Genomic DNA, 72089 nt, shown 5'->3' on the forward strand with positions numbered 1-72089 from the left:
TCTGTTACGGGACCTCTCTCCTCTGCCTGGGTGCCGGGGCCTAAATATCTGAGAATGGACTGTTCCAGTGGTGGGTAACGGGAAGCCAGATTCTCTGCTATGATATGAAGACTGATTCTCTGCTGACATGAAGCCAGATTGTCTGTTACGGGACCTCTCTCCTCTGCCTGGGTGCTGGGCCTAAATTTATGAAAATGGACTCTTACAGTGGTGGGTGACGTGAAGCCTGATTCTCTGCTATGACATGAAGACTGATTCTCTGCTGACATGAAGCCAGATTGTCTGTTACGGGACCTCTCTCCTCTGCCTGGGTGCCGGGGCCTAAATATCTGAGAATGGACTGTTCCAGTGGTGGGTGACGGGAAGCCAGATTCTCTGCTATGGAACCTCTCTCCAATTGATTTTGGTTAATTTTTATTTATTTAATTTTTATTTTAATTAATTTCCCTATCCACATTTGTTTGCAGGGGATTTACCTACATGTTGCTGCCTTTTGCAGCCCTCTAGCCCTTTCCTGGGCTGTTTTACAGCCGTTTTACTGCCGAAAAGTTCGGGTCCCCATTGACTTCAATGGGGTTCGGGTTCGGGACGAAGTTCGGATCGGGTTCGGATCCCGAACCCGAACATTTCCGGGATGTTCGGCCGAACTTCTCGAACCCGAACATCCAGGTGTTCGCTCAACTCTAGTTAAAACCTTCAGAATTTTTATTATTATTTTTTTTGCATCGTCATATTCTGAACCCTATAACTTTTTTAGATTTCCATCTATGGAGCTGTGTCAGGTCTCATTTGTTGTGGGGAAAGTGTGCATGACTTTTTGATGTAGTGGTAGTGAATCGTCACTCTTGGGGCTAATGTACATGAACATATTTTTTGTCTGTATCCGTTCCGTGTTTTTTTTGCAGCCCACATGTGTAACCATTCTTTTCAATGGGGCTGCAAAAAACATTAAATGTCTCCATGTGCATTCCATGTCCGTATGTCTGCATATTCATTCCACACAAAAAATAGAATGTGTCCTATTCTTGTCCGTTTTGCGGACAAGGACAGGCATTGTTACAATGGATTTACAAAACAAAAAAACGGATGCAACACGGAACATCACACGGATGTCATCCTTTTTTTTTTGCGGATCCATGTTTTACGAACTTCACAATACATACGGCCATGTGTATGAACCATTAATAATATGTCAAGGCTTCCTGTTCTTTGAGAACAGCTACATGGGCAATAAAAACAATAGACAGGAGGGGACCTCATTGGCTTCTATTGGGAAGTTTTGTAGGCATACTCTATGACCTGTGCAGAGGTCAGGAGTGAGTAGATAGATTGTGATGTCACCTATTGTGAATAATGAAATGGCTACTGAAAAGTTACCTGTAAAGAACAGGAAATCTCAACATATTATTAGGCCTAGTGGCCAGTGTCAAAACTGCACAATTGTATTATTATTTTTTTTTCAATATAGAGACATGGAAAAAAATAATTGTAAAAAATGTGATTTTCATTTTCTGATGACACATTCCCTTTATACTCTAGACATAAAAGGTCTGTACATTACTATACTGACATAATCCCTCTAATACACTTGTTGAGCATGGGCTTTCCAACAGTTTGATTAGTGCTCACTAGTCTCATAAAAGGGCTATATATTACCGAATCCATCAATATCTCACAAAACAAGCAGAAATTCACTGTTCCCTCAAGCTACATTATTAAATGGGTCCAGGATAATCATTATAAGTAACTGTAACAGTAACTTCAGACCATAACTCAACGGAAAACTTGTAATTGGTTCAGAAGCCCCAAAATTGTCAGTCCCAAAAAAATATAATAATAATAATAAAGGAAAAATTAACAGATCAAGCACATCAAGTACATATACAATTTATAGAGATGATGTACATTGTATATGTCCAAAAATGGAGCCACCCTCACCTACTGTCCAAAGGAGCTGCTCATCTAGGCACAGAACATGTAGTACCATGTTGTACTGTAGAGAGGTGCTACTAGACAACCGATCACTGCATGCACTTCATTTACCAGTGAAATGCCCATGCAGATTGGTTGGATCTTCCAGCCAATCACACGTCCCACAGATCTGGAATATCTATTGTATGTTGAATGTAGGTTCACATTACAAGGGCTAAGGAATGACCATTGTACAGTATGTTAAAAAATATTGTAACCTAAGATCACTGTAAGTTGGGGGTCCACTGTAGCAATATTACTGTAGTTTGATCCCTACAGGGAAATTTCCTGGTGGGCTGATGCCCAGAGGACCTCCTAAGCTTTTCTCTTGGCCACCAGTCAGGTACATAAAGATCTGATGCTCTCAGCATAAATTAATGTAGGCAGCATTTGTGTTGCACTGTGGTATTTGGCTATAGTTGGTTCTGCACTATTGTATTTCTGGCCCTGCCTACTTCTGTTGGCTCTCCTTTTGTCAATTTGGACCCGCCTACAAAATAGGGCCACTTTTAGATTTTTTTTCCCATGGCCATTTCAAGTTCCCAGTCTGCCCTTAGTTAGATACTTGAACATTTTTTTTTTTTTTTTAACCAAGTGTCAAGTAATCTGAGGCAGACTGGGACTGCCCATGTTGTAGACAGGTTGATGGTAGGGACCAGTGTAGCAAAAAATACCACCCCAGCAGAACCAAATATATAACAGTGCAACACAAAATACCCCCTCCTCAGTATTTAACTGTATCACCGTCCTGAGGATGACACCTGAAGCTTCTAGCATTAATGCTGAAAGAATCAGATCGTTATTAGTGTTGAGCGCAAATATTCGAAAAGCAAACTTTTTTTTAGAATATCGGCACTTCGAGAATTTGCGAATATTTAGAATATAGTGCTATATATTTGTAATGACGAATATATATATATTTTTTTAACACAGTCCATTTCAGGTGATCATCCCTCTCTTCTTCTAGCTTGTAGGCACAATGAGAAGGCTTTGTCACAGGTTAGCAACATCCCTAGCAACCAATAGAAAAGTTGCCTACCTCACACCGATATTTAGTGCGCATTATGCAAATAATACATTGCCGATTTTCGCAATCAAGAATATAATCCCGAATTTGCGAATTCACAAATATATGACGAATATTCTACAAAATATTAGCAAAATATTGCGAATTTGAATATTGCCCCTGCCACTCATCACTAATCGTTATGTACCTGGCTGGTGGTCACAAAGAGGGTTCAGGTATCTCCTGGGCATCGGCCCACTGGGAAATTTCCCTGTAGGGTCTATGGCCTGTCCTCCCCTGGAAGTAATGCTTAATTTCTCCTGTGGTGGTGGTGCTGCTGCATGACTATTGAGCACTAGTTACCAGGTTCCTCCAAAGCAGTGGCGTACCGCCCATAGAGGCAGACCACGCCATTGCTATGGGGCCCGCGGCACTGGGGGGCCCGGAGCGCAGATAAGGCCCCGCCCACACTATTTGGCCCCGCCCACTGACATGCGGCTATAGCGCTATGCGGCTGCTTTTATTCTCAGCCTGCCCTGAGCCAACTATTCTTCCCCCGGCTCCCAGGGCCCCCTCAAGCCAGGAGAAGTTAGAACGCAGCCGGCCAGCCGCAGCTGAATAACTAAAATAAGATTTACAGGGGGCGGAGCGGAGGCCGGCGAGAGGAGGGGCCCTGCGTGACGCGGCGAAGTGAGGAGGGGCCTGGGGAGCGGCTTCAGTTGAGATGCGACGCAGGACTTTTAGTCACGTACCTCACTGTGACCTCCTGCGTCGGATCTCGCGAGATGAGGCGATGACGCGGCGCGGGAAGGCACAGTGAGCGATCCTGTACCAGGATGCCACAAGCTGTCCTTAGAGAGGTAAGTAATAATTTTTTTTTTTTATGTACCCTACGTTCTACCCTTATTGCAGAGGCACTGGGGGCACGAGAGGAGGACCACTGACAGTACTCAGTCAGTGGACATCATAGTATTAATAAGAGTGGAGAGACGACCATTATATTAATAATAAAGAGGGGGGCATTACATTAATAATAAAGAGGGGGGCATTACATTAATAATAAAGAGGGGGGCATTACATTAATAATAAAGAGGGGACCATTACATTAATAATAAAGAGGGGGGCATTACATTATTATTAATATAATGGCCCCCTCTTTATTATTAATATAATGGCCCCCTGGGCCCCTCTTTATTATTAATGTAATGGCCCCCTCTTTGTTATTAAAGAGGGACCATTATATTAATAATAAAGAGGGGCCCTTATAATAATAATAAAGAGGGGACCTTATATTAATAATAAAGAGGGGCCCTTATATTAATAATAAAGTGGGGGCCATTATATTAATAACAAAGAGGGGGCCATTATATTAATAACAAAGAGGGGGTCATTATATTAATAATAAAGTGGGGGCCATTATATTAATAATAAAGTGGGGGCCATTATATTAATAACAAAGTGGGGGCCATTATAATATACAGGGGGAATAATATTATGGGGAATGGGGGACTATCCTTCTGGCTCTAGCACAATATTGGGGGGCAGCAGGAGGAGTTGTTGAGACACCAGGAAGGAGAGGTTTATAGTAAAGTGAGGAACCTACATTTTTTTTTGTGAAACTCTGCAGAGACGAGAAGCGGCTGAAAGAAGGTATCATGGCGGTCCTATCTCCGAATGAAGATGTGGGGAAAAGTCTACATCGCAGGAGACGTCACTGGATGTAACAGGTATGGTGCGGCATTCTCCTGTAATAATATTATCCATGCACATATCTGTATTTTCGGTAGGGTAAGGGGTATATAGAATTTGACCCACACTGCCTCAGCCCGGCCCCAGACTTCAGGTAACACTGTGCGTGTTCTGAATTCTGGGGCCTCACACCCATCTACAACATTATCTGTACTCAGAGAGTTATCACTGTGTTACATAGGACTGCTAGTGATCTACTACAGTATTTGTTAAAAGGGGCGTGCCCGGGGTAGGGGGGGGGAGTAGGAAGAAAGCACACTGTCCTGAGAATTTTGGGGGGGCATTAGGGGTTGGGGGGGCTCATAGAGGACAGTGTGCTTTCCTCCTACACCTACTCCTTCCTAACAACCCCCCACCCCCCCACACAAACACATGCGTATATGTGCACACTCAGCAGCAAGGAGTTTGGGGTAAGAGAAGTGATGACAAAATGGCGCAGGTAGCAAAGGGGTTAAGATGTGGGGGATGGCTTACGTCCGGCTTTAGCACAGTGGACAGAGGCAGGAGGAGTGATGTGTATGCGCTCCTGCCCTGCACTCACTCAGTTGTGTGGCATACATATTGCGCCCTGTGTCCACTCTGCTAAAGCCTGGCAAGTGACATGCCCATTATATGAAAATATAAAAAAATAAAAATGTTTATCCCTAACAGTTTCTGTAGGTCATGTATAAATTTATTTAATGGGGGTGTGGCATGGGAGGAGCCAGGTCAGGAAGTGGGAGGGGCCATGGTGGGTAGTGGGCGGGGTTAAGGGGCCCAATTCAGATTTTTGCTATGGGGCCCAGTGATTTCTATGTACGCCCCTGCTCCAAAGATTATACTCAGCGATCTGTTGATTATTATCAAGGATCTTTCTAAGGCCTCTTGCACACAACTGTGTGCTGGCTGTGCTCGTGATGTGGACTGCAAATGGCAGTTCGCAATGCATGGACACCAACCATGGGGAAGCTGCATGCGGATTACAGAAGCATTCACTTGAATGGGGCCCGTGATCCGTCCGTTCCACAAAAAGATAGAATAAGTTCTATCCTTTTGCGGAACGGAAGCACGGAACAGAACACCACAGAAGCACTCTGTAGTGCTCCCGTAGGGTTCCGTTCTGTACCGCATCTCCAGACCCGAAAAATGCTGCGGAAAAGCTGCTGTATTGCGGATTTGAAATCTGCAGCATGTCATTTTATACTATGGATTTTGTTGCGGATGCAATCCTTCACAATGGAAAGAATGAAATAGCGTCTAAACTGAAGTTTTTCTGCAATAAAATCTGGTGCAGATAAGAAACAGAAATGCGGCAGAAAATCTGCAGGTAATCAGTCATGTGTGAACCCAGCCTAATAAAAGTAATTGTACATCCTCCATCTGTTTGTGTAGATTTCCTCCTGGTTTTCCAGTTTCTTCCCACACTGATAATATAATAGCTTCCTATAAAATTGCTGTGCATGATTATCATCTCTGTACAGTGCCATGGTATATGATGGTGTCATGTAATAATTAGAGTTGAGCGGACACCTGGATGTTCAGGTATGACAAGTTCAGCCATACTTCACAAAAAAGTTTGAGTTCGGAACCCGAACTTGACCCCGAACCCGAACCCCATTGAAGTCAATGGGGACACGAACTTTTGAGCACTAAAATGGCTCTAAAATGTCATGGAAAGGGCTTGAGGGATGCAAATGCCAGCAAAATGTGGTTAAGAGCATGGCAAGTGCTCTGCAAACAAATGTGGATAGGGAAATGACTTAAAATAACATAAAATACGTAAAAATATAAAATAATAATCTTGATCTAGGAGGACGAGGTCCATATGGAGTAGGAGGTTGAGGTGGCGGTGTAGGTGGAAGCGGCGGTGAAGGAGGAGGAGGTAGCCAACATTGGTTTTTGGTTTTATTTTTTATTATTATTTTTTTAAATTAGGGTACACCCCAAAACATTATAAATTATAACCTGTGATAACCCCCTCCAGCCATGCTAAAGAAACGTTCGTACAATACACTGGCTGCAGGGCAGGCCAGTACCTCCAAGGCGTAAAGGACAAGCTCAGGCCATGTTCCCAATTTGGAGACCCAGAAGTTGAAGGGGGCAGACCAGTCATTCAGTACGTGTAGGCATGTGCACACATACTGCTCCACCATGTTACGATCACGCTCCAGTGACGGAATTCAGGACGCTATGTTGTCCTTGTAATGGGGATCCAGTAGCGTGGCCACCCAGTAATCAGCACAAGTTAGAATGTGGGCAACTCTGCGGTCATTGCAGAGACACTGCAGCATGTAATCGCTCATGTGTGCCAGGCTGCCCAGAGGCAACGACAAGCTGTCCTCTGTGGGAGGTGTATCGTCTGTGTCCTCTGTATCCCCCCAGCCACGCACCAGTGATGGCCATAAGCTGGTTTCGGTGCCACCCTGCTGTGAACACGGTTCCTCCTCCATCTCCTCCTCCTTATCCTCCACCTCGTCATCCTCCAGAACTGTGCCCTGGCTGGACACTTGTGTACCTGGCGTTTGTGGGTGCAGGAACCCACCCTTGGAGCCACTTGTGAATGACTGGCTGGAAACTCTATGAAATGATCCCTCTTCCTCCTCTACCTCCTCCTGTGCCACATCCTCTTCCATCATTGCCAGAAGCGTTATTTCAAGGAGGCATAGAAGTGGTATAGTAACGCTGAGAACGGTGTTATCGGCACTGGCCATGTTGGTGGAGTACTCGAAACAGCGCAACAAGGAGGACAGGTCTCGCATGGAGGCCCAGTCATTGGTCGTGAAGTGGTGCTGTTCTGCAGAGCGACTCACCCGTGCGTGCTACAGCCCCTTGCGTGCTGCAGCTGAAACCCCATTATCGCCTGCTGCTGCTCGCACAGTCTGGACAGCATGTGCAAGGTGGAGTTCCACCTTGTGAGCATGTCGCATATGAGGCGGTGAGCGGGAAGGCTGAAGTTACACTGCAGCGCTGACAGGCAAGCAGCAGCAGGGTGAGAACTCCGAAAGCACGCACAGACTGCCTGCTCTTTCTGCAGCAGCTCTGACATATCGGGATAATTTTTAAGGAACCTCTGCACCACCAAACTTAGCACATGCACCAGGCAAGGGATGTGCGTTAAACGGCTAGTCCCAGAGCTGCTTCGAGATTTCGCCCATTATCGCACACCACCAGGCCGGACTTGAGGCTCACTGGCATCAACCACTCATCGGTCTGTTGTTCAAGGCCCGTCCACAGCTCCTGCACGGTGTGGGTTTTGTCCCGCAAACAGATACGTTTTAAAACTGCCTGCTGTCGCTTACCCCTGGCTGTAGGATAGGCCATCAATATCTGATTGACAGAGGTCTGATACCTTGCTGAGGCATAACAAGTGAAAGCTTTTGGCCAGGTGTATAGAGCACTACTTGTCCATACATTTTAATTTTCTTTGACAGGGACATTTCAAACATCCCCCACTAGGCTAGAGCAGCATCATTACATATATATATATATATATATATATATATATACACAGGTCCGTCTAAAAAAATTAGCATATTGTGATAAAGTTCATTATTTTCTGTAATGTACTGATAAACATTAGACTTTCATATATTTTAGATTCATTACACACCAACTGAAGTAGTTCAAGCCTTTTATTGTTTTAATATTGATTATTGATTATTCCTAAATCTAAAAAAATTAGCATATTTCATCCGACCAATAAAAGAAAAGTGTTTTTAATACAAAAAAAGTCAACCTTCAAATAATTATGTTCAGTTATGCACTCAATACTTGGTCGGGAATCCTTTTGCAGAAATGACTGCTTCAATGCGGCGTGGCATGGAGGCAATCAGCCTGTGGCACTGCTGAGGTGTTATGGAGGCCCAGGATGCTTCGATAGCGGCCTTAAGCTCATCCAGAGTGTTGGGTCTTGTGTCTCTCAACTTTCTCTTCCCAATATCCCACAGATTCTCTATGGGGTTCAGGTCAGGAGAGTTGTCAGGTCAATTGAGCCCAGTAATACCATGGTCAGTAAACCATTTACCAGTGGTTTTGGCACTGTGAGCAGGTGCCAGGTCGTGCTGAAAAATGAAATCTTCATCTCCATAAAGCTTATCAGCAGATGGAAGCATGAAGTGCTCCAAAATCTCCTGATAGCTAGCTGCATTGACCCTGCCCTTGATAAAACACAGTGGACCAACACCAGCAGCTGACATGGCACCCCAGACCATCACTGACTGTGGGTACTTGACACTGGACTTCAGGCATTTTGGCATTTCCCTCTCCCCAGTCTTCCTCCAGACTCTGGCACCTTGATTTCCGAATGACATGCAAAATTTGCTTTCATCCAAAAAAAGTACTTTGGACCACTGAGCAACAGTCCAGTGCTGCTTCTCTGTAGCCCAGGTCAGGCGCTTCTGCCGCTGTTTCTGGTTCAAAAGTGGCTTGACCTGGGGAATGCGGCACCTGTAGCCCATTTCCTGCACACGCCTGTACACGGTGGCTCTGGATGTTTCTACTCCAGACTCAGTCCACTGCTTCCGCAGGTCCCCCAAGGTCTGGAATCGGTCCTTCTCCACAATCTTCCTCAGGGTCCGGTCACCTCTTCTCGTTGTGCAGCGTTTTCTGCCACACTTTTTCCTTCCCACAGACTTCCCACTGAGGTGCCTTGATACAGCACTCTGGGAACAGCCTATTCGTTCAGAAATTTCTTTCTGGGTCTTACCCTCTTGCTTGAGGGTGTCAATGATGGCCTTCTGGACAGCAGTCAGGTCGGCAGTCTTACCCATGATTGCCGTTTTGAGTAATGAACCAGGCTGGGAGTTTTTAAAAGCCTCAGGAATCTTTTGCAGATGTTTAGAGTTAATTAGTTGATTCAGATGATTAGGTTAATAGCTCATTTAGAGAACCTTTTCATGATATGCTAATTTTTTTAGATAGGAATTTTGGGTTTTCATGAGCTGTATGCCAAAATCATTAATATTAAAACAATAAAAGGCTTGAAGTACATCAGTTGTGTGTAATGAATCTAAAATATATGAAAGTCTAATGTTTATCAGTACATTACAGAAAATAATGAACTTTATCACAATATGCTAATTTTTGGAGAAGGACCTGTATATACAGTGGGATGCGAAAGTTTGGGCAACCTTGTTAATCGTCATGATTTTCCTGTATAAATCGCTGTTTGTTCTGATAAAAAATGTCAGTTAAATATATGATATAGGAGACACACACAGTGATATTTGAGAAGTGAAATGAAGTTTATTGGATTTACAGAAAGTGTGCTATAATTGTTTAAACAAAATTAGTCAGGTGCATAAATTTGGGCACTGTTGTCATTTTATTGATTCCAAAACCTTTAGAACTAATTATTGGAACTCAAATTGGCTTGGTAAGCTCAGTGACCCCTGACCTACATACACAGGTGAATCCAATTATGAGAAAGAGTATTTAAGGGGGTGAATTGTAAGTTTCCCTCCTCTTTTAATTTTCTCTGAAGAGTAGCAACATGGGGGTCTCAAAACAACTCTCAAATGACCTGAAGACAAAGATTGTTCACCATCATGGTTTAGGGGAAGGATACAGAAAGCTGTCTCAGAGATTTCAGCTGTCTGTTTCCACAGTTAGGAACATATTGAGGAAATGGAAGACCACAGGCTCAGTTCAAGTTAAGGCTCGAAGTGGCAGACTAAGAAAAATCTCAGATAGACAGAAGCAAAGAATGGTGAGAACAGAGTCAACCCACAGACCCAAGACCTACAACATCATCTTGCTGCAGATGGAGTCACTGTGCATCGTTCAACCATTCGGCGCACTTTACACAAGGAGATGCTGTATGCGAGAGTGATGCAGAGGAAGCCTTTTCTCCGCCAACAGCACAAAAAGTTCCGCTTGAGGTGGGCTAAAGCACATTTGGACAAGTCAGCTTCATTTTGGAATAAGGTGCTGTGGACTGATGAAACAAAAATTGAGTTATTTGGCCATAACAAGGGGAGTTATGCATGGAGGAAAAAGAACACAGCATTCCAAGAAAAACACCCGCTACCTACAGTAAAATATGGTGGTGGTTCCATCATGCTGTGGGGCTGTGTGGCCAGTGCAGGGACTGGGAATCTTGTCAAAGTTGAGGGACGCATGGATTCCACTCACTATCAGCAGATTCTGGAGACCAATTTCCAGGAATCAGTGACAAAGGTGAAGCTGCGTCGGGGCTGGATCTTTCAACAAGACAACGACCCTAAACACTGCTCAAAATCCACTAAGGCATTTATGCAGAGGAACAAGTACAACGTTCTGGAATGGCCATCTCAGTCCCCAGACCTAAATATAATAGAAAATCTGTGATGTGACTTAGAGAGCTGTCCATGCTTGGAAGCCATCAAACCTGAATGAACTAAAGATGTTTTGTAAAGAGCAATGGTCCAAAATATCTTCAACCAGAATCCAGACTCTCATTGGAACCTACAGAAAGCATTTAGAGGCTGTAATTTCTGCAAAAGGAGGATGTACTAAATATTGATTTCATTTCTTTTTGTGGTGCCCAAATTTATGCACCTGCCTAATTTTGTTTAAACAATTATAGCACACTTTCTGTAAATCCAATAAACTTCATTTCACTTCTCAAATATCACTGTGTGTGTCTCCTATATGATATATTTAACTGACATTTTTTATAGTAACAACCAACGATTTATACAGGAAAATCATGACAATTAACAAGGTTGCCTAAACTTTCGCATCCCACTGTATATATTGTAGGAGAGTACCTGGGGTGGTAATAGACGGCAGGTACGTGCCACCGGGGGTCCTGGCACCGGTGGAGTAAGAGCCAGAAAAGTGCATATTGCAGCGGTTATGCTGTTAACACAGCGGATCCGGGCCGGCTCTTATTGGGAGCAGGCAGATATGCGGGCGGGTGCCTGTCTCCCCACGGTCCAGGCTAGGTTTTGCAGGGAAGGGTTAAAAACCTGACCAGCAACAAGGGTGTGGTGTGCAATGTGAAGCTTCTGTGTTCTCTGGCTGTGAGAGTGAGAAGTGGAGGTGAGCTGGGCTGTGTGCTGAGGCCTGTGGAGGACTGTGCAGGATCCTGCAGCTGAACCCAGGAGGGATCCGTGTCCTGTGGCTAGAAGCAAGACCCATGGACTTACTTCACCAAGGAGAAAAAGGTGACATTACTCCTGGCTTTAAATAGACTTTGCTTTATGTGACTGAAACAGGCCTCAAGTAGCCGGCAGCAGGGACTTGCTGTGTTTGAATTATTATTTTGCTGTTGTGTGTGACCACCCTCCCTATGAACTGCACCGTCTTTCACTTGTATGCACCGTGTGAATAAACAAAGCATCATGTTTTACACCAAGACCATTCTGTGTTGCCTCTATACTGCACTCGCTACCACTGCCTATCAGAGCGGATCCCCACAATATATATATATAATGTGATATCATGGTACATACATGACATACTGAGCTCTACTACATCTGTATGCAGTAGGTACTAGTAAAATTAAAAGACCATTAACATAGTGCTCTAATCACTCCAGAAATAATGATTTTGATGAACAAAAATTATTTCATGTAACTTAGCAAAATAATCGACAATGACCAACAAACAGAACACTATCTATAAATCTATGAGCGTTCCCTATGCTTTTCCATATATGCCTGTCAATCCCTTTTTGGTTATTGCGTCCCATAAATTGGCCAGTATTAAGACCTGTAATAGTCAACCTGAATGAGGTTACAGGTACGTGTGATAGTCTTCCAAAATACCTGCTGACAATTCTGCAGAGAAAGTGGTCACACAATCACCTTCTGCCCATCATTTCTGCACTCCCACCATAGGCAGCGGCAGCATGGACCTCTGGCCCCATTTGGAACTAATGTATCTCCTAACCGCGTTAGGCAGGAATTAAATTAGCAATTTGCCAGTTAGTGGCCGTCTGAAGATTTCAAGACATAGCGAGTGTGACAGGCTAAAGAGCCCCTGTCAGCTGTGATTGATCGCAGGGCTAATATGTCCGGGCGGCAGAACTTTCATAACACAATAACACATCTTCCGATACTGACACCATCATAAGCTTTTAACCTGGCAATAACTCAGCACCCCTCGCTGAAGGTGTCATCTAGCAGTCGAGATACAAAACCATCTGGGTCCCCTGGGAGGGCTAAGACCTGTCCTAAGAAGCCAGACGCCAGATAATTTGTCACTGTCCCATTGTTCTTATGAGCTAGATATTAGAGGGTATCACCTTTAAAGTGTGATCACTACAAGCAGGCTTTTTTCAGAAAAAATGAAGATGAAAGAAAACACAATCACTTTCCTTTTTTCAACACAAAACGACATACCTGAAGTGGTTGAAAAATAAAAGTCAGAGAAAATAAAATCCATACTTTCTTGTCCAGATGTAATAAACCCAAAGGTGTCACCTAACAGCTCTATTTTTTTTTACATTAACACATTTTTATAAAGAGGATTTTTCACTAATAATTTTAAAAGAGTCTTTAACGCCTTCATCACCAGGCCATTTTTAACCCCTTAAAGACCCACCCATTTTTCATCTTAATGATCAGGCTGTTTTTTGCAAATCTGACACGTGTCACTTTATGTGGTAATTACTTTGGAACGCTTTTACTTATCCAAGCCATTCTGAGACTGTTTTCTTTTGACACATTGTACTTTATGTTAGTGGTAAATTACAGTCGATATGTTACACCTTTATTTATTTTTTAAAAATCCTCCCTGCTCAGACATTTCCACTGCGCCTGCGCCGAATGCAGAGACGGACAGCGCAGGCGCGATATTTCAGACGCCAGAAGCAGGGGGAGGATCGAATTCACTAGGAGATGGGCGTGCTGGAGCGAGGAGCTGGGCGGCAGTTTATGAAGGTAGACGGAGACTCTAGGTGCTGAAAAGACACCCACATAGCACCTAGAGGCTCATTTGCATAAATATAAAAGTGCTTTTTTAAACAAAACGGCCGAACAGAATAAGATAATACTTAGCTTGTATTGTACATCAGACACTAGCGGATCGCTAGTGTCTGAAAACGAAATGGGTGCAAAGCAAGTGGTAGAAACTAGGGATGAGCGAACTCGAACTGTATAGTTCGGGTTCGTACCGAATTTTGGGGTGTCCGTGACACGGACCCGAACCCGGACATTTTCGTAAAAGTCCGGGTTCGGTGTTCGTCGCTTTCTTGGCGCTTTTGTGACGCTTTCTTGGCGCTTTTTGAAAGGCTGCAAAGCAGCCAATCAACAAGCGTCATACTACTTGCCCCAAGAGGCCATCACAGCCATGCCTACTATTGGCATGGCTGTGATTGGCCAGAGCACCGCCTCTATTTAAGCTGGAGTCACATAGCGCCGCCCGTCACTCTGCTCTGATTAGCGTAGGGAGAGGTTGCGGCTGCGACAGTAGGGCGAGATTAGGCAGATTAACACCTCCAAAGGACTTGATTATTGATCGCTCTGCAGCTGTGGGTCATTGAGCTGCTGATACTCAATTGCTCACTGTTTTTAGGCTGCCCAGACCGTTTGTCAGTCACATTTTTCTGGGGTGATCGGCGGCCATTTTGTGTCTTGTGGTGCGCCAGCACAAGCTGCGACCAAGTGCATTTAACCCTCAATGGTGTGGTTGTTTTTTGGCTATAGCCTAAATCAGGGTGAAGCTGTCACACCAAGTGCATTTAACCAGCAATAGTCTGTTCATTTTTTGGCCATATACAAAATCAGGGGCAAGCTGCGCCTGTCACCAAGTGCATTTAACCCTCAATGGTGTGGTTGTTTTTTGGCTAAAGCCTACATCAGGGTGAAGCTGTCACACCAAGTGCATTTAACCAGCACTAGTCTGTTCATTTTTTGGCCATATACAAAATCAGGGGCAAGCTGCGCCTGTCACCAAGTGCATTTAACCCTCAATGGTGTGGTTGGTCAAGCTGTCACACCAAGTGCATTTAACCAGCAATAGTCTGTTCATTTTTTGGCCATATACTAAATCAGGGGCAAGCTGCGCCCGTCACCAAGTGCATTTAACCAGCAATAGTCTGTTCATTTTTTGGCCATATACTACATCAGGGGCAAGCTGCGCCCGTCACCAAGTGCATTTAACCCTCAGTAGTGTGGTTGGTCAAGCTATCACACCAAGTGCATTTAACCAGCAATAGTCTGTTCATTTTTTGGCCATATACTAAATCAGGGGCAAGCTGCGCCTGTCACCAAGTGCATTTAACCAGCAATAGTCTGTTCATTTTTTGGCCATATACTACATCAGGGGCAAGCTGTGCCCGTCACCAAGTGCATTTAACCCTCAGTAGTGTGGTTGGTCAAGCTGTGACACCAAGTGCATTTAACCAGCAATAGTCTGTTCATTTTTTGGCCATATACTACATCAGGGGCAAGCTGCGCCCGTCACCAAGTGCATTTAACCCTCAGTAGTGTGGTTGGTCAAGCTATCACACCAAGTGCATTTAACCAGCAATAGTCTGTTCATTTTTTGGCCATATACTAAATCAGGGGCAAGCTGCGCCCGTCACCAAGTGCATTTAACCAGCAATAGTCTGTTCATTTTTTGGCCATATACTACATCAGGGGCAAGCTGCGCCCGTCACCAAGTGCATTTAACCAGCAATAGTGTGGTTATTTTTTGGCCATATCCCAGTCTAATTCTGTCACTAAATCCATACCGGTCACCCAGTGCCTAAATACTAGGCCTCAAATTTATATCCCGCTAAATCTGTCGTTACCGCTGTACTGTTGTGGCTCGGAAAGTTATTTAGTGTCTGTCAAAGCACATTTTTTGTTCTGGGTTGAAATACAATTCCCAATTTAGCAATTTCATAATTTAGTGGTTTCTGCTATATCAGAGCTATTTGAAATCTATCCCTAAAAGGGTATATAATATTCAAGGTGCACATAGGGTCATTCAGAATAACTTCACACACACGCTACTGTGCATTTCCAAGTCCAATTCTGTTAGTAAATCCATACCGGTCACCCAGCGCCTAAATACTAGGCCTCAAATTTATATCCCGCTGAATTTGAATACAATACATTGGGCCAAATAATATTTTTGTTGTTGATGAGGAAAACATCTAGTAAGGGACGCGGACATGGTCGTGGTGGTGTTAGTGGACCCTCTGGTGCTGGGAGAGGACGTGGCCGTTCTGCCACATCCACACGTCCTAGTGTACCAACTACCTCAGGTCCCAGTAGCCGCCAGAATTTACAGCGATATATGGTGGGGCCCAATGCCGTTCTAAGGATGGTAAGGCCTGAGCAGGTACAGGCATTAGTCAATTGGGTGGCCGACAGTGGATCCAGCACGTTCACATTATCTCCCACCCAGTCTTCTGCAGAAAGCGCACAGATGGCGCCTGAAAACCAACCCCATCAGTCTGTCACATCACCCCCATGCATACCAGGGAAACTGTCTCAGCCTCAAGTTATGCAGCAGTCTCTTATGCTGTTTGAAGACTCCGCTGGCAGGGTTTCCCAAGGGCATCCACCTAGCCCTTCCCCAGCGGTGAAAGACATAGAATGCACTGACGCACAACCACTTATGTTTCCTGATGATGAGGACATGGGAATACCACCTCAGCATGTCTCTGATGATGACGAAACACAGGTGCCAACTGCTGCGTCTTTCTGCAGTGTGCAGACTGAACAGGAGGTCAGGGATCAAGACTGGGTGGAAGACGATGCAGGGGACGATGAGGTCCTAGACCCCACATGGAATGAAGGTCGTGACACTGACTTTCCCAGTTCGGAGGAAGAGGCAGTGGTGAGACCGAGCCAACAGCGTAGCAAAAGAGGGAGCAGTGGGCAAAAGCAGAACACCCGCCGCCAAGAGACTCCGCCTGCTACTGACCGCCGCCATCTGGGACCGAGCATCCCAAAGGCAGCTTCAAGGAGTTCCCTGGCATGGCACTTCTTCAAACAATGTGCTGACGACAAGACCCGAGTGGTTTGCACGCTGTGCCATCAGAGCCTGAAGCGAGGCATTAACGTTCTGAACCTGAGCACAACCTGCATGACCAGGCACCTGCATGCAAAGCATGAACTGCAGTGGAGTAAACACCTTAAAACCAAGGAAGTCACTCAGGCTCCCCCTGCTACCTCTTCTGCTGCTGCCGCCGCCTCGGCCTCTTCCTCCGCCTCTGGAGGAACGTTGGCACCTGCCGCCCAGCAAACAGGGGATGTACCACCAACACCACCACCACCACCTCCGTCACCAAGCGTCTCAACCATGTCACACGGCAGCGTTCAGCTCTCCATCTCACAAACATTTGAGAGAAAGCGTAAATTCCCACCTAGCCACCCTCGATCCCTGGCCCTGAATGCCAGCATTTCTAAACTACTGGCCTATGAAATGCTGTCATTTAGGCTGGTGGACACAGACAGCTTCAAACAGCTCATGTCGCTTGCTGTCCCACAGTATGTTGTTCCCAGCCGCCACTACTTCTCCAAGAGAGCCGTGCCTTCCCTGCACAACCAAGTATCCGATAAAATCAAGTGTGCACTGCGCAACGCCATCTGTAGCAAGGTCCACCTAACCACAGATACGTGGACCAGTAAGCACGGCCAGGGACGCTATATCTCCATAACTGCACACTGGGTAAATGTAGTGGCAGCTGGGCCCCAGGCGGAGAGCTGTTTGGCGCACGTCCTTCCGCCGCCAAGAATCGCAGGGCAACATTCTTTGCCTCCTGTTGCCACCTCCTCCTTCTCGGCTTCCTCCTCCTCTTCTTCCACCTGCTCATCCAGTCAGCCACACACCTTCACCACCAACTTCAGCACAGCCCGGGGTAAACGTCAGCAGGCCATTCTGAAACTCATATGTTTGGGGGACAGGCCCCACACCGCACAGGAGTTGTGGCGGGGTATAGAACAACAGACCGACGAGTGGTTGCTGCCGGTGAGCCTCAAGCCCGGCCTGGTGGTGTGTGATAATGGGCGAAATCTCGTTGCAGCTCTGGGACTAGCCAATTTGACGCACATCCCTTGCTTGGCGCATGTGCTGAATTTGGTGGTGCAGAAGTTCATACACAACTACCCCGACATGTCAGAGCTGCTGCATAAAGTGCGGGCCGTCTGTTCGCGCTTCCGGCGTTCACATCCTGCTGCTGCTTGCCTGTCTGCGCTACAGCGTAACTTCGGCCTTCCCGCTCACCGCCTCATATGCGACGTGCCCACCAGGTGGAACTCCACCTTGCACATGCTGGACAGACTGTGCGAGCAGCAGCAGGCCATAGTGGAGTTTCAGCTGCAGCACGCACGGGTCAGTCGCACTACAGAACAGCACCACTTCACCACCAATGACTGGGCCTCCATGCGAGACCTGTGTGCCCTGTTGCGCTGTTTCGAGTACTCCACCAACATGGCCAGTGGCGATGACGCCGTTATCAGCGTTACAATACCACTTCTATGTCTCCTTGAGAAAACACTTAGGGCGATGATGGAAGAGGAGGTGGCCCAGGAGGAGGAGGAGGAGGAGGAAGAGGGGTCATTTTTAGCACTTTCAGGCCAGTCTCTTCGAAGTGACTCAGTGTCACGGTGGTGAGTGGGGAAAACCCCCCACCGTGCAATAGCTGCTGCTGCAACGCCAGATAGCAGGGAACAGGGAGCTGGTCACCTCCTCACGTAACCCTAAGTGCTCTCCCTGGACTCCTAGCGTATGAGCCGCCTCATAAGGTAAGGGGGCTCATACTCTCCAACCTAGGACCCTGCTATCCCTGCTACACCCTAGGCCTGATGACAGGGCAGAGAATGCCTGTGCATCCTCGACACGGATGACTGGCGTCTCCAGAGGCCCAGTAGCTGACAGGATGCAAGGCAATGGGGGAAACCGTACGGCAGGTAAGACACAAAGCACAATAACAATGTTATCTACTCTTACCTGCCGCAGCCAAGATGGAAAGAGGCTCCGGGCTGGGAAACCCACGGTCTTGCCTTCGCTTAACCCCTCCGGGTAAGCACGCCCCTTTCGGAGCCATCACACACCATAATCAAACCTCTCAGACAAAACCCACACCACAACTACATACACCAGGTGGGGAGAGGAATGACAAACACACCGGAGGGGACAACAGACACAGCAAGGGAAACAGAATAATAAATAAGGGTGGCTCACACATACAGGATTACAAACAGCCCAGGAGCAGAGCTCCACACCAAGCTGAGCCAAATCCAAACTGAACCCTCAGACTCCAACACACCAACATATAAGGAGGCCTGAGGTCACACCCACACAGAGACACACCCAATGTTCACAACACACAGAAGGGGATTAACCCTTCCAACACCAATGGAAGGGAGGACAGCAACTAAAAGGGGAAGTGCATACAACTCAAACCCTGTGGACACCAAACAGGGAATGTGCACACATATAAAACACGTTGCCAAGGGCAACCGCACGCATGACTGTTGTCCGCGACAACCGCACCCGAGGCAACCACTAAGTGCCCCCAGCTGCGGTTGACGAACTCCAAAACGCGAGCAACCGCATGCGGCTCCCAAGGAGTCACGACCAAGACCGAGGGTCGTGACACTCCCTCCCCTCAAAGCCCCCCCCAACCGAAAAGGGAGGCTGGTGGGACCAAACAACAGGGAGGGGGGAGGGGCAATGCCTAAAAACCACCAGTGTCTCCCTCCAGAGCTGCCGCCAACAAACCTGGACCATACACAACACACAGAAGGGGATTAACCCTTCCAACACCAATGGAAGGGAGGACAGCAACTAAAAGGGGAAGTGCATACAACTCAAACCCTGTGGACACCAAACAGGGAATGTGCACACATATAAAACACGTTGCCAAGGGCAACCGCACGCATGACTGTTGTCCGCGACAACCGCACCCGAGGCAACCACTAAGTGCCCCCAGCTGCGGTTGACGAACTCCAAAACGCGAGCAACCGCATGCGGCTCCCAAGGAGTCACGACCAAGACCGAGGGTCGTGACACTCAGAGGGAGGTTTTTGGCAACAGCAGAGGCCAGGTACAAATGTGGCCAGCCAGGGCCCACTACTGGAGGACGAGGAGGACGAGGATGAGGAGGAGGTGGAGGAGGATGAGGATGAAGCATGGTCACAGCGGGGTGGCACCCAACGCAGCTCGGGTCCATCACTGGTGCGTGGTTGGGGGGAAAGGCAGGACGATGAAGATACGCCTCCCACAGAGGACAGCTTGTCCTTACCCCTGGGCAGCCTGGCACACATGAGCGACTACATGCTGCAGTGCCTGCGCAACGACAGCAGAGTTGCCCACATTTTAACGTGTGCGGACTACTGGGTTGCCACCCTGCTGGATCCACGCTACAAAGACAATGTGCCCACCTTACTTCCTGCACTGAAGCGTGATAGGAAGATGCGCGAGTACAAGCGCACGTTGGTAGACGCGCTACTGAGAGCATTCCCAAATGTCACAGGGGAACAAGTGGAAGCCCAAGGCCAAGGCAGAGGAGGAGCAAGAGGTCGCCAAGGCAGCTGTGTCAATGCCAGCTCCTCTGAGGGCAGGGTTAGCATGGCAGAGATGTGGAAAACTTTTGTCAACACGCCACAGCTAACTGCACCACCACCTGATACGCAACGTGTTAGCAGGAGGCAACATTTCACTAACATGGTGGAACAGTACATGTGCACACCCCTCCACGTACTGACTGATGGTTCGGCCCCATTCAACTTCTGGGTCTCTAAATTGTCCACGTGGCCAGAGCTAGCCTTTTATGCCTTGGAGGTGCTGGCCTGCCCGGCGGCCAGCGTTTTGTCTGAACGTGTATTCAGCACGGCAGGGGGCGTCATTACAGACAAACGCAGCCGCCTGTCTACAGCCAATGTGGACAAGCTGACGTTCATAAAAACGAACCAGGCATGGATCCCACAGGATCTGTCCGTCCCTTGTCCAGATTAGACATTAACTACCTCCCCTTAACCATATATTATTGGACTCCAGGGCACTTCCTCATTCAATCCTATTTTTATTTTCATTTTACCATTATATTGCGAGGCTACCCAAAGTTGAATGAACCTCTCCTCTGTCTGGGTGCTGGGCCTAAATATTTGCCAATGGACTGTTCCAATGTTGGGTGACGTGAAGCCTGATTCTCTGCTATGACATGCAGACTGATTCTCTGCTGACATGAAGCCAGATCCTCTGTTACAGGACCTCTCTCCTCTGCCTGGGTGCTGGGCCTAAATTTATGAAAATGGACTCTTACAGTGGTGGGTGACGTGAAGCCTGATTCTCTGCTATGATATGAAGACTGATCCTCTGCTGACATGAAGCCAGATTGTCTGTTACGGGACCTCTCTCCTCTGCCTGGGTTCTGGGCCTAAATATATGCCAATGTACTGTTGCAGTGGTGGCTGACGTGAAGCCTCATTCTCTGCTATGACATGCAGACTGATTCTCTGCTGACATGAAGCCAGATTGTCTGTTACGGGACCTCTCTCCTCTGCCTGGGTGCTGGGCCTAAATATATGCCAATGGACTGTTGCAGTGGTGGCTGACGTGAAGCCTCATTCTCTGCTATGACATGCAAACTAATTCTCTGCTGACATGAAGCCAGATTCTCTGTTACGGGACCTCTCTCCTCTGCCTGGGTTCCGGGGCCTAAATATATGCCAATGGACTGTTGCAGTGGTGGGTGACGGGAAGCCAGATTCTCTGCTATGGGACCTCTCTCCAATTGATTTTGGTTAATTTTTATTTATTTAATTTTTATTTTAATTCATTTCCCTATCCACATTTGTTTGCAGGGGATTTACCTACATGTTGCTGCCTTTTGCAGCCCTCTAGCCCTTTCCTGTGCTGTTTTACAGCCTTTTTAGTGCCGAAAAGTTCGGGTCCCCATTGACTTCAATGGGGTTCGGTTCGGGACGAAGTTCGGATCGGGTTCGGATCCCGAACCCGAACATTTTCGGGAAGTTCGGCCGAACTTCTCGAACCCGAACATCCAGGTGTTCGCTCAACTCTAGTAGAAACCCTTTAAGAACCAATTCAGTTTAGAAGTTACTTTGTGGCATTAATGTATTAGAAACCACCCATAAATGACAATTTTTGAAACTACACCCCTCAAGTTATTCAAAACTGATTTTACTATTTTTTTTTAACCCTTTATATGCTTTTACAAGAATTAAAGGAAAATGGAGGCAGAATTTTAAAATTTCAATTTGTTTGCAGATTTTACCCTCCCGATTAAGGTGAAGCCCATCCCTACTGTAGAGCTTCTGACCAACAGACAAATCAGCCCAGTTCTCCGTGAACTCAAGCCCTTTTTTCCTGCACCAGTTTATGCCATTTATTTACCTCCCTAAACTCCTGCTGTCTCTCAAGTGACACTGGTATATTTCTGAAAACAATACCTTGAAGGTCCTGGACTTGAGCTTTTCTCTTAGTTTCCTAAAATAATTTTTAAGAACATTCTATCTCCTCCTTAGGGCTTGTTCACACGACTGTATGTATTTTGAAAGCCCGCAAAAAACGGATCCGCAAAAATTACAGATTATATCCGTATTTATTCCGTATTTTGCAGAACAGAACAGCTGGCCCTTCATAGAACAGTACTATCCTTGTCCGTAATGTGGACAATAATAGGATATGTTATATCTTTTTGCGGAATGGAAATACGGACATACGAAAACAGAATGCTCATGGAGGACATTCTGTTTTCTTTGTGGAACCATTCAAATGAATGGTTCCGCATACAGTCTGCAAAAAAATGGAACAGAAAAAAAATAAGGTTGTGTGAATGAGCTCTTACTTTTGCAGTGTCCCACTTAATGATGGTCGTGGGCACTTTAAACTTATATATATATGCTATGTCAACGTATTGCTATGTAAACTCTAAATTCCTTATAACAGCCTGTTTTGGAGGAGAGAGGAGAGTGTCATTTCATTTTTTTACGCCCCTAGGTGGTGCTGGCACTATATATATATATATATATATATATATATATATATATATAATATACAGTTGCAAGAGAAAGTATGTGAACCCTTTGGAATGATATGGATTTCTGCACAAATTGGTCATAAAATGTGATCTGATCTTCATCTAAGTCACAACAATAGACAATCACAGTCTGCTTAAACTAATAACACGCAAATAATTAAATGTTACCATGTTTTTATTGAACACACCATGTAAAAATTCACAGTGCAGGTGGAAAAAGTATGTGAACCCTTGGATTTAATAACTGATTGAACCTCCTTTGGCAGCAATAACCAAACGTTTACTGTAGTTGCAGATCAGACGTGCACAACGGTCAGGAGTAATTCTTGACCATTCCTCTTTACAGAACTGTTTCAGTTCAGCAATATTCTTGGGATGTCTGGTGTGAATCGCTTTCTTGAGGTCATGCCACAACATCTCAATCGGGTTGAGGTCAGGACTCTGACTGGGCCACTCCAGAAGGCATATTTTCTTCTGTTTAAGCCATTCTGTTGTTGATTTACTTCTATGCTTTGGGTCGTTGCCCTGTTGCAACACCCATTTTCTGTTGAGCTTTATCTGGTAGACAGATGGCCTTAAGTTCTCCTGCAAAATGTCTTGATAAACTTGGGAATTCATTTTTCCTTCGATGATAGCAATTCGTCCAGGCCCTGACAGCAGGAAAGCAGCCCCAGACCATGATGCTCCCACCACCATACTTCACAGTTGGGATGAGGTTTTGATGTTGGTGTGCTGTGCCTCTTTTTCTCCACACATAGTGTTGTGTGTTTCGTCCAAGCAACTCAACTTTGGTTTCATCTGTCCACAGAATATTTTGCCAGTACTACTGTGGAACATCCTGGTGCTCTTGTTAAAACTGCAAACGTGCAGCAATGTTTTTTTTTTTAGAGCAGTGGCTTCCTCTGTGGTATCCTCTCATGAAATCCATTCTTGTTTAGTGTTTTACGTATCGTAGATTCGCTAACAGGGATGTTAGCATATGCCAGAGACTTTTGTAAGTCTTTAGCTGACACTCTAGGATTCTTCTTCGCCTCATTGAGCAGTCTGCACTATGCTCTTGCAGTCATCTTTACAGGACAGCCACTCCTAGGGAGAGTAGCAGCAGTGCTGAACTTTATCCATTTATAGACAATTTGTCTTACCGTGGACTGATAAATATCAAGGCTTTTGGAGATACTTTTATAACCCTTTCCAGCTTTATGCAAGTCATCAATTCTTAATCGTAGGTCTTCTGAGAGCTATTTTGTGCGAGGCATCATTCACATCAGGCAATGCTTCTTGTGAAAAGCAAACCCAGAACCGGTGTGTGTTTTTTATAGGGCAGGGTGGCTGTAACCAACAGCTCCAATCTCATTCTATTGATTGGACTCCAGTTGGCTGACACCTCACTCCAATGAGCTCTTAGAGATGTCATTAATCTAGGGGTTCACATACTTTTTCCACCTGCACTGTGAATGTTTACATGGTGTGTTCAATAAAAACATGGTAAAATTTAATTCTTTGTGTGTTATTAGTTTAAGCAGACTGTGATTGTCTATTGTTGTGCCTTAGATGAAGATCAGATCACATTTTTTGACCAAATTGTGCAGAAATCCATATCATTCCAAAGGGTTCACACACTTTTTCTTGCAACTGTATATATATAGCCTGGGGTATGCTAATTAGTTGTTGGTTGTTGAGAGAGAAGGAAGTTAGCTGAGAGGAAGGTAGGAAGTTAATGGAGGAGCAGAATGGGCCTAGTCCACAATGTAGCTGCTATTTTAGCCCATTGGCTATGGCCAGGCTAAGGTTGTATAGAGAACTGTATTACAGCAGCAAAGCAAAGACCAGTGAGTCTACGTCTGGATATAGAGAAAGTCTAGTGGAGGTTAGAGCTAAATTAGCCAATGGACTTCACAAGCACCAGTGACCAGGAGGAACCTAAAAGTACCTGGATACAGCCGGATGATTAATGTGCAAAGTTTTCCATTACCACATGCCTCTATGGACATTGTGGATCAGAGTCAGAAAGCATCCTGCACAAAGAATGGAGCAGTGTTTTTTGCCTGCCGTTAGGGAGACCGCCCTGTGTATTACTTATTACAAATAAGAAGTTTTTATAACCAGTACCTGAGTGCTAAAGTCTGGACAAAGTCTAGACAGATACAGAGAGACGGAAACGCCTCAAATTACAATTGCCAAACCTGTTACAATATCTGAGTCATATCTTTATGCTATATAAATGAACTGTACTGACTACCTGGAGACAAGTGATTTAAGTAAAAGTTCAACAGTTTTACTACAACCGACTCCTCATCTTTTCCACCACTTTCTTTTGCACCTAATGGTGCTGACATCACAAACACCAGGGACCCTGCCTCCAAGGCACCTTAACAAAAAACCATTCCACTCAGGGCACCTCAACCACCATCTGGCGGGAGTTCCTGGCCCAGGGAGGCTCTGCTAACCGTGAGTAAAACTACTACTACCCCCATCGGCCCACCGTAGCTCACGTGTTGCCCCTGCAGACCCGGTCTCTGCACTTTGTCATTGGTACCAATGTGTACCATGACCACTGGGTCTTTCCCAGTCCCACCCAGCAATCTGTCTATCCAATCCACAATATACTGAAACCGAGCATACAGAAGACAACACACTGTTCGGCATTCACAGTCTCGGTGACAGATGACCCTGTCTGTCTGCCTAATAATAGGTCCTCTACCACCAGCATCTGTCTAACCTTTGCTGCACTCCTCTTCCCATCATTCCCACAGCTGTCATCCTCCAGGTTGCTAGGAGCAATGCCCTACTGCAGGGATTCTGTCCCTGAGCTTGCATCCCTAATATCAGCCAAACAGGCATATTTACTACAGTGTTCGAGCTCAGGACTAGCCTCCCTTGCACTATTCCCCCGACCTCTTCTTATAACTGTTGCCCAGCTGCTGACCTCAGAGTCCTGATTTTGCCCTCCTCCACCTACTTTACATTCATTTCACTGACCCATGCCTTAAAGAAATTAACCCCCCACACACACAAAAAAGAAATTAAATTTCAACCATGCTAACCCACCCAATTTATTTTTTTCTATTTTAACCATGTGGAAAGTGAAAGCACGTAAACCGACATTTGAGAGGCATTATTAGCATAATTTCAGGCCACATCAGCAGCAACTGTACAAAACTTGATAATAGGCAGACAGAGAGAAACAGTGGCAAGATGGGGCAGCACCAGCAAGGCGTGGTGGACCAGTACTATACATCGGAATCAGCCGAAGGAATGTGAAAATCCTCCTGAATCCAGGCTTCATTCATTTAGACAAAAGTAATGTTTTGGACCCCGGCGGAGAACAACTTGACCTGTTTGGGTGTATCACCACGTCCCCCATAGCTCTAAAAACTCTACGAGATGTCACTAGAAGCTTGGCAAGAAAGAAGGTAGATAGCATGCTGTGCCAGTTCCAGACACTGTTTCAGTCTGCCTGCCCAGAAATCCATGGGGTCAGGGAACATGGTATGCACCAGAGAATGGTCAGAGTTTAGGTCAGCCTGAAGTTGGGCATTGAGACGGGAGTTGTTTCTGCCAGAGGAAAACATTCCCCCATTTTGCCTTGGTAGCGAGGATCTAAAAACATGGCTATCCAGTAATCAGACTGCTTGATGTCACAGAACTGCCTGTCACTGCGTAAGTAACCGAGTCTATAGGCCACCATTCTGGGAAGCGTGTCCAAGGAACCAGTTCTTTCCACCTCCAACCCCCACTGAGACGATTGGGTGTTGTGGCCGGTGTCATTGTCATCATTATCATCATTATCCTCTTTTTCGTTCATATCTGACTCTTCTATCTCCTCCTCAAGTGGCAGCATCTCCTACCCTATGGGAGTTTCTCATTGTGGGTCCCCATCAGCTACAGGGCCATCTGTTACATCAGCATCAAAAATACATATGAGAGGATGAGGGACAACTGCATGAACTATCACTACCCAATCTGGAAACAACACATGCTCCCTGCTGAGGCGGTCTGATGCATGACCAAATCATTTACAGCTTTTCGCTGCTCATAGATGCTCGAGAATGTGCAATGTTGAATTCCAGTGAGTTGGAACATCACAAATTAAGTGGTGTAGCTGCATACCATTTTGATGCTGCAAGTTCAAGAGAGCATTCCTCACCACGTGAGAATGGCTGAAAAGAAGGACAGTCTCCTGGACATTTCCAGCACCTTGCACAAGCCAGTGCTTTTTAAAAAAAAAAAAGCCATTTAAGGAGCAAGTGTAATTTACCCCAGTTTCAGGGCGGCCAGGATGCTGTGCCTATTGTCACTGACCACCTTGCCCAGGTGGAGTCGGCGGGGTGACAGACAGCGGGATGTTTACTGGTTGATTAACCTGTGTGGCTACTCTCTCCCAGGCCAATCAGCTCCAACACAGCGTGGCAACGCTTGACACGTGATAGGAAGGAGGGGTAGGGTGAGCGATGCTGTGCCCTGCTGCCATTGGGAACAGGACGATGTCCATGGAGGAGGAGTTGGAGGGAACAGATAAGTGCCTTGAAATGGTGGGAGGGGTCAAAAGGACCTAGCCATGTTGGTGGGGTGCTGCCTCTATATTTCCGCAAAAAACATTGACCCAGTGGGCTGTGAAAGACATGTACTGTCCCTGCCAGTAACAGCTGCTCCAGGTGTAGGCTGTGGTGTGAAGCTTGATGCGCAACGAGAACCGCAAGGAGTGGCCCGCATTCTCTTCTCAAGGTAGGGCTGAAACGATTAATCAATTTAATGGATGTAATCGAGGCAAAAAAGTTTCTCTGCATCGAGGATTCATTTAAATCACGTGAAAATGGAGTGTGAGTGAAGTAAAGCTTGTCACTCACCGATCCGTGGCCTCCTGACTCAGCACTGCGCACTGGCTGATGCTGTGTGTGACGTCAAATCACTCCCAGTGCATGCTGGGATGAAGACGCGTCTTCTGCGGACTCCATGTGTTAGCACACGCCGCACTGCCAGGAAAGGTAAGTATATAGTTAGTGGCGGGGGTAAGGGGATCCTGTGATGGCGGGGGGTACCTGTGATTTGGCATGGAGGGGATGATATGATGGGAGTGGGGGACATGGTGGATAGCATGGAGGCAATGGGGAAGGGGGACATCATGGCAATCTGGATAGCATGGAGGTGCTGATGGCAGTGCCATCATGGGGGCACTTAAGGACATGTCATGGAGGGGCTGATCTTATGGCACTGGGGAAGTCGGGGACATGGTGGATGGCATGGAAGCACTGGGGAAGGGGGGCATCATGTCAATCTGGATGGCATGGAGGGGCTGATGGCAGTGCCATCATGGGGGCACTGTGGGACATGGCATGGATGGGCTGATCTGATGGCACTGGGGAAGTGGGGGACATGGTGGATGGCATGGATGTACTGGGGAAGGGGGCATAATGTCAATCTGGATGGCATGGAGGGGCTGATGGCAGTGCCATCATGGGGGCACTGGGGGACATGGCGTGGAGGGGCTGATCTGCACTGGGGGAGTGGGGGTCATGGCAATGGATAGCATGGGGTCTTTCTCTGATTGCAGCAAGGGAGGGTCTGATGGTGGCAGCCTGGGGATATGATCATGGTGGCATGGGGGTCTGATTGCATTCTTGCGTCATGGGGGGCTGATTTGAGGGTAAGGCTGACTGACTTGGGTGGGGTCTTATTAAAATGCTATGTCACTGTGCAGCATTTTTTGTCCTGATCCCCATTACAGTCAATGGGCATCCAGCTATGACAGATGCAGCCAGTGAACTCCGGTAGTCTGTTCCTCCCCCGGGACAAACTGCCAGAGTTCACAACACCTTAGATACACATTCTGGCAGAAGAACAGCCTGCTGGAGTATACCGTATTGGGTATAGCCGCATACAACTAGATATATTCTCTCATTAACTATAATGTGGTCCAAGGCCATCTGTCCATGTTCCAGCATACATGCTGGGTATCATCCAAAGCATTTTTTTTTTTGTCTGGCCAAAACCCAGCTTGAATGCTGTAACAAGGCCGGACCCCATTACAGTCCATTGCTGCTGCAGCCGGCAGATAATTCAGCTATACCCGATATGATACATTTTGGCTGTTCTTCTGACAGAATGTATATTGCAACTGTGAAAGAAGCCTTGTGTGTGTAATTATGTGCTATACCACTGTAAGAAATAAAAATCTTGTTTTTATAAAGAAATACGCTCTTTTAAGAAGTGTTTTCTTATTAGATTACTCGATTAAACATAAAAATAATCGATAGAATACTCGATTGGTAAAATAATCATTTACTGCAGTTCTAGTACAAGGCTCTACTACAATGGTACTACAGCCACAGCAACCTGACCAGGTGGGGGGTTCAGCTCGTAAACAAGCTAAGTGCTGGTGGAGAAACTTTTTTGTTCATGGCCAAACGTTCCCTTATATATGTCTCATGATGGAGCCAAGGAAAAGGAGACGTCTTAGCAGGAGAAGAAGAAGGTGATGATGATGATGAAAAAAATTCTGTATTGCTTGGGCATGCAGGTTGGCTGCCACAAAGAGGACCAGGAGAAGGAGGACAGACTTGTTCTGATTAGGAATGCTGGACAGTTGTATTTCCTCAAAAGATCTGGGGATGCCACCTCATGTGCTGCAATAGATCTCTGGTACCTATAATTGTGTCAGCAGCATCACCAGATCCTGAACTAGACATGGCTCTAGCTGTACAGTACAGACCAAGAGTTTGGACACACCTTCTCATTCAAAGAGTTTTCTTTATTTTCATGACTATAAAAATTGTAGATTCACCCTGGGGACTTCAAAACTATGAATTAACACATGTGGAATGATATACATAACAAAAAAGTGTGAAACAACTGAAAATATGTCATATTCTAGGTTCTTCAAAGTAGACACCTTTTGCTTTGATTACTGCTTTGCACACTCTTGGCATTTTCTTGATGAGCTTCAAGAGGTAGTCACCTGAAATGGTCTTCCAACAGTCTGGAAGGAGTTCCCAGAGATGCTTAGCACTTGTTGGCCCTTTTGCCTTCACTCTGCGGTCCAGCTCACCCCAAACCATCTTGATTGGGTTCAGGTCCGGTGACTGTGGAGGCCAGTTCATCTGGCGCAGCACCCCATCACTCTCATTCATGGTCAAATAGCCCTTACACAGCCTGGAGGTGTGTTTGGGGTCATTGTCCTGTTAAAAAATAAATGATGGTCCAACTAAACGCAAACTGGACGGAATAGCATACCGCTGCAAGATGCTGTGGTAGCCATGCTGGTTCAGTATGCCTTCAATTTTGAATAAATCCCCAACAGTATCACCAGCAAAGCACCCCACACCATCACACCTCCTCCTCCATGCTTCACAGTGGGAACCAGGCATGTAGAGTCCATCCGTTCACCTTTTCTGCGTCGCACAAAGACACGTTGGTTGGAACCAAAGATCTCAAATTTGGACTCGTCAGACCAAAGCACAGATTTCTACTGGTCTAATGTCCATTCCTTTTGTTCTTTAGCCCAAACAAGTCTCTTCTGCTTGTTGCCTGTCCTTAGCAGTGGTTTCCTAGCAACTATTCTACCATGAAGGCCTGATTCACACAGTCTCCTCTTAACAGTTGTTCTAGAGATGTGTCTGCTGCTAGAACTCTGTGTGGCATTGACCTGGTCTCTAATCTGCGATTTCTGAGGCTGGTGATTCGGATCAACTTATCCTCCGCAGCAGAGGTGACTCTTGGTCTTCCTTTCCTGGAGCGGTCCGCATGTGAGCCAGTTTCTTTGTAGCGCTTGATGGTTTTTGTGACTGCACTTGGGGACACTTTCAAAGTTTTCCCAATTTTTCGGACTGACTGACCTTCATTTCTTAAAGTAATGATAGCCACTCGTTTTTCTTTACTTAGCTGCTTTTTTCTTGCCATAATACAAATTCTAACAGTCTATTCAGCAGGACTATCAGCTGTGTATCCACCTGACTTCTCCGCAACGCAACTGATGGTCCCAACCCCATATATAAGGCAAGAAATCCCACTTATTAAACCTGACAGGGCACACCTGTGAAGTGAAAACCATTTCAGGTGACTACCTCTTGAAGCTCCTCAAGAGAATGCCAAGAGTGTGCGAAGCAGTAATCAAAGAAAAAGGTGGCTACTTTGAAGAACCTAGAATATGACATATTTTCAGTTGTTTCACACTTTTTTGTTATGTATATAATTCCACATGTGTTAATTCATAGTTTTGATGCCTTCAGTGTTAATCTACAATTTTTATAGTCATGAAAATAAAGAAAACTCTTTGAATGAGAAGATGTGTCCAAACTTTTGGTCTGTACTGTATGTTGCCTCTGCTCTTTATTGCCGCTGCCACCACCCTTCTCCACTGATATTTCCTCCTCCTCATTATCCTGATCTGGCTCCCAGGTCCTGTCCAGCACACAATCGTTATCAGAGTCCTCACCCTCCCTTTCGCTTCTATTCGATTGTGGAATATCATGCTGTATTTTTTGGCCCCCTCCCTTGCTCTTCCCCAACTGCCACCGTTGCAGCTTCCAACACCAATACTGCAGCCATGGGGGCCTCTACTACTACCACCACCAACATGGCTATGCCTGGGGTCTGCAACATCCATCTCCTCCTCAGGTCAGTACAAATGCTGACTGCTCTCACACTATTCGTCAACAGGGAGACTCTCGACTATCTGCTGCAAGTCATGGTGGGGTTTTCTTGCCACTTCTTAGGAAAAAGAAAGGTGTCTTGCAAAGCAGGGGCAGTGAAGACTGAGAGGACTCCACTGAAAGCGTTTTTTGGGGATGCAATGAGAAGGAGGAGGAGGAACGCTGTGACCCCTGGATCCATGGCACAGTGTCAGACTCTGATGGCCCCTCCACGTCATACTGCTGCAACTGAGAGGAGGAGTGAGCAAAATGAAGGTAGCACTCCGGTCTTCAAGTGAAAAAGGTGGATTTTATTACACCCAACAGCAATGCAGCATTTCAGCTGTCTCAATTGAGCCTTTGTCAATATATATATATATATATATATATATATAAAAAAAAATATATATATATATATATATATATATATATATATATATGCTGCTAGTTTAAATATAATCAACATCCCCCTGAAAATTTTTGATTAAAAACAAGTGAGTATAGTGAAACAGATTTGAGACTAAATTCATTATCACTCCCAGATACTTTTGTGTGCTACGCTGTTGATGTATTAATCAGGTATGTATATGCTGCTAGTTGGAATATAATTATTCCCCAATAATAAGAATAAATAAATAAATATTGGAAACCTGTTTGTGAACAGAAATAAAGGGGAACTGATTTACGCTTTTGTGTGCTGGCCTGTTGTCATGTGGGGGTGGGAAGAGTGCTGCCCTGATCTCCACCCACACCTCTGTCATTACCTACTTGCACGGCCCGTCCTAACTAACAGTGTACAACTTGGGGGCAGTCCCTAGCTTAGATACATGCAGGGGTCTAAAGAGTACTAGAGTAACACGTAACAGAGTCAGGGAAGCAAAGGTCAAAGCCAGGAGGTCACGCAGGTACACAAGGGAAAACACAATAGCAAGGTCAACAAAAACCGAAGAGGTCATGTCAATTTCAAGGAGGTAACAAGGTCGAGGTCAGAAACAAAGCCGAGGTCCAAACACAATAGCAAGGTAACAATAGGAATGCTGGTGAAGAGAGAAAGACCAATCACAAGCAACCTGTGGTCAGCAGGCTGCCTGATTAAATAGCTCAGACTGGTGAGTCACATGACGGGGCCAGCGTCACGTTACTCGCATAACACAGCCCAACATAGCTGAGCGCTGATCATCATTATCGGCACTCAGCTCTCCTGCTGCTTGTTGTCTAGGGGACAGAGGTCGCTGGCCACGCAGAGGAGGCATGCACGGCCCGTGTCCTTGCTCCGTTATGCTCATAGAATGCCGATGGCACTGCAAAGGGAGAGTGCGCCGCCAGCTACCCATGGCAGAACCCCATCTTCCACGAGGGGCCACCGGACCCATGATCTCTGGAGTGGGTTTCTCCGGGTGAGCCAAATCGAATTTTCTCACCAATCTCTCAGCATGCATATTCTTAGCCGGCACCCAAGACCTCTCCTCAGGACCAAAACCTCTCCAATGGACCAAATACTGAAAATAATTCCGGACCCTTCTTACATCAATAATTCTAGAGATCTCAAATTCAGGTTGACCGGAAACCTCCACTGGGGGCGGAGAATACGAAAAGAGTCAGGCAAACGTAACTTAAAAGACACAGGATTAATAATCTCAACAATCTCATAAGGCCCAATAAACCGTGGTGTAAACTTATTGGAAGGTACCTTCAAGAACACATTCTTGGTGGATAACCATACTTTATCATCTAACCCAAAGTCTACTCCTCAAGAGCGCTTTTTATATGCATTGGTATTACGAACCTCTTTGGCTTTTTTCAGGGTTGACTGAACCTGGGTCCCAAACTATGCACAGTTCTTTAGCTACCAGATTAGCTTCCAGAATTTGTGAGGAAGACGGCGAAAACAAACTAAGACGCAGATGGAAACCAAGATTACAAAAAAAATGGAGACATACCAATAGATGAGTTCACCTGGTTATTAATGGTGAATTCACCCAGGGGCAGATGCTTCACCCACAGCTGCTGGTTGTTGGAGACATAATACCTCAAATACTGCTCCACAGTATTCGTTGGTTTCTAGATGAAAGGCCGAAGAAAAAGACAAAGAGATCTTACATTTGCGACAAAGGGCCCTCCAAAACCTAGAAACAAATTGAACACCTCTATCCGAAACCACATTCTTTGGAATTCCACTTAACCGAATAACATGATCAACAAACAGAGAAGCTAAAGTCTTGGCATTAGGCAGTTTTGAGGGATGAAGTGCACAATTTTACTTAATCTGTCCACAACTACCCATATCACTGACTTACCCTCAGACACCAGCAAGTCAGTGATAAAGTCCACGAAGATATGGGACCAAGGTCTACTAGTATAGGCAGTGGTCGTAACTCCCCCACCGGACGAGACCTAGGAGTCTTGGACCTGGCACAAATTTCACATGAAGACACATATGAGTGGACATCTCTATATAAAGTAGGCCACCAATAAAACCTGGAGATGAGTTCCTTGGTTGCATTAATACCCGGATGTCTACTAAACACGGAATTACGGCACCCAACAGTCGGAGACGTAAATGACCCGGGAGAAATAATTTATCAGTAGGAGATTGTACCGGAGCCAAGTGTTGCCCTACAGTTATTTCGGTCGTCAGATCGGAGGAGATCAAAGCCACAATGACACCTGCCGGTAATATTGGTTCTGGTGGAGTTTCGGGAGATTAAAAAGCACAAAAACTGCAGGATAAGGCATTTGCTTTAATATTATTACTTCCTGGCCTGAAAGTAATACAAAAATTAAAAAGTGTGAAGAACAATGCCCACCTAGCCTGTCTGGGATTCAAACATTTAGCAGATTCCAAAACATGAAATTCTTATGATCCGTAATTACTGTAACATGATGTTTAGCCCCCTCCAGAAAATGGCGCCATTCCTCAAAAGTCCATTTAATAGCAAGTAACTCTCCATTACCAATGTCATAATTTCTCTCGGTAGAAGAGAATTTATGAGAAAAGAAAGCACAAGGTCTCAGGCTAGTGAGAGTTGATGACCCCTGGGAGAGTACTGCCCCACCTCCATCCTTGGAAGCATCAACCTCTACCACCAAAGGACGCTCTTGGTCAGGTTGAACTAATACTGGGCGTTAGCAAAACACCTCTTGAGTGTTTTAAAATCCTTTATGGCCTCTGGTAACCAAATTACTAGATCAGCTCCCTTCTTAGTTAGATCAGTGAGAGGCTTGTCAATAATAGAAAAGTGCTTAATACATTTTCGATAATAATTTGCGAAACTCAAGAAGCGTTGTAACTCTTTAAGAGAGGAAGGTCTCGCCTACTCCTAAATGGCCTGTACCTTCCCTGGATCCATCTTGAAGGATTGGGGTGTTAGAATATATCCTAAAAATGAAGTTTCCTGTACTCCAAAAATACACTTCTCACCCTTCATGAACAGTCGGTTCTCCTGAAGAACCTCCAGTACCTGTCTAGTGTGAATAGCATGAGAATCCCAGTCAGGCGAATAAATCAGCATGTCTTCTAAATAAACAATTACGAATTTTCCAATAAATTGTCTAAAACCTCCTGAGCATTACTTAACCCAAATGGAATCACTAAATATTCATAATGACCCTCTTGGGTATTAAATGCCATCTTCCACTCATCTTCCTCCTTAATTCGGATAAGATTATAGGCCCCCCTGATATAAAGTTCAGTGAACCAGTGAGCTCCAAGAATTTGATTAAACAGGTCTGGAATCAACGGCAACGGGTACTGATTCTTAACAGTAATCTTATTCAACTCTCTATAATCAATACACGATCTCAATCCACCATCCTTCTTAGCAACAAAGAAAAACCCTGCCCCCATTGGAGACACTGAGGGTGTAATATGTCCTTTTTTGTAGACTCTCCTTCAAGTAGTCCCTCATAGACTTCTGTTCTGGACCTGAAAAATAATACAACCCCTAGGGTACTTAGATCCCGTAACAAGGTCTATGGCACAGTCATAAGGTCTATGAGGGGGAAGGAAATCAGCCTCGGAAAAAAACATCAGCAAAGTCACTAATGTATGTGGGAAGAGAATTTGACTCCGCAGAGACTCCAGCCTGAATAACAGGTAGACAACATGAATCACATTTCACCTCCCCATTTCTCTAATTCACCCGTGGACCAGTTGATTACTGGATTATGAACCTGGAGTCAAGGTATACCCAGAACTACCTCCACGGGTAAATATTTTAGAATCAAAAAAGAAGTACACTCCATATGACAGAGCCCCACAGTCAAGTTTACTTCCGGAGTATAATATTCTACTGTCCCGCCCACCAATGGCGTGGAATCAATAGCAATGATATGACTAGGGTTAGCAAGGGACAACATGAGTTCACCAAGGGAAAGAGCAAAGTTATGGTCAATAAAATTAGCGATAGACCCAGCATCAACAAATGCCCTCCCAGAGCCCTTACTGGAGCCAAAAGAAACAACCACCGACAACAACACTTTCTCTTAACCACCTTGGGAAGTACCTTATCCTTCTGGGCGTCAGGATGTGGAGATCTCCCGGAAGGAAGAACTTTAGGACATTGCCGTATGCAGTGATCCGATTCTCCGCAGTTGAAGCAGAAAACCTTTTGACGTCTCAGATCCCTCCTGGTCATTCCGAGCTGCATGAGCTCTTCTGGAGGATTCTCTAATTGGACTCTTGAGGGTGAGGGATCAGATGTAAGCACCATCAGTGGAGACATCAGTTTTTCTCTTTGTCTTTCCCTAGTTCGTCAGTCCAGTCTAACAGCTAGAGTCATAGTCTGTTCTAAAGTGTCAGGGAGGGGGTAACTGACCAACACATCTTTCAAATCTGCTGAGAGCCCCAACCAAAACTGACAGAGTAAATGCATAATTTCTGGAATTTGGTGCATTATTTCTCCACGGGTCTGTCTCCCTGACTAAGAGACCTTCATTGACTCTCATCTACGGACGACTTTTCAAGTTCATCGTACAATACACTTAAGGCCTGAAAAAACCTAGACAAGGGGAATCTGTGGGGAGAGGCTAAGTTCATTCTTGCGGGTCTCCCTGCAACAAAGAGATAACAATGCCTACCCTTTGTTGTTCAGAGTCCGAATTATGTGGAGTTAAACGAAAATAAAGCTTGCAGCTTTCTTTAAATGTCAGGAAATTCTTCTTATCCCCTGGAAAACGGTCCCGCAGTTTTACATGAGGTTCAAGATTTTGAGCGGAAGAGGCCGCTACAGGTGGGGTTTGATCCAATTCTTGCTGCTGTAGCCTCTCTGCCAAATCCTGCACCATTTGAACGAGACTATGTACCTGATCCGTACGGACTCGCATAGGGTCCATGGTTTAAGGTAAGGCCTGTGATTCTGTCACTTAGGGGTGGGAAGAGTACAGCCCTGATCTCCACCCACACCATCCACCTCTGTCCCTACCTACTTGCATGGCCCGTTCTGACGGCATACAACTTGGCGGCGGTCCCTAGCTTAGATACGTACAGGGCCCTAAAGAGTACTAAAGTAGCATGTAACAGTGTCAGGGAAGCAAAGGTCAAAGCCAGGAGGTCGAGCAGGTACACAAGGGAAAACACAATAGCAAGGTCAACAAAAAACAAAGTCAGAAGCCGAGAGGTCACATCAATTCCAAGGAAGTAACAAGGTTGAGGTCAGAAACAATGCCAAGGTCCAAACACAATAGCAAGGTAACAATAGGAACGCTGGTGAAGGTAGAAAGAACAATCACAGGCAACCTGTGGCCAGCAGACTGCCTGTTTAAATATCCCAGACTGGTGAGTCACATGACGTGGCCAGCGTTACGTGACTCGCATAACACAGCTCAACATAGCTGAGCGCTGATCATCATTATTGGTGCTCAGCTCTTCTGCTGCTTGTTGTATAGGGGACAGAGGACGCCGGCCACGCAGAGGAGGCCCGCTCGGCCAGATTCTCCCTGCCCCAGGTCCCCATGTTGACAAGGACGCCGCCCATGTCCTCGCTCTGTTATGCTTGTAGAATGCCGGCGGCACTGTGAAGGGAGAGTGCGCCGCCATCTCCCTGTGACACCTATGTATTTGTGTTGATCACCTATATGGTGGTTTAATTAAATTGAACAAGTCCCCAAAAACATTTCAATTCCAACCGTGGAAAAATAATTCACTCAATTTCTTATTACTACACACAGGTAAATTGCTGCTATACCTTATGTCTTGTAGTAATCACATATATATGCCGGTTTAATTACATTTAACAATGCAAAAAATAAATAACATCCAACTGTGTGAAACTGAAAATATTTACCATAAATGGACGATTGAGGCATGATCCTTAATTTCAACTTAACACACACAGGTATAGTGCTGCCACTCTGTGAATATTGGGCAGAAATCACTTTACAGTATATATGCTGCTTAATTGAATTGAAAGCACCTCCACCCAAAAAATTACATTGCATCGTATGGAAACTTAAAATATGTAAACGGACAACTGAGGCTTGACGTTCTATTTCAACTTAGTTCACACAGGTAGATTGCTGCCACACCATGGGTATTGGTGCAATAATCATGCAATATACCATGGCATAACTCTAATAAAGGCAAACCACTCAGCTGCTTTGGGACACATGGAGAATAGTTGTACAGCTCTGCAGGAAAGCCCTGCTCCCAATTACAGTGTACAGAGTCAGTAGTTTTACAGATGATGGACCTGTGATGATGTCATCATCATGTGATCAGAGCAGGGAGATGGAGCTCAACTGTGGAGAGGAAAATATAGTGAAACTACCTGGATAGGAGCTTCTGTGTGTGTCTAGAAGAGAGTTGAATGGAGTCTTGCAATAGCCCACAACATCCAAATAATAGGATTTGTAGTTTGTCCTACCGTATCCCCATCATGTAATGTTCACTGATGCCTTAAAATAACAGTCTGGTATTGCTGGGGATTGTAGTTTTTGCAGCCGGCGACTCCCTCCAGGGCCCTTTAAGTTGGGATAAGTGTTTGTCGGGACGCCAGTTGCAGTGAAGCAACAAGGACACAGGGCCCCTTTTAGTGATATGGATGGTACCCAGTGTAGGAATGCCAGAGTGGTGGAGGGTGGCTTAAATGTCCCTTAACCCCTTAGGGACCGGGCTCATTTTCAACTTAAGGACCAGGCCATTTTTTGAAAATCTGAAGAGTGTCACTTTATGTGGTGATAACTTTAAAATGCTTTGACTTATCCAAGCCATTCTGAGATTGTTTTTTATCACATATTGTACTTCATGAAACTGGTAAAATTGAGTAATTTATTTATTTGTTTTTTATTAAAAAAATTACCAAATTTACCAAAAATTTGAAAAAATTTGCAAATTTCCAAGTTTCAATTTCTCTACTTCTATAATACATAGTAATACCTACAAAAATAGCTATTACTTTACATTCCCCATACACTACGTGCAGAATTATTAGGCAAATGAGTATTTTGACCACATCATCCTCTTTATGCATGTTGTCTTACTCCAAGCTGTATAGGCTCGAAAGCCTACTACTAATTAAGCATATTAGGTGATGTGCATCTCTGTAATGAGAAGGGGTGTGGTCTAATGACATCAACACCCTATATCAGGTGTGCATAATTATTAGGCAACTTCCTTTCCTTTGGCAAAATGGGTCAAAAGAAGGACTTGACAGGCTCAGAAAAGTCAAAAATAGTGAGATATCTTGCAGAGGGATGCAGCACTCTTAAAATTGCAAAGCTTCTGAAGCGTGATCATCGAACAATCAAGCGTTTCATTCAAAATAGTCAACAGGGTCGCAAGAAGCGTGTGGAAAAACCAAGGCGCAAAATAACTGCCCATGAACTGAGAAAAGTCAAGCGTGCAGCTGCCAAGATGCCACTTGCCACCAGTTTGGCCATATTTCAGAGCTGCAACATCACTGGAGTGCCCAAAAGCACAAGGTGTGCAATACTCAGAGACATGGCCAAGGTAAGAAAGGCTGAAAGACGACCACCACTGAACAAGACACACAAGCTGAAACGTCAAGACTGGGCCAAGAAATATCTCAAGACTGATTTTTCTAAGGTTTTATGGACTGATGAAATGAGAGTGAGTCTTGATGGGCCAGATGGCTGGATTGGTAAAGGGCAGAGAGCTCCAGTCCGACTCAGACGCCAGCAAGGTGGAGGTGGAGTACTGGTTTGGGCTAGTATCATCAAAGATGAGCTTGTGGGGCCTTTTTGGGTTGAGGATGGAGTCAAGCTCAACTCCCAGTCCTACTGCCAGTTTCTGGAAGACACCTTCTTCAAGCAGTGGTACAGGAAGAAGTCTGCAAGGTAAGAAAAACATGATTTTCATGCAGAACAATGCTCCATCACACGCGTCCAAGTACTCCACAACGTGGCTGGCAAGAAAGGGTATAAAAGAAGAAAATCTAATGACATGGCCTCCTTGTTCACCTGATCTGAACCCCATTGAGAACCTGTGGTCCATCATCAAATGTGAGATTTACAAGGAGGGAAAACAGTCCACCTCTCTGAACAATGTCTGGGAGGCTGTGGTTGCTGCTGCACGCAATGTTGATGGTGGACAGATCAAAACACTGACAGAATCCATGGATGGCAGGCTTTTGAGTGTCCTTGCAAAGAAAGGTGGCTATATTGGTCACTGATTTGTTTTTGTTTTGTTTTTGAATGTCAGAAATGTATATTTGTGAATGTTGAGATGTTATATTGGTTTCACTGGTAAAAATAAATAATTGAAATGGGTATATATTTGTTTTTTGTTAAGTTGCCTAATAATTATGTACAGTAATAGTCACCTGCACACACAGATATCCCACTAAAATAGCTAAAACTAAAAACAAACTAAAAACTACTTCCAAAAATATTCAGCTTTGATATTAATGAGTTTTTTGGGTTCATTGAGAACATGGTTGTTGTTCAATAATAAAATTAATCCTCAAAAATACAACTTGCCTAATAATTCTGCACTCCCTGTATGTCTACTTCATATTTGGATAATTTTGGGAATGACATTTTATTTTTGGGGGACGTTAGAAGGCTTAGAAGTTTAGAAGGAAATCTTGAAATTTTCCAGAAATTTTAAAAACCCCTCTTTTTAAGGACTAGTTCAGATCTGAAGTCACTTTGTGAGGCTTACATAATAGAAACCACCCAAAAATGACCCCATTCTAGAAACTACACCCCTCAACGTATTCAAAACTGATTTTACAAATGTTGTTTACCCTTTAGGTGTTCCAAAAGAGTTAATGGCAAATGGAGATAAAATGTCAGATTTTCAATTTTTTGCAAATTTTCCATTTTAATCCATTTGTTCCAGTAACAAAGCAATGGTTAACAGCCAAACAAAACTCAATATTTATTGCCCTGATTCTGTAATTTGCAGAAACACCCCATATGTGTCCGTAAACTTCTGTACGGGCACACGGTAGGGCGTAGAGGGAAAGGTGCGCAGTGTAGGTTTTTGGAAGGCAAATTGCTGGACTGATTTATTTACACCATGTCCTATTTGAAGTCCCCCTGATGCATCCCTAGAGTAGAAATTCCCTTAAAGTGATCCCATCTTTGCAACTACACCCCTCAAGGTATACAAAATAGATTTTACAAACTTTGTTGACTGTTTAGGTGTTCCACAAGTGTAATTTTGCCAAATTTTCCATTTTAATCCCTTTTTTCCAGTAACAAAGCAAGGGTTAACAGCCAAAAAAACTCTATATTTATTGCCCTGATTCTGTAGTTTATAGAAACACCCCATATGTTGTCATACACTACTGTACACTATTATTACCTTTATTCGGAAGTAAGGTGGGCTAAATTTTAATTTCATCATAGTTTTTTTTTTATTTATTTTTTATGGAGATCACTGTGTGGGGAAAGTAACATGACCGTTTTATAGATCAGGTCATTACGGATGCGGTGATATCAAATATGTGTAGGGAATTAAATTTTAGCAGAAGTCTGATCAGCACCATGGACAGCAGGAAGCCTGTAAAAGCGTCCGGTTGCCATGGTAACATCACTCGCTTCCACAACAGAGCAGCGGGTGATGGAGAGGGAGGGGGGCCCCTCCCTCTGTGATCCCATCAAGAATCGGGGGCTGAAAAGGCACAGCAGCCCCCGATGGGAGAGGGAGGTAGTTCCCTACCTGTTAACCTCTTCCATAAACCTCAAATCTCTCGGCCATCCTGAGAGCACTGCCGCACCCCCTTCCGCTGCGCCCGCTGGCACATAACAAAGAGGGCTGCAGGGGGGTTAAACATAAAATAAAGCCATTTTGAAGTTTCTGATCCCCACGGTAACAGATCGCTTTCCGAAAGCGCTGCAAACCGCAGGTCTCGATACGGGGGGGGTCACAGGACCCCCCTCTGCATTGACCCAGGGTGCCTGCTGATTGATTTCAGTGATTGGAACTACACAGGACGTACCTGTACGCCCTGTGTCCTTAACAGGTTATTGGTGTTGCACTTATAACGGTGCTCCTACCTAGATACTCTGGACCCTAGGCATTGGCCCCACAGCAAATGAAAAAAGGGGTTTGTTGGTAAAGGAGATGAAACAATAAATTGAGTCCAGTCCTTGTATATAGTTGAACAGCAACTTTACTTGAATGTCCTTCCAAACAGTTTACAGGCTTTCTTTTGGTTTCCAGCAGGTGTTGGCATTAATGGTAGCAGGCCAACTCCTTTTTGCTAAATCAGTTGCTCTCTGGCTCTCCTGTGCTGAAAGGCTGGCTGTATAACTTAGCTTTCTCCTTATGCTGTACTTCACTTTCTGTGGTCTGGTCTGTCTCTATCTTTGTCCAGGGAAAACTTTACTCCTGGTTTCTGAGGCTTCAGGCTTCTGCCTCCAGGTCCAGCTGAGCTGAAGGTGCTTAAGCTGGCCCAGGCAGGGCTAGTCCTGCAGGGACGGGCTCCTGCTTCCTCCCCCTAGCAGGTGGTTTAATATCAACCTTCCCCTAGCAGGGGGTAAGCTAAACTGCCTCCTCACTAACTAGTTCCTCCCTCTCTTAGAGAGAGCTAGAATGGAAAGAAGGGTTCTATTCTAGATAAAATAGCTCTGCCATTTGCGCTGCCACCTGCTGTTGAACCAGTCATATTACACTTGAAGAGTTACAAAATAGGATATATGAAGACACATTGCGCAAGAGCTGGAGACAGTGGAAGAGGGCAGAAGGTGGTAATGCACCTCTGGGGTGTTACATTTTCTCCTCTTATACCCTCTTACTGTAATGTCAACTTTTGTTCCATAATAGCTGCCTGGACATGCTGGGAGTTGTTGTTCTCTCCTCCTTTACCCCTCCCTGTATTACCCACTAATTTTCTCCTGTTTTACACTGCCAGCAGTAGTTCTAGCAAACTGTTTCGGAAAAGAATAGCCTGCCAGAGCTCTCTGGATCCAGCATTGCTAGAGGTTATCAGATTGTACCCAGAGAGCTCAGGTAGTTTCTACTGTGCTGAAACAGCTTGCTGGAACTACTGCCAGCAGTGTGAAACAGTCCTTAACTGGTCATGATGAGACTTGTTGTTCTCTTATCACTATTATGATGTTATGCAGCAACTGAGGTGTATATTAGGCTTTGTTCATATCTGCGCTAGTGACGTTCACTTTTCTGCTCTGTCAAAGTAGCACAACAACGAAAATAACGGTAATGCTGCAGCTCGCGCATCAGGACATGAGGGTCCAATTCAGATTCTTACCATGGAGCCCAGCAATTCTTATGTACACCTCTGTATGTATGTATATATATATATATATATATATATATATATATATATATGTATATATATACAGTTAGGTCCATATATATTTGATGAACAGCATAGGCAATATTTGTTTTTGCAATATTTCTCAAATTTTTGGCCTAATATTCACCATAAATTCACAAATTTTAGAATTTGTGATCTCCAGTCATTATTTTCTTGATTCCGAAAATCGGCAATGTAATATGTGCGTATTGCACGCGCAATACAGGCGTGACTCACTTTTGCTACATTTTTCAAGCTGCTAGTAGTTTCCTGAGACTGGAGAAAATAGTTGGCAGCAACTTCAGTGACTGTGAGGAAGTACTCCTGATCACTGTAAGTAATTTTACATTACAGCACTGTTTTTTATTACATTTCGCATGCATGGCAGAACAATAGCTTTAAAAACAGCAGAAAATGGTTACTGGGGAGTTTCTTATATAGTAAGGGGTAGGCAACTTTCCTATTGGTTGCTAGGGATGTTGCTAAACTCAGACAAAGATATTGCAGCCTTTTCATTGGCCCACAAGCAAGAAGCAGTGAGGTTACTGCTGAAAACATTTTTAGAATATACGAAGATATAGCACTATATTCTAGATCTTCACGAATTCTCGAAGTGCCGATATTCGCGATAACAATTTGTTATTAGAATATTCGCGATCGACACTATTTGGACAGAGACAACATTTTTCTGATTTTTGTTCTATACATTACCACAATGAATTTTGAACAAAACATTTCAAATGCAGTTTAAGTTCAGACTTTTGGCTTTAATTCTGTGAGTTGAACAAAATTATTGCATAAAAATGTGAGGAACTAAATCATTTTTTAAACTTAACCATTTCATTTCAGGGGCTCAAAAGTAATTGGACAAATTAAATAATGGTAAATAAAATGTTAATTTCTAATACTTGGTTGAAAACCCTTTGTTGGCTATGACTGCCTGGAGTCTTGAACTCATGGACATCACACTGTGTTTCCTCCTTTTTAATGCTCAGGCCAGGCCTTTACTGCAGTGGTTTTCAGTTGCTGTTTGTTTGTGGGCCTTTCTGTCTAAAGTTTAGTCTTTAACAAGTCAAATGCATGCTCTATTGGGTTCAGATAAGGTGACTGACTTGGTCATTCAAGAATTTTCCACTTCTTTGCTTTAATAAACTCCTGGGTTGCTTTGGCTTTATGTTTTTTTAATCATTGTCCATCTGTATTGTGAAACGCCGACCAATCCGTTTGGCTGCATTTGGCTGGATTTGAGCACACAGTATGTCTCTGAAAACCCTAGAATTCATCTGGCTGCTTCTGTCCTGTGTCACATCATCAATAAACACTAGGGACCCAGTGCCACTGGCAGCCATGCATGCTCAAGCCATCACACTGCCTCCACCGTGTTTTACAGATGATGAGGTATGCTTTGGATCATGAGCTGTACCATGCCTTCGCCATACTTTTTTCTTTCCATTATTCTGATAGAGGTTGAACTTGGTTTCATCTGTCCAAAGAATGTTCTTCCAGAAGTGTGCTGTTTTTTAAAGATGTTTTTTCTTAGCAAAGTCCAATCTAGCCTTCTTATTCTTGAGGCTTATGAGTAGCTTGCACCGTGCAGTGAATCCTCTGTATTTACTTTCATACAGTCTTCCCTTTATGATATATTTGGATATTAATAAGCCTATATCCTGGATAGTGTTGTTCACTTGGTTGGCTTTTGTGAACGGATTTCTCTTCACCATGGTAATCATTCTCTGATTATCCACCACTGTTGTCTTCTGTGGGCGTCCAGGTCTTTTTGCATTGTTAAGGTCAATGGTGCTTTCTTTCTTTCTCAGGATGTACCAAACTGTAGATTTTGCCACTCCTAATAGTGTAGCAATTTCTCGGATGGGTTTTTCTGTGTTCGCAGGATGGCTTGTTTCATCTGCATGGAGAGCTCTTTTGACCGCATGTTTACTTCTCAGCAAAATCTTCAAAATGCAAGCATCACACCTCAAATCAACTCCAGGCCTTTTATGCGCTTAATTAAGAATGAAATAATGAAGGAATTGCCCACACCTGCCCTTGAAACAGACTTTAAGTCAATTGTCCAATTACTTTCCATCCCTTTAAAAACAGGGTGCCACATGTAAAAGAACTGAAACTTCTAAACCCTTCATCCAATTTAATGTGGATACCCTCAAATGAAAACTAAAAGTCTGGACTTTTGTCCGTTATATAACTATAAATTGAAGATGTTTTTGTAAACAAGTAATAAAAACAAAATTTGTGTCAGTGTCCAAATATATATGGACCTGTGTGTGTGTGTGTGTGCGCATACATATACTGTATATATATATATATATATATATATATATATATATAGTAACAGAATTTCAGGGCAGCACACCTGGTAACAAGTAGTGAAAGAAAGTGAGATCCTTTATTCACCCATGAGACGCAAAGCTTGAGAATGGTCCCAGCAAGTGGACCGAAACGTTGCATGGGTGAATAAAGAATCCCACTTTCTTTTCACTATCAGATGTGCTATATTTTAAACCCCACAAAAAAAAAAAAGGATATCTGTGAAAATAGGGAAACAAATGATAGTATTTGCTTGCAGGTAGCTGCTTTTGAGGTGCACCTGCACTTCTTTTAGGCTGCTTTTACACTAGCGTTTCTCTTTTCTGGTATTGAGATCCGTCATAGGAGCTCAATACTGGAGAAAAAAAAATACTTCAGTTTTGTCCCCATTCATTGTCAATGGGTACATAATGTAACTGAACAGAATGAAATGCTCCAAAAAGCATTTGTTTCCATTTGGTTGCGGAATGCATTTTGGAAACAATTGACACAATAGAAAACTGATCCGTCCCCCCAAGAGCCGGAATTGCGGGTGATGCAAGTTCCTTAATTTTGTCAATGTACGTAGACACAAAAAATGGACAAAACATGATTGTGGACGCAAACACAATTGAGTTCAAGGGTCCCCACAAACCAGGTAAAGTTTACTGTCTAGTGGGCCCCTCCCCCAATGAACTTACTACACTGCTCCTGAATCTTAGAGGAGCAGGCAATGATAAATTCCTCACCCACAAGCACGAGCCATGTATGAGGTTTCTTAGTGCAGCCAGAGCTCTGTTCTATGTTCTCCTGCTTTGAGATCCTGTCTCCCCTCCCTGTGCTACACTGATGGAACAGACCAGCTTCCTGCAGGAGGGACCTCTCCGTTGTCAGCCCTGATAGGAGGGGTAGGAGAGTCTGCAAAGTGACACAAGAAGCAAAGGAAGAGGAACCTGTGTCTGGCCACAAATCTCCAATCCCCTATCCTCTTTCTAGCTGCTGTAATCAGTCCCCTGGGCCCCCTCCTGTCTCCAGTAGCCAGCTGTAGTCTTCTGGTCCTCTACTATCCCCTGCAGCCACTCCAGTCTCCGGGGGCTCCTTCTTTCTTTCTTTCTCCAGCAGACATAATCAGTCTACTGACACCCCTCCCCCCCCCTCCCCCCAGCAGCCAGTTCCTGTCCTCTGGTCGCTCCTCCTCTCCCTAGCAGCCAGATACAGACCCGTCTCCTGTTTCCAAAAGCCAGCTCCAGCCCTCCGGCCCCCCTACTGTTCCCAGCAGCCTGCTCCAGTCCTTTGGGCCCCCTCCTGTTACAATCAGCCAGCTCCAGTCCCCTGAGACCACTTTTGTTCCCTCCAGCTTCAGTCCTCTGGGCCTTCTACTCTTCTTCCCAGCAACCAGCTCCAGTGCCTTGGACCCCCCCCCTCCTCTCCTCAGCAGCTATCTCCAGTCCTCTTAGCCCCCCTCCTCTCCTCAGCAGCCAGTTGCAGTCCTATTGGCCCCCTCCTCTCCTCAGAAGCCAGCTCTAGTCTTCTTGTCCTCCCTTCTCTCCCCAGCACCCACCTGCAGTCCTCTGGGTCCCCCTCCCTGTTACCAGGTAGCCAGCTCCAGTCTCCTGGGCCTTCTTCTATCTCCAGCAGCCATTTACATTCATCTGGGCCTTCCACAGCTTCTTCTTCCCAGCTGCCATCTCTGGTCATCTGGGACCCCCAACTGCTATATACTTTCCTCTGGAACACCCAGCTGCTATCTCCTATCCTGCTGCTGAATAGAGATGAGCAGCAGGGGAAATATTTGAATTTGCAATATTTCACAAATATTTGGTCGAATATTTGTCATATATTCACAAATTCGCGAATTCGAGATTATCTTCTTAATCGCAAAAAATTGGCAATGTAATATTCGCTGCACACAAAATACAGGCATGGATCACTATAGCTACATTTTTCAAGCTACTAGAAGTTTCCCGAGACTGGAGAAAATGGTTGGCACGGCAGAACATTACAGTAGCTTTATATGCAGATAGAGTGCTCCAATATATTCACGATTTCGAAATCGGCACTTATAATGCAAATATTTTGGTGCAATATGTGCAACTTCACATTTAACAGATCTGATTACATATTAGTGATTGGTGCACTAAGTATTGTTGTGAACTTGTGAAATCACAGCACTATGAATGTATGTATGTAGCATACATACATACATACAGCACTATTTATGTAGCATGTATGTATAGACAGCAGAACCTCAGCTACAGCTACACTATATCAGGATATAACCTACACTGATTATCTCCCACTAACTATCTGTATCATATATAAGCTAACTAACTATCTAATGTAATGACACAGGAAAGCAGAGAACACATCAATAACACTGCTGTCTCTCTCAGATCTGCAAAACACTGCATACAAGGGCTGCTGGGGAGGTTCTTATATAGTGTGACGGTATACAAGGTGAGGTGGTGGATGATAGGTATGGTTCACCTTGCATGCGCTCTGTTGTCAGGGACTGAACCGGAATCCGGCCTGGGTTTTTCCAGCCTCTATGGCAGGCTTGGTTCCGGTCCAGAGATTGTGGTCCACTGGAGTTCACCTCCAGGTGGACTTTAAATAAACAGGGAGAGAGCACAACAGGGCTCTCATGTGCTGAGTTTGGATGCGAGAAAAACAAAAGGTTTGCTTTACCATTTGTGTTGGTGGTGTCGGGGTGCAGCCCCACACCGTATAGTCAGGAAACAACTGTATAGCTTAGCCCCGGACAGCAAGGATTTACTTTATGTTTTGTTTGTTTTCTGCTGTACAAACCTTTTTGCCTAAATAAACCTGGCAACCAGACAGATTTTCAAGGAAACTGCCTGCTTACGGTCGGACTGTCTTGCTCAACTTGGTTTGGAGTTTGCAGTATGCAATTGCTTATGATCTGGTATGAGCAGTTCGCAGTTTGTATGCTTGCAATTTGTATTTGCACTTGTATGGTTGCAATTGGTGGAACTGTAAGTAAACACATATATATCTAGTTCAGTATACAGCTGTAAACACAATACTAACAATATGAACATTATATAACTGTTTTGAATACCTATATTGGCCTCTTGTTCCCATAAAACTCAGCTCTCAGTGGAGTGAATGTCTCTTCAGCTACTGTCTCTGGTGAATAATGATTCTAGCAGCAGGAGCTGGGGGAATTCCCAGACAGGCTGTGTGTTGGCTGGCTTTGATTGGCGAAAACTCTTGCTGTGTGAGAAGCTGGCTGTGATTGGTCTAGACTTCTGCCCAGGAACAACAGATTAACACTATACTTTCTGTTGTTTCTGCTGTGTCACTGAGCTTACCTTTTATTACAAAATGAATCTTTTTTTAATATTTTTAAGTTTTATTGAAAAATCAGATAAGATAGGATGTACTGCATAGTAAACACTGTAAGGAAACATACAGTTAAACAGTATAAACATAATGGTACACTCAAGCCAAATGACAAGTTGATTGACATATTGATAATTTACATATCAGGTTGAACATATCATGTGGGTTTTCTGAATTTTTCCCAATATTTCCATTTAATTTTAAACTTGTGATGTGTGTGACTTTCCCAGGAAGCTATTTCTTCAAATCTATACAGCAAATCCACCTTGTTAATCCAGTGATCAAAGGCTGGTAGATCAGGTGATAACCAGTGATGAGGTAGAAGAAGACAAGCTGCCAATAAGAGTGTTGTAAAAGAAAAGGGACAAGAGTGGCACTGCCGTAAGGAGACAGATGTAAGAGAGCTAGTTAGGGGGAACCCGGGGATAGAAGATCCACAGATGTCGTTACTTCTCTTGAAAATTTCAGACCACATTTATTAATTGGTAAGCAGGTCCACCAGATATGGTAGAACGTGCCTCTCTCCTCACCACAGCACCAGCACAGGTCTGTTTTGGAGTTTTCATATCTATGGGTAATGTCAGGGGTCCTATACCACCTCGTCATCACCTTGTAGCCATTTTCTTGCACCCTCACACATCTTGAAGAGGAATGGGGAGTAATAAGTAATTTTTGGAGTTCTGCAGGTGAGAATTGGCTTTCTAGATCTTTTTCCCATAACCCAACAAAGGAGGGTTTTGTTAACAAGTTAGGAGAACTAAGTCTTTTGTATAATTGGGAGATCAGTTTGTGTGGGGGGTTAGTCTGGGTAATCATACTTTCAAACCAAGTAAGTGGTCTAAGAAGTGATTGTAGGGGTATATGGATATGAATGAGTGCAGGAAAGAGATCAAGTTGGGGTTCTCCCATTATCCCATTATAGGCAATAATGAGAGAAGGGATTGTTTGTCTCATACCTTCCCTTGCTCATCAAACAAGGAAACCACAGGAATTTTTAAATACCTTACCAGGTTCGGAATGCTCTGTTTTAGCTCAACAGGAGCAAGATCAATTTCATCTCTTATTTGAACAAGGGCAGACGGCAACGGGACACCCCATTCTGAGTTTTTTTTAGCCATTTCCATGCCTCTATAGTAGCTTTAATTAGTGGGCTCGTGACTGTAGTGATAACAGGATTGTTTGGGGTTTTTACCAGTAGGCCCCTGAAGGAAGAACCTAAGATAGAGGACTCCATGTCCACTCAGAATCTTTGTGGAGTTCATCTGAATCAATCAATCGTCCTAGAAAGAAGAATTGCCCTGTTATATATTATGGGAGCGGGAAGTCCCATACCCCCAAGTGCCCTTGGTCTTTGTAGTGTTTCTAGAGTGATACAAGGCTTTTCCCACTCCAGATGAAGGAGCAAAGATTCTTATCTAGCTTTTTAAAGTAGGAGTTGGGATCGGTATAGGCAAAACTTGTTGTAAATAAGTTAGCTTTGGTAACACTAGTGAAGTAAACAGGTTTTTCCGTCCAAAACAGGAAAGTGTTATGGGAGTGAAATTCATTAGTTTGGTCATGGGTAGATTGAAGTAGTGGGGTATAGTTCAAGTCAAATATGTTTGAGAGATCTCGACAAATCTTAATACCAAGGTATGTAATGTAAGGGACATCCCAATTGAATGGAGATGTTTTGGCTAAAGTCAATCTACTTGATGTCTTCACTCCCAAGCTCAACACATATGATTTCTTCATATTTACTTTAAAATTGGATAGAGGGCTGAATTTCTCTAATTAATAATATATGAGGTGCATAGATTCAAGAGGGTTAGTTGTAAGCAGCAACCTCATGCTCTTGATCACCAAGTTTAATTCCTTTAATGTTCACGTCTTGGCAGATTTTTTTAAGTAGAGGCTCCATAATCATGACGAATATTAGAGGGGAAAGGGGGCACCCTTGTCTTGTGCCATCCCTAATCGGGAATGGGTCGGAGACAGTGTCATTCACCAGCACCGATGCCGAGGCATTGAGATACATCGTAAAAATAGCCTGTATGAAAGAGACTGGAAGGCCAAACTTATCAAGAGTCAGGCGTATAAAGTCCCAATGGACTCTATCAAATGCTTTCTCGGCATCGGTACAGAGAAGGACCAAAGGGGATGAGTGTTTTTTGCATGATAAATAGCATTTAGAATCCTGTATATTGGAGATACTGCGCTGAAGGACAAGTTATTTGGCGATCAATATTATTATACAGGTATTTGCAATTGGGTGCAGGCTGGCATGCGAAGGTGTGTCACTATACAGGTGTTCCCATTAGAAATGGGAACAAAAAATATACAACCTCAGCGACCACACTCTAAAATCAGGGGAGGAAAAAATCCTCAAAAAGGGACTAAATTTCACCCCCACGGTACATCTCAACAAATTTGAGGCATTCATCGGGGTTAGAAAATTTATGAGGAACCTAGCCCTGAAAAAATATTTTATAAAAAAAATCAGCTAATAATAATAATACCACCTAATAAGAGGGGGGGGGGGATTACATCAAGGAGATGTCAAAAAAGGAATCCAAATGGATATTCAATATGGACAGCTTAATACCAAATGGATTAAATGCAGAGCTAGAACTGTTCGCTTTTGAATAATAAAAAAATGACACTGAATGCATGCAGGATTGGCAGGGAAGAGGTTAAAGCTCTGGAGAAATACCTATAAAAAGGGTGCACGAACAGCCAGGCAACACTCCCTGAGGAAGAACAGCGCCTGTTCGAAACGCGTTGGAGAAGGATACCTGGCACCTGTCGGTCAATGCTTGACCGCTTTAGTGACGTCACTAACCAACTCCAAGTGAGCGCCAACCACTCCCCTACACACACCTCCACCTGCGGCTGCAGCGTGCCACCGGCCGGGACACGAGGCAGCACGCCGACTCATCCTGCAGCTGGATTACTCCATCTTGATCCAAAAACATCGATAAAGAATAAAGAAAAAGATAAAGAAAGAAAAACACCAACTAATAACCGAAGAAGCCTCCTTACCGAACTTACAGGGACGCAGACAAAAGCACGCCAACTGAAGGCTTCACTACAGGTAAGCGGTTTCTAACCAGCTAATACACCTGTATAGTGACACACCTTCGCATGCCAGCCTGCACCCAATTGCAAATACCTGTATAATAATATCGATCGCCAAATAACTTGTCCTTCAGCGCAGTATCTCCAATATACCTGATTACCTTCCCAGTGCGGCAGATTTGTGTGGTCCCTGCCGCGATACCGCTGCTTCTGGCATACAGCTCCCACTGAGCGCCACCCCTGCAATTCTTCTATAGCATTTAGAATCCTGGCTGAGTTATCTTTTCCCTCTCTTCCTGCTACAAAACCAGTTTGATCTCTATGTATCAATTGTGGTAAGATAGAAGCAAAGCTCATTAGCCAGCATTTTGGCCAATAATTTCAAATCTAAGTTGAGCAAGGATATGGGGCGGTAGCTGGCACAGTAGATAGGGTCTTTGCCCTCTTTGGGAATAATAGTTATATGTGCCTTGGTCATGTCTCCAGAAAGTGGAGTTCCCTGAAGGGAATGATTGCATATGGTTAATAAGTGGGGGACTAGTGATTTGCTAAAAGCAGGGCTTTTTTTCTCAGAGAAAAGGTGGTGGAACTCACCCCCCCCCCTCCCCTGGCCACGCCCCTACCCACCCCTAGGACCGCCCCCTAAAACCGCCCCTTTAGAGAACAGGGATGCAAGTAAAATTTGAGTGGGGTTTTAAAAGTCCAGCCCAGCAAAGAAACCCCCCAGATGGGGATGGCACTGTTAATGGGGGATCTGTGGATGGCACTGTTATGGGGGATCTGTGGATGGTATCCACAGATCCCCCATCCTATAACAGTGCCATCCACAGACCCCCCCCCATCCTATAACAGTGCCATCCACAGACCCCCCACCCCATAACAGTGCCATCCACAGACCCCCCCACCCCATAACAGTGCCATCCACAGACCCCCCCCCACCCCTTAACAGTGCCATCCACAGACCCCCCCCCACCCCTTAACAGTGCCATCCACAGACCCCCCCACCCCATAACAGTGCCATCCACAGACCCCCCCCACCCCATAACAGTGCCATCCACACACCCCCCCACCCCATAACAGTGCCATCCACAGACCCCCCCACCCCATAACAGTGCCATCTACAGACCCCCCCCACCCCATAACAGTGCCATCCACAGACCCCCCCCACCCCATAACAGTGCCATCCACAGACCCCCCCACCCCATAACAGTGCCATCCACAGACCCCCCCCACCCCATAACAGTGCCATCCACAGACCCCCCACCCCATAACAGTGCCATCCACAGACCCCCCACCCCATAACAGTGCCATCCACAGACCCCCCCCACCCCTTAACAGTGCCATCCACAGACCCCCCCCACCCCTTAACAGTGCCATCCACAGACCCCCCCCACCCCTTAACAGTGCCATCCAGACCCCCCCCCCTTAACAGTGCCATCCACAGACCCCCCATTGCCGCTCCAGTAGAGTTATAGAATGTGGAAAATGAATAATGATTCTTCAATTCATGCTGCCCCCTCTGTGTACTTTATAACATTCAATATATCCATCCGATCCTACTCACAGGGGCAGGGCTACTGTTCTCTTAATGCAGGCCGGCCGGGCAGACGAGCGGCATCGTCACTGACTGACGTCACGTGCCTGCGCCGCCTACTTTATGAAGTAGGCGGCGCAGGCACGTGACGTCAGTCAGTGACGCTGCCGCTCATCTGCCCGGCCGCCCTGCATTAAGAGAACAGTAGCCCTGCCCCTGTGAGTAGGATCGGATGGATATTTTGAATGTTATAAAGTACACAGAGGGGGCAGCATGAATAGAAGAATCATTATTCATTTTCCACATTCTATAACTCTACTGGAGCTGGGGGCCGGAGCACAGTGAACGCACCGGCCCCCAGCTCCTCCTCCCAGTCCCTCCACGCTGATACATCGCAGCCTGCGACGCTGGAGCACGGCAGGCTGCGATGTCAAAAGGTGGCGGAACGCCGTTCCGGTGCGTTCCGCCAGAAAAAAAGCCCTGGCTAAAAGTATGATAATAAAGAGCTGGAAGGCCATCAGGGCCAGGGGACTTCCCTTTGGGGAGTTGTTTAATGGTTAAGAGAATTTCATCTAAAGTGAACGGGGACTCCAGGAGTGTTTGTTGAATTTTGTTTACTTTAGGGAGTGTTATGACTGAAGAAACAAATTGATTGCTTCTGTGTTGGAGGTGGTTTTAGGTGTTATTATATTTTGGGGAATGTTATATAGTGAGTGGTAGAAGGACATAAATTGATGGGATATATCCTTTGTTGTCGTGGCCAAATGTGTGTTGTCTCCTTTAATTTTACAGATTACATTTTTGGCTTTTCTTTTTTTATACGGTGTATCATGAATTTAGAGGCCTTGTCTCCATGGGCAAAATACTTAACTTATGAATGTAAGAAATACTTAGCTGAGGTAGTGTTGAGGAGATGTTTTAGTTCGGAACGTAGTGTATTGAGTTGGGGGATGTGTGATTCTAAAAGGGATTGTTTGTGTAATCTCTCAATTCTCTGAAATTCGGATAGTAATGATTCAACACGGGACGTTCTTAGTTTCTTTTGGTGGGATCCTATACTAATAAATTGGCAACGCATATAAGCCTTGTGGGTGTCCCACACCACATGGGGTGAGGTGGTTGAGTGGACCTTTAAAAGGGAGAAGTCATCAATGAGTCGGGTTTTTTTTTTCTATGAGTTCAGGTGATGATATTAATTGTTCATTGAGTCGCCACTTGAAGGTTTTAGGGGGTATGTGTGGAGTGGAGATGGACATTCTGATGGAGGAATGGTCCGACAGGTGGATGGGGTCGATTATAGCTTTTGAGCAAAACTGTAGATGTTCTTTTGAAATCAAGATATAGTCAAGGCGTTGGTAAGACCCATGTACATTGAAGAAGAAGGTGTAGTCTCTTACAGCGGGACTTAGTGTTCTCCAAACATCTACCAAATGAAGGTCATGTGGAGTCTTTTACGCAGAAAGCTCAGGGCTTTGTGTGAAAGAGATGATCTTTTTGATGAGGAATCTATATTAGGTTCCATGGTAAAGTTAAAATCACCTCCCATAATGACCACACCCTCCTTAAAGGGCTCTATTACTTGAAAGAGAGTTTTATACCACAAAACCTGGTTATTATTTAGTGCATAGATGTTAATGAATGTGTAAACTTGGTTCGCTATGGTACCTTTAAGGAGAAGGTACCTACCATCCACATCTTGTATATGAGCACAATAATGAAATGGGATATTCCTTTGGAATCCCACGCTCACTCCCCTAGAGGCCGAAGAATTGGATCCGCGGTGATACCATATAGAAAAATGAGAGTGGGATAAGTTGGGATATTGATTTAACTTAAAATGTGTCTCTTGTAAAAAGAGAACTGAGCAATTATTCTTTTTCAACTGGGAAAAGATTTGGCATCTTTTAGAGGGTGCCTTAAAGCCTTTAACATTAAAGGAGGCTATTTGTAGGTTAGCCATTACTAATCCTGAATGTGACTAAGGGGTTGCATTTAAGTTTACTGCAAAAGTGACTCGCTATGTGGGGGGAGTTGTACCAGTAGGGGAAAGTTCCCCTAGACAGAAAATCATAAAAACAACATTTAACCCATAAAAACAACGTGGTATATAACTGGTTAGTGAGAACGGCATGTTTGTGCCGTCTAAGTAAAATAGGTAAAGGAAGAAAAGGGGTGACCGATTTGTGAATCATCACCCAGTATGAGTAGTGAACCACAATGGAAAGGGACAGAAGAGGTAAGATGTGTTTAGCATCTAGTGAGATAGGCGTCAGTAAATGGCGGGAAATAAAAGAAATAACATAGGAAGTCCATTGAAAAGGTAGACAAGATTGACCTATTGCTTAACCTTATGTGATCATGGGTGTAGATTGGCCTCACTCTCCCATGGGAAGTCTTTTGAGAGTAGCTCCCTGGGTTCCTCTCCTCGGCTTGTGCGGGGTGGCTTGTCTGTCCCAGGGTTCATATGGAGGGAGTGGAGGGAGAGATGTGAGATCCTGTATGGGGTCCCAATTCTGGATGTCCAAAGGTTTGATCTTCAGATGCTCATATATTGGGTCTAAGTCCAGATATGAGGTTAGTGACAATCTTCGGCCCTCATACATAAAAGATAGGCCAAATGGGAAAGACCACCTATACGGGATATTATGTGATCTGAGCCAATCCGTCAAAGGCTTTAGTGCCCTCCTTTTTCTTAAGGTGGATTGGGCTAGGTCCTGAAAAATCAGGATATCATGGCCGTCCCAGACTATAGAACCTGTGTCTCGCGCCTTGGCAAGTATGGCTTATTTTACTGGAAAGCTTAGCAGCTTGCATATAACATCTCTGGGAGGAGCGTTAATAGCTGGTTTGGGTTTTAAAGCATGATGAGCTCTCTCCAGAATCACTTCATGGACCGAGTCTGGTCCTAGTAGGGAGAGGCAGATTTGCATTACTGTGTTAGAAATGTCCCCTGCTGCAACCATCTCAGGGATGCCTCTGAAGCGTAAATTGTTGCGTCTCCCATGATTTTCCTGGACCTCCAGGGCACTGTAAAGTGTGTTTAGATTTAATTGAATGGTGTTCATTTGTTGGGAAACTGCGGTTTGATGTTGTATCAGGATGGTTTGTGTCTCCTCTAGGGACTCGGCCCTTCTCCCAATGTGGCGGACATCTCGTCTAATTGCCGCTAGGGCGGAACTCAGCGGCTCCAGTGCAGAGGCTAAGGAAGAGGATAAAGCCTCTCTCAGGTACGATCAGGATATGGGGAGATCCCCTGTTTCGTCCTCACCCCCGATCGTTTGATCTGACAGCTCCAACTGCTTTTAGTTAGTGACTTTCAGCGAGGTCGGCGCCATCTTTGTCTCTCTAGCCACATAAGCGGAGGCAGCCTTCTTAATGAATTTCTCCATTTCCCCACCGGTTGTGGCTGATTTGGGATGACCAGAGGAGTCACCAGCTTTAGAGCCACCGATCTTTACCATTTTAAGCTTAACAGGCTATAAAACCAGGCTTCTGGCGTGAATTCATACACGGAGCAGCAGCTTCACACAGCCATCCACTGCAAGCGCTAGCTCCACCCCCCACAAAATGAATCTTGAAGGCATATTATCTTTTTCTGCTTCTGTGAACACAAAATATATAACAGTTATATGACATCCAAAACATGATGCCACAGTAAATAACTCTGCTTTTGTCTTTAACACATAAACATAGGAACTTTATTAAGGTTATTAGCAGGTTTAGCTGTATACACATATAGGCTATACTAGCAAACTAGGACAGGTCCTAGCTGGCCAGCTACAAGCATCACTGTGGAAGAGATGCAAGCAGTATCAGCCAACATAATCCGATGTACCCAAAGATGCATAGATGTGTACAGGGACCACTTTCAGCATCTTTTGTGACCAGGGGCGTAACTACCAAAACAGCAGACCATGTGACTGCTATAGGGCCCAGGGCAAGAGGGGGGCCCAGTCTTAGTTGGTATTATCTCCTCTTCTACTGGAGTTGAAAACTTGGTCAGGGCTCTACCCTCTAAAGGAACAACTTTTAGCAAATGAGGCAGTAGAAAAATAGCCCAAGGGTCATTGAAAAGGGTTTAGGTGTCTGGTTTGATCCTTGCTATGGGGCCCATACTTCTCTATGAACGCCACTCTTTGTGACATTTGGGTAATAAAAAAAGGAGGGGGCCACCCTGTATAATTTCCTATTATATAAACAAATACATAAAAAAAAAAAAAAAAAAAAAACAGAATACCCCTTTAAAGGGAACCTGTCACCAGTTTTATGGTGTCCTATCTAAGGGTAACATAAATAAGTGACTGATTCTCTTAGTAAAATGCTGGGTCACTTTCTTTAATTGACCCAGTCAATCTGCCAACATCTTGTATTGAAAAGCTCCAGCTGATAATGATGAGTCACAAATATTCATGAGCTCCTGACTCTCCCCGCCCACCTGCTGCTGAATGACAGTTTGTTTCCAAAGGAATCAGCAGCAGGTGGGCAGGGGAGTGGCTATAGCTCTGAATTTAATATACGCTGGACTCAATGACATCACGCCGGACTCGAAACAGCTTATTAGCATGCGGCATGCAGCATCTTTGTGTGTATATCATGAGGTAACCATCTGTCACACCTTTAAGTGAATACATCTAAGGCACTTTTTAGTAGGTAATGAATGGATATAATTAGTTAGATTATAATCAAATATCCACATGACAGGTTCCCTTTAAGGGTACTTTCACACTAGCCTTTAAAGGGTTTCTGTCACCAGATTTAACCCTATTAAACTAGCTGACATTAGCGATGTGCTAATGTCAGATAAATCTAACTAGCCTATTCCAACTTTTATCTATGCCCCCGTTACGCCAGAAATCTAACTTTTATAATACGCTAATTAGCCTCTAGGAGCCAGGGGGCTTGTTCCTGTGTCACAGTAAATAACTTTGCTTTTGTCTTAAGGTTATTAGCAGGTTTAGCTGTATACAGATATAAGCTATACTAGCAACCTAGGACAGGTCCTAGCTGGTGATGGATCATGTGATGGACCATGTGATGAGCGCAGTGACGTCACCACAGGTCCTTTTCCTCCTGGTCATCAAATAAGAAGACAGAAGAGAAGCCGAGCTGCGTGAACAAGTGGATGAGGTGAATTAAATTATTATTTTATTTTTAACCCCTTCATCCCTATTTTACTAAGCATTCTTTATTAAGAATGCTATTATTTTCCCTTATAACCATGTTATAAGGGAAAATAATAAAATCTACACAACACCTAACCCAAACCCGAACTTCTGTGAAGAAGTCCGGGTTTGGGTACCAAACATGCCGATTTTTATCACGCGTATGCAAAACGCATTCAAACGCTTTGCACTCGTGCTGAAAAATCATGCATTTTCCCGTGACGCACCCGATTCCTATCTGGCCCTCACACACGACGCCCGCATGAAAGAGGCCTTAGATTTCTGGCGTAACGGAGGCATAGATAAAAGTAGGAATAGGCTAGTTAGGTTTAGCTTACATTAGCACATCGCTAATGTCAGCTAGCCTAATAGGGTTAAATCTGGTGACAAAAACCCTTTAAGTTTTCCGGTGTTGAGGTCCGTCATAGTGACTCAATACCGAAAAAAAAGCTTTAGTTTTGTCCCCTTCATTGTCAATGGGGACAAAACTGAACAGAATGGAATGCTCCAAAATGCATTCTGTTCTGTTTAGTTGCCTCCCCATACCGGAGCGAAAACCGCAACATGTTGTATTTTGCTTTCCGTCCTGGGATGCGGATCTGTCATGACCCCCAATGAAAAGTCAATGGGGACGGATCTGTTTTCTCTGCCACAAACTGCCACAATAGAAAACGGACCCGTCCCCCATTTACTTTCAATGGGAGTAAAGCTGGATCCATCTTGGCAATGTTAAAGATAATACAACCGGATCCATTCATAACGGATGCAGACGGTTGTATTATCAGTAATGGAAGTGTTTTTGCTGGACCCTGCTAGTGTGAAAGCAGCCTAAGGGTTTTCCATTCCATGGATTGCCTGTTGTTCTTTAACCTTCTGGATGGAATAGCAACTTGATTGAGGCTGACAAACAGCTTCAGAAGAGCACATAAATATTTCAGTCACTAGCTGGTAGAATGTAAATCTTTTATAAATGAAGTACCCCACTGACTGAAGTACTGTACCACTGTGTTATTGGGGTAGAAGATCGGTAGGTGGCGATGTATTGGTGTAAAGTCTGGATTTAATTCCCGAAGGCAAACGGATTTCGACATAAATCCATCTGCAGGTCTTACTTCATTATTCTGTAAGACCTTGCAAAAAAAAGAAAAAAAAATATTCCCATAAAACTTTCAGCACAGTCAGGTGTGGGTGGATTGCTTTGTAAGAGTGTCCATACAGTACAACTTGTTCCTGGCTTCTGACAGTGAGATAAGTGCAGGTCTTCATACACTTCATGCTCACAGACCTATTTTATACTAACATTTCTGATTAATGCTTCCTGATTAATATGTCTGCTCTTGTGACCAGTGAGAAGCCTGTGAATTGGGGGCTGCACAGTTAACAACGCCATTAAAAAGAAGGGGAAGGGGGAGATGGGAGAGATCTGAGGAATAGGTAAAGAAAGCTGCCGCAGAATCTGTGCTGTGACAAGGGAATGGAGAAAGAACATGACAAAAGCAAATAATATTTTTTAAGATCAGTAAAGACTCATACATAGACAATACTAGTCAGAGGAGTAATTGGAAGCCCCAGGGTTCCTTATGCAAAGTCTCTAACAGGGACCACCCATAGGCCATTTCTAAATTATTAAATGGTAGAAGGGTTTTTTGTGCACTCCTGGGCACAGAACCATCATTATATGACTAATTCTGCTGCCTTATAGTTATGGGTAGTGTTAAGCGAGCATGCTCGGACGAATACCAGCTCGGCTCGAGCATCGCTATGCTCGGCACATGGCGGGACTCGGCCTAGTACCGCATGTGCTCGAGTCTTCTCCCTCCACATTTTGCGGCTGCTAAGCAGCCAATAAACGTGCAAGTAAGTACTGCCCTCATTGTAATGCCAGTAGCCATGTTGGCAACTGGCATTACAGTGATTGGCTGGGCGGAACGTGTCATTGGGTGCAATATCGAACCCGATAACGCGTGTTCGGCTCATTCTAAGTCAGGGAGAGCTGAGCATAGGAAGGGACAGAGAGTGAAGGGAGCAGGGGCGGACTGACACAACTTATGGGGCCCCCGGGCAATAGGAGACTATGGGGCCCCTGTGTCCCCGCCCCACCCTCAAGCCACACCCACACACAGCCCCACCAACAGATTGCGCCGTGGGCTCCAGGCTCATGTGGGCCCTTGGGCGATAAAGTCTCAGTGGGCCCCCCTAAACAGTGATAACTCTCTGAGTACAGAAAATGTATTAGTGTTACCTGCAGTCCTATGTAAAACCACAGATAACACTAGTGCATATAATGTGGTAGTGTTACCTGCAGTCCTATGTAAAAACACAGATAATACTAGTCCTGATAATGTGGTAGTGTTACCTATGTCCTTAGTGTGCCTCCCTTTGTCTCTCCCATGGACTTCATGCTGGTGGTGCTGCCTTCTCTTCCATCTTCTTCTTCTTGCCACGCACAGAACGTCCCGATGCAGCTGTGTCAAGACATAGGAACACTGTGGGCAGGGTGATAGTGACACACACACACAGAGACACACATGGACAGATACACACACAGGGATAGACACACACACACAGGGACAGACACCCACACAGGGACACCAAAACAAGTCCAGCCGGCACTCACTGTTTTACCTGCCGTTGCAGTGGAAAGGAGCATCGCTCCATGAGTAACAAGTAAGAGATCCCAGCAAGCCGCAAATGTTTCAAAAATATATTTTTATTCTTTATTTCATATCTCAGTTAATTTTACGTGTTTCGGCATACAGCCCTCCATCTCAGGGTACAATGGGGACTAAACAGTAGCGAGTGGCGTTCATACATAAGTTTCATCCCTATAATGCGAATATAGACAATGTAGTCAGGAAACATTGGAGCATCCTAACTTAAGCTTATCCTAATGTGGAGGAGTTTAAAATCCACCATTGATCTGCAATAAAAAGAATCCCAGTCTTAGAGACAAACTGGTGCATGCAGATCTAGGTAGCAAAAGAGAAACATTGAGACAGAGCACATTGAGGACTGGGAAAAAAGGCACATTTCCGTGCCTACATTGTCTTCAATGTTCCCATATAATTAAAGGCTCGGAGGTTTGCCATCCCCACACAGCAAAAGCTTTTAAAATACAAGGATTTTTCACATGTGAGTCTAAAAATTTGATCTATTTGATCAAATGCCCATGTGGGCTTGCATATGTGGGAGAAACGATGCAGATGATGAGAGAAAGGTTATGTAAGCATGAGTCCACAATAAGGACAAAGAATTTATTATTACCGTTAACATATCATTTTGACAGATGTAAACATTCAGTGTCCCTGCTTAGGTTTCAGGTTCTAGAGCAGGTCACGAGACCAAGGAGAGGAGGTGATATAAAAAAAACTCCTACTCCGTAGGGAAACTTTTTGGATACACACTCTCAACACACTACATCCCAGAGGTCTGAATTGTGACTATGAGGTCGCAAGGTTATAGGATTGTAATGTTCTGATAGACATAGCATATGTACATATATTGCTTTTCTTAAGTGCCTTATTCTTTTCTTTTTATTATAGACATTATCGGCTCGTTGATCTCCTACTTTCGATTTGTGATATCCTTTCTGTTCGCGGTGTGTCCAGTGTGGAAGTGAAACTAAGTTGTGGGTTGGTGCTGGTATGCTCCTGCCCATAGGGGGGTGGATGATGTCACTTGTGTTTGATTAGATATACCTTATATAAAGTTGGTTTGAATCACATTATGTATCTATTGATAAAGGCTGCATGCTGAAACGTATAAAATATGAAATAAAGAAGAAGAATATATTTTTGAAACATATTGGCGGCTTGCTGGGATCTCTTACTTGTACACACACAGGGACCGACACACACACACAGGGACAGACACACACACAGGGACAGACACACACACAGGGACAGACACACACAGGGACAGACACACACAGGGACAGACACACACAGGGACAGACACATACACAGGGAGAGACGCGGACACACAGGGACAGACATACATCCCATGCCTAGCCCACTTGTTCAATCTTGTAGTTCAGCGGTTTCTCAAAATCTACCCCAATTTGCCTGAGCTACTGGTAAACGTGTGCCGTGTGTGTGCACATTTCCGCAAGCCACCGACAGCTTCAGCGGGTCTGTCAACGCTGCAGCAGCGCTTGAAATTGCCAGATCACTGGCTGTTGTGCGACGTGAGCACATGCTGGAACTCCACGTTCCACATGTTGGCCAGGCTTTGTGAGCAGCAGAGGGCAGTAGTGGAATACCAGCTGCAACATGGTTGGCGGTTGCCTCCGCTACAGAGGGTACTCTGGCACACATGGCTGACTTCATGTTAGGCTGCCTTTCCTGAGACCTGTGCGTTATAAACATTTTAGACAACACGGATTACTGGTTGTTCACCCTTCTCGACTTCTCGACCTCCGCTACAAAGAGAATTGTGGCGAGGATGAGCTAAAACGGTACAATACCAGAAGATCCTTGTTGAAAAATTGCTACAAAAATTTCTATCTGACAACACCGGCGGCAGAGTCCGTAGTTCCTTGGCCAACCGAGGGGAGACAAGGGGAACACACAGCAGTTCCAACAGAGGCAGGGCAACACTCTCCAAAGCCTGGGACAGTTTCATGACACCCCGCCAGCCCCTTCACCCTGATGCGCGGCCTAGTGTCACAAGGAGGGCCATTTTTTGGAAGATGATGAAGGAGTACATAGCAGACCGTGTCAGCGTCCTCAGTGATCCCTCTGTGCCTTAAAACTACTGGATGTCCAAGCTGGACACGTGGCACGAACTGGTGCTCTATGCCTTGGAGGTGCTGGCCTGCCCTGACGCCAGCGTTTTGTCTTCTGCTGGTGGCATTATAACAGATAAGCGTATCCGCCTGTCAACTGAAAATGCTGACAGGTTGACGCTTATAAAAATGAACAAGGCCTGGATTGACCATGACTTCTCGACTCCACCAGAGGAAAGCGGCTGAACAAAAAGGCACTTTACATGTGTTGCTTATAATGTACTGAATACACTGTATTCCCATGTACCCTTTCAACCACAAACAAGGGCATATGGTTGAATCTTCCTTTTCTCAGCTCACCAGCAGGCCCTTACCTACAATCATTTAACAGAGTCAGCTCACCTTCAGACCCTCACATATAATTTTTTAGAGGGTCAGCTCACCAGCAGGCCTTCACCTACAATCTTTTAATGGTTCAGCTCACCAGCAGACCCACACATAAAATATTTTACAGGGTCAGTTCACCAGCAGGCTCGCAGCAAAAATCTTTTACAGGGTCAGCTCACCAGCAGACCCACACCTAAAATCTTCTACAGGGTCAGCTCACTTGCAGGCCCGCACATAAAATCTTTTACAGGGTCAGCTCACCTTCACCTACAATCTTTTGCAGGGTCAGCTCACCAGCAGGCCCACACCTAAAATCTTTTACAGGGTCAGCTCAATCTGCAGGCCCACACCTAAAATCTTTTACAGGGTAAGCTCACTTGCTGGCCCTCAAATATAATTTTCTAGAGGGTCATCTCACCAGCAGGCCTTCACCTACAATCTTTTATAGAGTCAGCTCACCAGCAGGCCCACACCTAAAATGTTTTACAGGGTCAGCTCACCTGCAGGCCCACACCTAAAATATTTAGAGTCCCACTACATGAACAATTGTACCACAATGTGAATGAGGCCCTCCTTTATGTGATATACAGGTTGTATCAGAGTGCCTCTTCCTTATAATTTCTGGCAGCACTTGTACTTTATATACAAGTAAATATACAGGAAAGATTGTTTCCTATCAATTTTTCCTCTAAAATGTATTTATTTTTTTCTTCGGTTTTGTGCGTATTATTGTCAGTGGCGTACTATTCGGACAACATTGTTCCCATCAGCGACCTGCGAGTACAAGATGCATCCAGACATCCTCCCCATGCTGTTCCAGAACCATTTTGGTGGTGTTTCCATCAATTTCTGACATTTTCCTATCAACCAGGCACCTTCCCCTCTTCAGAGCAGGGGGTACCTGGTTTAATGCTCAGGTTCTCCCATTGACTTCGATTATACTCGGGTGCTCGATGTGTTCGGCCCAAGCTGTTGAAGATTGGGTGTCTTGTGTAAGCCAGTCAACTATTTTCTCAATTTTTTTTGGGTTCAGGGTACGTGGCCTCTGAACACTGGGCATTATTCCAGGGCCAGTGGAAATCACAGCACCACAACCACGACGGCCCCTTCGGGGTTGCTTGCCTCTGCCTGTTTTTTTTTAGATAAGTGGTACTATGCGTGCAAGGTACTTTGCCACCCTATATAAGTGGTGGGCACAGTACAGTCTGTGTGGACCTGACACACACGGGCTTGCAAATGTGATTATATCACAGAAAAGTTTTAAATATAATTTTTTTATCTGCAAGATATTTGAGTGAATGACAACCTGTAACGGTATGAGTGGAGGCCTAGCCACTAGCCAGTGGCCACAGTACAGTCTGTGTGGGCCTGACACAAATGGGCTTGCAAATGTGATTATATCACAGAAAATTTGTAAATAGAATTTTTTTATCTGCAAGGTATTTGAGTGAATGATACCCTGTAACGGTATGAGTGGAGGCCTAGCCAGTGGCCACAGTACAGTCTGTGTGGGCCTGACACACACGGGCTTGCAAATGTGATTATATCACAGAAAAATGTTAAACTGAATTATTTTTTATCTGCAAGGTATTTGAGTGAATGACACCCTGCAACGGTATGAGTGGAGGCCTAGCCACTAGCCAGTGGCCACAATACAGTCTGTGTGGGCATGACACACAGGGGCTTGCAAATGTGATATCACAGAAAATTTTTAAACAGAATTCTTTTTTATCTGCAAGGTATTTGAGTGAATGACACCCTGTAACGGTATGAGTGGAGGCCTAGCCTCTAGCCAGTGGCCACAATACAGTCTGTGTGGGCATGACACACACGGGCTTGCAAATGTGATTATATCACAGAAATATTTTAAATAACATTTTTTTTATCTGCAAGGTATTTGAGTGAGTGACACCCTGTAACGGTATGAGTGGAGGGCTAGCCACTAGCCAGTGGCCACAATACAGTCTGTGTGGGCCTGACACACACGGGCTTGCAAATGTGATTATATCACAGAAAAATGTAAAATATAATTTTTTTTTATCTGCAAGGTATTTGAGTGAATGACACCCTGTAATGGTATGAGTGGAGGCCTAGCCAATGGCCACAGTACAGTCTGTGTGGGCCTGACACACATGGGCTTGCAAATGTGATTATATCACAGAAAAATTTTAAATATAATTTTTTTTATCTGCAAGGTATTTGAGTGAATGACACCCTGTAACGGTATGAGTGGAGTCCTAGCCAGTGGCCACAGTACAGTCTGTGTGGGCCTGACACACACGGACTTGCAAATGTGATTATATCACAGAAAAATATTAAATATATTTTTTTTTATCTGCAATGTATTTGAGTGAGTGACACCCTGTAACAGTATGAGTGGAGGCCTAGCCACTAGCCAGTGGCCACATTACAGTCTGTGTGGGCCTTATCTTTTTTTTCTGTTACCGTTTTCATAAATATAGCCAGGGACATCTGCATGTTTTTATCCTTGTTTTTTCTCTTTTCTGTGATTTTTGCTTTTTATGTAGTATATGAGGGAGTGGCACCTTCAAGTGTGAATGTGATCCTATTTTATCTTAGGAGTAGCATTCTTGTGGACTTGTGTCCTTCCTATCAAACAGACTGCCTTGATTAGGTGATACATATAGGTGTGCTTGCCCCTCCTCTCATTGGTTGCTGGATGCACATGGCGGTGACTAGGTGCAGCACACCATATGGGTGGGGTCTGCGCTCCTGAATATAGATGCCCAATGGCATAGGTAGGTTTAGCGTAGGACCTGCCAGACCTGAGACCACCTTGGCGTGGGTAGGTTGGCACAAATGTGTTTTGATCAAAATATATTGGCTAGGAGTCTAAGATTGTATAACATCAGAGTGAGGGCTTAGTCCATATATAATGCTTGCATCTATTTTGTTGTGCATTATTATCTTTTTTTTCTGTGATTTTTTTCATAAATGTAGCTAGGGGCATCTGCATATTTATTTATCATATCGTGCAGGATGTTTTTCTCTTTTCTGTGATTTTTGTTTATTATGTAGTATATGCTTGACGGAGTGGCACCTTCAAGTGTGAATGTGCTCCTATCTTATCTTAGGAGTAGCATTCCTGTGGACTTTTGCCCTACCTATCAAACAGACTGCCTTGATTAGGTGGTACATATAGCTGTGCTTGCCTCTCCTCTCATTGGTTGCTGGATGCCCATAGCGTTGACTAAGAGCAGCACACCATATGTGCAGAATCTGCGCTCCTGAACATAGATGCACAATGGCTTAGGTAGGTTTAGCGTAGGACCTGCCTGACCTGAGACCACCGTAGCGGGGGTAGGCGGGCACAGATGTGTTTTGATCAAAATATATTGGCTAAGAGTCTCAGATTTTATTACATCAGACTGAGGGCTTAGTCTGCATCAATTTTTTACATACTGTACCTCCAAAAAGTAAATGTTGATCTAAATAGACACCTGCTGTCAAGAATAAAACAACCTAGGAAATTCATGTTTCTGCATATATTGTTCTTGTTATATCACAGGCTCTAAATGACATTCAATGCAGAAAAAAAAATCATCAAATGTTGTTGGCCAGTTCACAAATTACCTACTGCTTTCATCTTATCATGAGCACTTTATCAATGGTAAAATGCTTTGTGTTTTGGAGGGGTCGTCAAGTCTGGATGCAACTTTCCCTGCTAATTATCAGATGACAAATAATATCACTTACCAATTAACTCAGCACAATGAAGCAGTGCCCGAAAGAGAAGAGCATATGCCATTTGGTGAATGTATTCCTCCACCTTAGTCATCATGCTTTTCAGAATGACAGCCCCATATGTTTAGCAATAATCAACCTTTTCAGCTGCGAAATTCCTTTAAATTTGAAATGTGTAATTATATTGCAATGGCATACATACCAGAGAGGTAAACCATGCAGCTGCTATGGGGTCTTGGAGAATGGTGGTTCAGTCTTGGTCTCAATCCTTTCATGCTGTGTGACTCAATAGTGAAAAACAACTGCATGAATAATAAACAAGATGGTGGGTAATAGGCTCAAATGTCATAGAAAGTGAGAGGTCAAGAAACAACCTTCGTCCTGTGTGGTTAAATCGGGTGGCATCATAGTGGGAACCCATTTCGGTCCTTACCATGGGACCCTCATTTTTCATTAGATACTACGGAAACAAAAATGGTACAAGTAAATCAAGTTCAAGAGGGAAGGAGCTCGAAAGTGAAACATACAAAAAATAAAAATGGGAAGGGAATGATTCAAGAGATGGATAACATAAAAGAGGGAGAGACAAATAGCAAGGAAGAAATATGTGGGCACTGAGAGAGCAGAATGGAGATAAATGGCTCTGAACAACAAGCTGAGCTGAAAAGGACTTGAAAGAAAACATTCCTCAGGAAGGCATAAAATAAGTAAGAGAGACTTGAGAAGCAAAGGAGAAAATGAAGGGAAGGAGAACATACACAAGATGGATTATCTGCTAAATCAATGAATGATAGAGTGAATGACGGCAGATTGCTATAGCTGTGGTGTGTGATGCGGGATAACATAGTGCAGAGCTGAAGCCACTGCAGCATTGTGTACTTCTCTGTGAAATCTGTAAAAACAACTAATGCTTCCCACAGACTGACCATTTAGAATCTGTTGTAAATCCTCGTCCCATCCGGAATTTATTTTCTGCTATACAATGGAAGATTATCTTGACCTGCCCTCTCACCTTAGTGATAGAGGAAGTGGATGTATATTGGTGCGTGTCTCTGTAATATTAACCTGAGTATTGACCAAAGACAATAAAATAATTGAATTTTACTGAAAGTCAACAGTGAGAGAAATTGTACAGACAGAAGTAATGCACCAAAGGGAGGAACCTAACCAAGCTACAAGTATCTATTAACTCGAGGTTAAGAGTGAGGGACTGCAATATCTCAGGAAGTAGTTAAAACAGATGGCTTGTAAGGATTCAGGCTCTGCTTTCACCATAGCACTGAAGATGTTCTTCAATCATACAGCAGCACGGAACATAGAATTTCTCTAATACGGCATTAATGGGACCTAACAGGTGCCAGATTATATAGAAGCTCTAGTTTTGTGGACTTTTATTGCATCTGGTTTTATATTATGCTTCCAGAAATGATAGTAGACATAAAGATTCAGGAAAGCAGAGTTTGGACCATTGGTTGCCTAAATGTTGGAAGCTTCTGGATTTTAAGACCTACTGTATAAAATACTGACACATGATAGTTGATCCAAATTTATTTGTGGTGAATCACATTAAAAAACGTCTATTTCCTGGCTGCCGAGAGCCTTTATAGGGGTTTAGAACACTGTTCCTTGCAGTAACATGCATAGGGAGTCTTCTGTGGTAGTGAAATAATACTGTGAGTCCGTATGAAATGCAGATGACAGGCGTCGCTCTTAGAATCACTACATACTTCACTTATTTGGGCAGTCACGGGGCCAAAACTGACCAAATAGCTCAAGTATAAACTAAGCCTTACAGGTTGATGTTAGTGCCAAGAAGAAGCGCACTTCATTTACACCGTCGCCAGCTGATTCCACATAGATGTTATCAGAATCTGTTCTATTAACCGCCTCCGGACCGCCTAGCGCAGATGTGCGGTCCGGAGGCGGCAGCCCTGCGCAGAGTGACGCATATACGCGTCATCTCGCGAGACGTGAGACTTCCTGTGAACGCGCGCACGCAGGCGCGCGCGCTCACAGGAACAGAAGGTAAGCGAGTGGATCTCCAGCCTGCCAGCGGCGATCGTTCGCTGGCAGGCTGGAGATGTGATTTTTTTAACCCCTAACAGGTATATTAGACGCTGTTTTGATAACAGCGTCTAATATACCTGCTACCTGGTCCTCTGGTGGTCGCTTTTGTTTGGATCGACCACCAGAGGACACAGGTAGCTGTGTAAAGTACCACAAAACAAGTGTCACACATCTGGTATCGCCGTACTCAGGAGAAGTTGGGCAATGTGTTTTGGGGTGTCATGTTACATATACCCATGCTGGGTGAGATAAATATCTTGGTCAAATGCCAACTTTGTATAAAAAAATGGGAAAAGTTGTCTTTTGCCAAGATATTTCTCTCACCCAGCATGGGTATATGTAAAATGACACCCCAAAACACATTGCCCAACTTCTCCTGAGTACGGCAATACCAGATGTTTGACAGTTTTTTGCAGCCTAGGTGGGCAAAGGGACCCACATTCCAAAGTGCACCTTTCGGATTTCACCGGTCATTTTTTACAGATTTTGATTGAAAACTACTTCTCACACATCTGGGCCCCTAAATTGCCAGGGCAGTATAACTACGCCACAAGTGACCCCATTTAGGAAAGAAGACACCCCAAGGTATTCCGTGAGGGGCATGGCGAGTTCCTAGAATTTTTTTATTTTTATTTTTTGTCGCAAGTTAGTGGAATATGAGACTTTGTAATAAAAATAAAATAAAAAAATCATCATTTTCTGCTAACTTGTGACAAAAAATAAAAATTTTACAGCTGAAAGTGAAAAAATGTAATTTTTACAGCTGAAAGTGAAAAAATGTCATTTTTTTGCAAAAAAATCGTTAAATTTCGGTTTCAGCTAGCGGGGTTGAAGTGGTTAAATGCTTATACAAGTAGAATCGCCCCCAACAGAGTGGAGATGGTGTCAGCAGTAAGTTTGTGTTGACGTCACTGTTTAGTTTGCCCTTCCTCTGATCCAGGACTGGTGCAAGGATTTTTGCCACCCTAGGCAAAAGCTAATTTTGCTGCCTCCTTGACTCCGCCTATTAACCATGCTCTTTGACCCGCCCCTTTTTTGTCAGCCCCTTTTTTATCTATTTATTCAGACTGTACCCTTCATTGTGGTAAGGCCACGTTTTCTCCCTCCAGCTACATACCATGTCATCCACAGATCCCCATCAGTGTCATCCACAGATCCCCATCTGTGTCATCCACCACAGATCCCCATAAGTGTCATCCATCACAGATCCCTATAAGTGTCATCCATCACAGATCCCCATAAGTGTCATCCATCACAGATCCCCATAAGTGTCATCCACAGATCCCCATCAGTGTCATCCACAGATCCCCATCAGTGTCATCCACAGGTCCCCACAAGTGTCATCCACAGGTCCCCACAAGTGTCATCCACAGATCCCCACAAGTGTCATCCACAGATCCCCACAAGTGTCATCCACAGATCCCCACAAGTGTCATTCACAGATCTCCTCTCCGCCCAGCGCTGCCTCCTAGCTAATTTATTCACTTCACTTGCCTCTGTGTAATTGCAGAGAAGCACCTTAATTTCGCACAGGCGCACTGGCAGATGCATCGTCGAACGAGGTGCGCTGGAAGACGGCGCATGAGCACTTCGCTCGAAGATGCCTCTGCCAGTGCGCCTGTGCGAGATTACACAGAGGCGAGTGAAGTGAATAAATTAGCTAGGAGGCGGCGCACGGACCGGCGCCTCCAGCAAGAGTGCGCTCTACGCGGTGGCGTACCTTGCTTATGGGTGGCGCCAGCCCTGCAATGATCTGTCAGAACAATAACCCACAAAAAATGAATCCTGTGTCTGGAGCATATGCCTTCACTAGGTCAGTATTTGCTCAAAAATCCATCATTATTGCTAATGCCCAAAAAATAAATTAAACAGGACTGGATATAAAACAGAGATGACATGTGAATGGAATATTTGCATGTCTTCTGTGTTTTGTACCCACTCCTGCTTTTGGCTACCAAATCATACCCCAATTTTGATGGGACCATACAGGCCTTACAGCTGCTACAAAGACAGTATCCATTCACGTCTCATTTTTCCTTCCTTCTGACAGATCAGAAGCAGGGTCAAATAAATGATGATGTTAGCCAGGCTGAAAGGCAAAATAGTAGACCAGTCATGAAGTGTGGAGGGTCGGACCAGCATAAGAAGTCCACAGAGTGGACCTATGACATAGTGGTGAGATGGAATCAGCATGAGGAGACCACAGAGTGGCCCAATGACAGAGTGTGGAGGTGGCAGCAGTATGAGGAGGCCAATAAGTTGCACAATGACCGAATGTGGAGGTGGCAGCAGCATGAGGAAGTCACAGAGTGGCACAATGGCAGAGTCTGGAGGTGGCAGCAGTATGAGGAAGTCACAGAGTGGCACAATGACAAAGTGTGGAGATGGCAGCAGTATGAGGAAGCCACCATGTGGCACAATAACAGAGTGTGGGGGTGGCAGCAGCATGAGGAAGTCATAGAGTGGCACAATGGCAGAGTCTGGAGGTGGCAGCAGCATAATGAAGTCACAGAGTGGCATAGTGACAGAGTGTGGAAGTGGCAGCAGTATGAGAAAGCCACTGAGTGGCACAATGACCGAGTGTGGAGGTGGTAGCAGTATGAGGAAGCCTCCGAGTGGCACAATGACCGAGTGTGGAGGTAGTAGCAGTATGAGGAAGCCTCCGAGTGGCACAATGACAGAGTCTGGAGGTGGAGGCAGCAGCAGCAGTAGCAACATCAGGAGAAGACCACAGAGTGGCACAATGACAGAGTATGGAGGTGGCAGCAGCAGCATCAGTAGTAGTAGATCACAG

This window comes from Bufo gargarizans, chromosome 2 (genome assembly GCF_014858855.1).
Source record: "Bufo gargarizans isolate SCDJY-AF-19 chromosome 2, ASM1485885v1, whole genome shotgun sequence".
In the NCBI taxonomy this organism is placed as follows: domain Eukaryota; kingdom Metazoa; phylum Chordata; class Amphibia; order Anura; family Bufonidae; genus Bufo; species Bufo gargarizans.